Below are 60,765 nucleotides of genomic sequence, written 5' to 3'. Positions count from 1 at the left end.
TAATCACCTTACAAGTTAAGATAACTCGTTTTTTTAAAATACCAACTATCAAGCCAAGCCAAGCCACAAGTCCGCAGCCTGGATTGTACTGGTTTGAGGACCCCGCCGCCAGGTCAGGTATAAATGAATCACTGGGAGACTTTGGAATCCCTAACACCGACCAGAACTTCTTTGGTCTTGAGGTTCTTTTTTCGGACGACAGCTTTAGTTTATTCTTTACAAAACTGGAAGCATCTTTTGTGTTTTCGTTATTTTCCTGTTCAACTGGCTTTGAATGAAGTGAGAATTTTAACCCAGTACAATTCACCTTAGAGCAAACTGCCAGAAGGGCAAAGAGAGGCTGAGGCTGAGATTGATCAATTAATCCATCAGCTTCGCGTTCCATTTTCTCCAATCCTGTTTTCATCGGGAGAGGCACGGCCCGTCTTCCTCCATAGCCAGAGACTTCCTGGTAGCTTTACATGGAGACATTTGGAGAGACCTTTCTCCCCTACCCTTCACAGCGTGTCTCCCCACTCCCGCACCCACCGAGAGAGGTCTCATCTTCAGCGGCGTCTAGATCCTTTGGGGTCCAACATAGACAAGACAGGTGGCAGATGTCCATTCTGCTACCTAAGCGGGAAGGGCACGGGCCCCGAAGACCACAGACCCTCAGCTGTGCCCACCTGCATCACCCGACCCTGCAGGTTCTATAGAGACTTGGCCATGAGTCTCTGCGGGCTGGAATGGCAGCGGTATGCAGTTCTTCTCCAGAGAGGAGCCGTTTGGATGGAACGCTGTGCTTCCTCTTGCTGGTTCTAGGAACAGACCCAGAAAATCAAAGATAAAGGGTAACGATAGACTAATTCAACGACTTCCAGGGTAAATCTAGACTCCAGTTAAACTGATCTCCAGTGCCTTTTCCAGCCTTTGTTCAAAATTAGAGTTTCCAAAAGGAGGGATTGTGTAGACAAAGGTCTACACACTTAATAGAAAATGCTTTGAGGAAAAGAGCAGCGCCTTTGATTTTCACAGAAACTCAATAAGGATGAGAGTCCAGGACTGGGAGACTGCCAAGTGCATTGTGGAGTGAAGTCTGGAGATGAGTTCAGGGCCCTGGAGCCAAACCTTGATAGTTTTCTATCCTGGCTGTCTCTCTTCCTGCATCCTCCAGACTCCTTTAAGATGTTGGGGTTCCTGAGGTCTTCAAGGTCTGCCCTTTCTCACCCTGATTAACACCCCCCCCCCATCCTTAGTGTCCTCCCACACTGTGACCTTGCAGAGGTGGGCGCATCTCGAGGTCAGTTGTGAGAAGTGTCCTGGACAAGGCAACACCCTCTGCCACTGTGGACACTCCGGACCTAATACTGTTCTTTAGTAATGCTGTGTGTCTCGTTGGTCTGACTTTGAGGTACTCTCTGAGTCTTGGCTGGGACCTATCCGTTATTCCGGATATTTAGATCTGTTGTTTATTCTTAGTTTTCAAGTAATGAACAACACATCACAATAATAAGTGTCTTTAAGTGAGATGTTTACATAGTGTTGAGTATCTTTGTTTGAAAAGGTCTGCCATGTTTACCTCAGCCTGGGTGCCTACACACATGCTTGCCACAGAAAATATTCCATATGTATTTGTTGAAAAACAAACATTAATTTAGTGGACTTTCCCTAGAGGTAGAAATAAAAACCATCTCATAGCTGGGTGTGCTGGTGTTTCTCTTCTGTATCAGGAGTTCAAGACCATCCTTGGGCTACATGGCCAGTTCGGGGGCGTGGATACAGTCCTGGACTTAAATCCTGATTCTGCACTTACAAACTGCACAGTAGTTGGCAATTTACTCAAGCTGTTTATATTCCGGAATACTTATCAATAAAACATCAGTTACAGAACTAAATGAGTAGACTTTGTGATATGTAAATTTGCTTTAAGAGTTTGATGAAAATATAGCATTTGATAAATGTGAGTCTCTACCTCTATTCCCACCAGTCTCTGAGGGATGATTGTCACAGCCACACAGAATGCTTACTAGAAACTGAAGAAGTTCTCAGGAATGCGTATGTTACACAAACCACCCTGTTAATTTACAGAAAAATGCAGAGCTACTTGTGGGATCAGAGGAGGCTCTGAATGAGTGAGGTCCTGAGTGGCAAAGCCTTCCCCAAGTGAGGCTCAGGGGGGTGGAGAGGCCTTCCTCAGGGAACCGTGTGCAAAGGCTGGATGACAATATGCAAAACATGCCCACCATAGCTTTCTACGCCACACCCATGATATTCGTGGCCTGGAGTCAGCTTCTCTCCACAGACTGTCCTACAAAGATCAGCTAACGCTGTGCCCTGAGCCAGCTGTGTGCCCAAACCCTGCTGCCCAGTTCAGCTGTATGCAGTAACTGCTCCTGTTCTGTTCAACTCTGTGACAGACATGTGAGCTTTCTGGGTTCTGAGGTTTCTCCATCCAAGAGCCCAGACCACTGGATCCCAGCTTTCTGTCCATTCTTCCACTTGTCTGTCTCCGTTTCATTTCTAAGCTTCACTATGGATTCCTTACACAGTTAAACTGTGGCTTTGAATATGATACAAGAGTACCTGTCTCTTCTTGCCTAGGACCCTTTTATCGATTTGACAGAAATCAGAGACTATTATTAAGAGCTTAAGTCTAGCAGGCAATTTTACCATGATCCATGACATAGGGTTAGAGAGAGGTGCAGGAACTTCTCTATAAATCTCACCTCAGGCACTGAGATGGTTCAGCTTCCACTAGAGAAAGAAACATCTAAGGTGTTCAGAGTCCTACACATTCCTGTCAATCTAGAAAAGAGACATCACTCACAAGATTTCCAGCCAAAGTACGCCTGAAGAGGATGTATTTAGTGAATGCACGTGTTGTTGGTGGGAGTGTGGTGGTTTGAAAAACAACAGCCCCCAGAGCGAGAGGAACTGTTAGGAGGTGTGGCTTTGTTGGAGGAAGTGTGTCACTGAGGGGGCGGGCTTTGAAGTCTCTTTTGCTCAGGCTTCACTCTGTGACACTCAGACCACTTCCTGTTGCCTGCGGATCAAGATGTAGGACACTCGGCTCCTTCTCCAGCACCATGTCTGCCTGTACACCACCATGTAGTACCATGATGACAATGGACTGAACCTCTGAGAATGTAAGCCGCCATTTCAATTAAATGCTTCCCTTTGTAAGAGTTGCCATGGTCATAGTGTTTCTTTACAGCAATAGAAACCCTAACCAAGACAGGGAGTAAGGTCAAATTGCTCTGAATATTCAGTTAGTAATTTTATATACTTCTCCAAAAGCATTTTAAGGAGATCTTAGAGCTCTACAGTTAACATAGGGTACATTGGTGACTTCATCCTGAGGTGGAAGTGTGTGAGCACCGTCTTGCCTGCTATAAGACATGGAAGAGACTCCTCAGACTGAGTAGAAGACTCAGTCACACCTCTCCGCTGGTCCTTCTTCTCTAAGACCCGAGGTAGCCTGGTCTTCAATTGGAGCATTTTGTTATGAAGAACTTGTTACAGAAGAAAAGTGTCTAGATCCAGCTTTTCTCCAGTGCTACCTAAAAAGAATTGAACTAATATTAATTTGAAGAAGTGAGGTTATGGGAGGAGATTGTCACAGGGATGACCACATCAGCAGGATCCACCGGGAAGTAAAGATGAGGGAAGGCTACACTGTATCCCTTTGAAGAGTCCCTCCTCAGCGCTGAGGACCCGCTCAACCCGTTAGAGAAAGATGGAGCAGGTATGGGGAGATGCCACTGCAGGACGAGGAAAAGGAAGGCTGGCATGTGTATTAAAGAAGAGGGCAGTCGAGTGTAGTGGCACACACCTTTAAGCCTAGAACTTGGGAGACACAGGCCTTCCATGAGTTCAAGGCCAGCCAGGTCTACACAGTGAGTCCTTGTCTCAAAATAAGTAAATCATAAAATAAAAGGCAAGAAAATGATGAGGATGAAGACAAATAAAATTTAAATTGGGTGAAAAGATGAAATTTTAAATTCTTACACTTAAGATAAAGGGCATAGGGAATGTCCCTTTGGAAGTCAGGGATAATTTTATATTTTGAAACTTTTAAGAACCAGTTAGATATTTTTAAAAATGTTTGAGAGCTGGACTGTGGTGGCCTAGACCTTTACTCCCAAGCGCTCGGGAGTCAGAGGCAGGTGGATCTCTGTGAGTTCAAGGCCAACCTCGTCTACAGAGCAAGTTTCAAGACAGCCAGAGCTGTTACACAACGAAACCCTGTCTCAAAAAAGAAAAAAAAAAAATAGTTTTGGATGCCAGCACTCAACTCCCAAATCACTGAGAGGTCAACCTTCTGCTGGCATTGCACAGTATTTAATGTGTGTGTGTGTGTGTGTGTGTGTGTGTGTGTGTGTGTGTGCGCGCGCGCGCGTGAGCATATTTCCTCCTTATCCAAGCTTGCTTGCTGCCCAAGGGTTGCTCAGCCAGATTCTCAGGACTACCTGCCCGGAGGTGGTACCTCTCCACCCCAGTCATTAACCAAGACAACTCCACAGGCTTGCCTACACTGCAGCCCAATCTGACGACGGTTATTTTCTCAATAGCTTATGTCAAGTTGACAAAACACCATTTTGCAGACTTACAAAAGAAAACCATTTGAATTTCTAAGATAATTGGCGTGTACTTCCAAAGTTAACAGACGTGAACCATAAGCCACAACGATCAGTCTACTATTTCCCACAATGTTGCCAGTGGAGAGCGCGGACGCAGTCCCCACTACCACAAATTCCGCAGTCGAGTTTCCCGCATTGGGGGAAATCGCAGGGGTCAACACACCCCAAGTGCAATGGATGAGCCTCGCCCTGGGAAAACCACCTGCTTGATCATGGTGTCTCCCCTGCCAGGTAAGTATGCTCGCCTCCCCACCACACACCGCTCAGACACCCCGGACCTGCGCTCTCAACACACGGTCACTTCGCCGCCAGCGATCCGGGCCTCCCCGGACCCGCGGGCGATTCCCGCGCTCCGCTGTCACCCGCGGACCCGCGCTCCCTCCCACGCCGCGCCAAATCCCTCGCGTTTCCGCAGCGGGTGCGGACCGGCAGCCCCTGCGCGCCCCTCATCTGCATAGACCACGCCCCCGACTGGCACCCAAGGGTGACATCACACCCCGCCCCTCCGCCACGTTGTCTTGGCGAACTCTCTTGGTCGCGGAGAGCTGGATGGAGTGTTGAAGACCAGAGACAAACCATCTTGAATTGTCCCCAAACCCTAAACAGCCGTGGACTGCCCACCGCTGTGGCCTAACAGCCTTGTGACTGGTGTTGGTGAGTTCGAACAGACCCCCAGCTCCCTCCAACACCAAGTCGGAGAATGTCGTCGGGGAGCCCGGGAGCCAGCCCTACCGCAGAGGTGTCCCCGCTTCGCTCCAACCTGCCTACCTCGTGTCTCCACCCCTGTATTTTAAAAAGTTCTTGATGTGTGAGTTTCTTTGTTCTCTTCTACAGAAACACCGTGAAGCTGAGACTACCTGGGGACATGGTATTTGGGGTGACCCAAGTCCATGTTCCTGGTCCAGGGGACCCATTGTGCCCTCTCTGGACCTCCTCAGGCTCCTGCATACACACAAACACATAAATACAAAATAAATAAGTACTCTGTTTTCTGTGTTGTCTGTGTGTGTGTGTGTGTGTGTGTGTGTGTGTGCGCGCGCGCGCGCGCGCTGACTGGCGTGTGGAGGCCAGTGGACACTTTGTGACAGTCGGATCGCTTTCTACCGCGTGGGCTCCGTGGATCAAGCTCTGATGGCAACCGCCCTTACCGTTAAGTCATCTCTCTGACCCCTTAAAATCTGTAGGCCTCTGTCTAACTTTGTCTGTATCTGTCTCCGTCTCTCTCTGAAACAGGGTCTCTCAACATAGCTTGGCTGTGCTGGAGCTCGATATGTAGACCAGGCTGGCCTCGAACTCAGGAGAGCCCCTGCCTCCTTCCCAGTGCTGCAATAAAAGGTGTGTACCACCACACCATGCTTTCAAAAAAAATTTAATTTTTAAAAATTAGAGTCTTAGCTTAATCCCAGCACTCGGGAGGCAGAGGCAGAAGGATCTCTGTGAGTTTGAGGCCAGCCTGGGCTACAGAGAGAAAGTTTCAGGACAGCCAGGGCTATACAAAGAAACTCTGTCTCAGAAAACAAAACAAAACAAAAAAAGAATAATTGTGGATGGGTTATATGGCGACAGTTAGGTTTTTGTTTGCTGAGACAAGATCTTGCTCTGTAGCCCAGGCTGTCCTTGGACCTGCCATCCTCCTGCCTCAGAGTCCTAAGTGCTTGGATAATAGGTAATGCTCAGGTTACAGGTGCGTGCCACCAACCCTAGCTCATGTTAGGTTCCGAAAGGAAGCCAGGCATGGTGGCACACACCTCTATTCCCAGCACTCTGGATGTGGGGGCAGGAGGACCATGGATTTGAGGCTGCCTGCGTCCCAGAGGGAGATGGTCTTTTTGTTTTTAAGGGTTGGGGTGTAACTCAGTGGTAGGACTGCCTGTTATGTACATGCCCTGGGTTTCATCCCCAGCATAGCGAGAAAGTGAAACTCTTTGTATTTTAGAAATTAGAATGGCCAGGTGTGTGTGGTCCAGGTGGCGCCTGATTCTGTGAGCATCAGAAAGTCATTTGATTACTCATGACAGAGCTTGAATCTTAAGTGTCTCAGAGGCCCTGTTAAAAAGCCTCAGTCCCAGCTTTGTGATAGGGGAGACTTGAGGGCCTGTGGCCATTGGATATCTGCCCTTGGTGGGGATAACGGGATCTCAGCCCCATTCTCTCCTCTCTTTGGCTTCCATATCATGAGATCAAGTTTTGTTTCAACACACCCTTCCACTAAGGCATGCCTCTGCCCCACCATGAAAAGCCTGAAAGCCACAGGTCTACCAGATCATGAACAAACTTTCCAAACCTGTGAGTCAGAATAAACTTTCTTCCCTCAAAAACTAATTTATATTCCTTCAATGGGGGCAAAAAAAAAAAAAAAAAAAAAAAAAAACCCTTAAAACTAATGGATACACCAGAGAACTAACTGTATACTAATAACTAAGCCTTCATTCAAATTGTAACTAATTGTTACACAAATGATTGTTAATTTTTGGCTTCCATAGTTGCCAGAAGCCTTCATTTCATTCTCCGGGGATCCCTGTCACAGATCACATATACAGTCACTGCCATATAACGACAGAATATCTTTTCCCTCCTTTCTGCAGCCCATTTAAACAATTGTAAAATTATTCCAACGCTGGAGACCTTCATTGCACTACTGGAGGCCAGGGCCCTATTTTCTTTCCACTCTCAGGCAGAGGGCTGTATTGATACTGTGTTCATAAGGGAGAGTGTGTATGGAGAGCATTCGTGTTAGGGATATATACTGACACCTGCTGGGCCCATTGGATTTTTATCCTATGGAAGACAAAATGTGAATCATTTTCAACACAGCAAGAGTCAACTACCAGGAGGACCCAAAACAACACATAACCAACACCTTAGAACAAATCAATGCCAATCAAAATAGACCCACAGACTGCATTAGCTGCCATGTGTCACCTCACAGAGAACGGAAGAGTGCGGGCCACTGCTCAGCACGGAGCATCCCAGAAGTCCACATGCACAGCACTCATGGGAGAAGGTCTGACAGTGGACAGATAGAGATATAAAGTTGTTACCAAGTGGTGGCAGCCGTGGAGGCCTTTAATCCCAACACTCAGGAGGCAGAGGCAGGGGGTTTGAGGCCAGCCTGGTCTACAGAGCAAGTTCCAGGACAGCGGGGATACACACAGAAACTCTTTCTTGAAAAAACAAACAAATAAACAACAACGACAAAAAACCATAAAAAATAAACCCAAAGTACTCGAGTCAAAGACAAAGGAATGAGTTCTGTGGAGTTGTTTCTGTACCAGGTGTCAAAAGGTGTGGAACTCTATTGACTATCATATCTAAGATGGATAATTCATCAGAAAAAGCATTCCCTCCAATCGAGGGATAATGTAAAGATAGTATCATAGTCAATTTTATGTGCCAACCTGGCTAGGTCACAGTACATAGATATTTGGTCCAACAAGATGCTAGATGTTTTGGCAAAGGTATATTTAATTAAATTACTTACTACTTTTTTTTTTTGAGACAGGGTCCCTCTACATAGTCCAGGCTGTTCTGAACTCACTCTGTAGACCAGACAAAGGTGTATTTTCAATGAGATTAACTTTTAAATTAGTAAATGCTAAGAGAAACAGAATGTGAGTGGGCTTCATCTGTAGTTGGGATTTTCTTTGGGCCACCAACCAGCTCCCAAATAAAGATACAGAGACTTATTAATTATGAATGCTCAGCCTTCGCTTAGGCTTGTCCCACTAGCTCTTTTAACTTAATTTAACCTGTTTCTAGGTATTTACATTTTGCCTCGGAGCTTTTTTCTTTTTTTCGAGACAGGGTTTCTCCGTGTAGTTTTGGTGCCTGTCCTGGATCTCCCTCTGTAGCCCAGGCTGGCCTCGAACTCACAGAGATCCGCCTGCCCCTGCCTCCCGAATGCCAGGATTAAAGGCGTGCACCACCTCCGCCTGGCCACCTCAGGGCTTTCTACCTTTCTTTCATGCTGTATGTCCTACTCTGCCACTTCCTCTGTGTCTGGCTGGCCCCTGGCGTCTCTTTTCTTTCTTCCTTGAGCCTAAGTTCCTCCTCCCACTTGTCCTCCTTGCCTGGAAGTCCCACCTATACCTCTTCCCTTGCTGTTGGCCGTTCAGCTTTTTATTAGACCAATCAGGTGCCTTAGGCAGACAAGATAAAACAACAACACATCTTTACATCATTAAACAAATACTCCGAAACATTCATCCAATCACTTGAAGGCTTTAATAAAAAAATAAGGTTGACCTTCCCAAAGAGGGAATCGATTATATATATTATATAACATACTTATATAATTCTAACATTGCATTACTAGTCCTAGAAGACTCACTTAAACCAAAATGCTTCACGAACGCATTTGCCAAGTCACACAGCCACTTTTGGATTTGCCAAGCTCCACAATTATGGGAGCCAGTATCTTAAAATAAATATTGATTGATCAACATGTAGATTGGAAAATTCTGAATAACAGAGCATGTTATACTGATTCGCTCCAGTCATGGACAGAAGAGGGAGAGGGGGCACAAACATTAGGGGTCAGTGACGCGGTTCTCTTTTTGGGTAAGATGGTTGGATACGAAGCTACTCCAGGAGTCACTCTGGCCGGTCACTAGATCTAGCCCTGGTTGAACAGGCCACCAGAAAGTTACCATCATGCAAAATACCTTGAAGATGTAGCTGATGGGCAGACAGGGAGATACCCTACTTGGTCCTCATTGTGTGTTGTGTCCCCCCCACCCTCTTCACAGAAGAGTAACACGCTCTTAGAATGACATTCCTAGATGTATGGAGAGCGGTTTGCTGCACTAGCAGGAGTTGAAGTGTTTTTGTTGTTGTTGTTGTTTTTTAACAAAATAAATTGGAATGTAAATTGGCTCCCCCGTCTATGGAAAGTAAATGCATAAGGTTTGTTGCTGAGAAGCACATATACTATAATCTCTTTGGTATAGCGTTTGTAAGTCTAGGCTCAGTCTCCTAGAAACACTTGTACAACTGGCAAACGATATTTGCACGAGAATGTGTGAGCATAAAATTACAGAAACAGCTGTATTGTAAAAGTAACCTGTATAGGAATAGATAACGGGACAGCAGAGGAAGAGGCGGAGTTACTTGACTTTTAAAAAGATTTGTAATGTACGTGTGCATAGATGCCTACGGGGTCAGACGCTGGTGGGTTTTGGTGGTGACAGCGTGGTGAGTCTGGAATAGGTGTTGAGAACGGAACTTGGGTCCTCTGCAGAAGCAACACACATCCTTATCCATTCAGCCAGAACTCCAGCCTCATGGTAACTTCTTTCAAGTGCTGGAGATCAACCCAGGGCTCAGGAATATTAGGCAAGCACGGTCATGATGAGCTTTGCCTTTCCTGGTAGCAATATGGGGTGAACAATCACTAGAGCCAGCTTGTCCTGTAGATAATGTCGTCTGTACCGTTATATTCACATTATAGTTGACAGAAAAACAAAAACAAAACAATATTGGTACAGAACGTTTCCTCTTGCCCAAGACCACACAGAAAAGGCTCACTCGAGGGCGGGGCGCCCCGTTTAGTTTACAGCAGATATAATCACATTTCCCAGGACGTTTTACCTTAGAATAAGAGGCCACAAGAGCAAGCAAGTAAATTAGTAAGAAAGTCCTGTCTCATTGTAGGCTTAAACATAAAAGCCACACGACGTCCCTGGGTGGGCTTGAACCACCAACCTTTCGGTTAACAGCCGAACGCGCTAACCGATTGCGCCACAGAGACACAGCCACACTTCTCACTATATTCTAGAGGAGAGTGAGCTGTCCCTAGCCAATAACGCACAGCTGTTGCAGAACTCCTGGGTCAGTTCCAGAGCCTTGCAAACCTGGAGTATTTGGAGCGGCGAATCCAATTGCTCTTGTCCTTTGAAGTCTGCGCTTTGAATCCGAACAGCAGCTGAATCGCCTTCTTAGTGTTCCCCAGCCCAGAAGCCCTCCCCCGCCCCCCCCCGCCCCTCCCCCGTCCCGCCGCCCCTCCCCCGTCCCCCCGCCCCGCCCCGCCCCACGCCCCCCCGCCCCTCCCCCGTCCCGCCGCCCCTCCCCCGTCCCCCCGCCCCGCCCCGCCCCGCCCCACGCCCCCCCGCCCCTCCCCCGTCCCACCGCCCCGCCCCGCCCCGCCCCGCCCCGCCCCGCAGGTCTGCCTCCCGGGTCTGCCCAGGTGGGACCTAGGAGAAGCTAACACCCTCCGAGCGACAGTAGAACTTGTTGACGAGTCGGTGCTGTTTCCTTTTTTCCCCCTCTTTTAAACAGTTCTTTGTTGAGACTATTTTTTCCTTTCACTTTTCTTTATTAAGAAATTTTCTACTCACCCCACATACTATCCACAGATCCCCCTCCTCCCGTCTTTGTTGAGATTATAATGAAGTTTCTTCATTTACCCCTTTCCTTTCCTCCCTCCAAACCTTCCCTTATACTCTCCTCGCTCCCTTTCAAATTCACGGTCTCTTCTCATTAATTGTTGTTACATGCACATATTCATTGTATTGCATATGTATATATATATATTTCTAAATACACAAATACAACCTGCTCATTTCTGTATAATGTTACTCGTATATATATTTTCAGGGTTGACCACTTGGCTAACCAGTCGGAAAGGATCCCCTACCCCCAGTGTTTCTTAGTTGCCCGCAGTTCCTCGTGTAGGGTTGAGGTCTCTGTGGGCTTCCCTGTCCACTTTGGTATGTGTATGTTGTACTTGTTCAACTCATGGTTAGGCAGTCACGTTGGTGAGACTTTATGGTGTAGCTCCTGACATTACTAACAGACACAGTCTCACAGCAAACTCCCTGATCCTCTGGCTCTTACAGTCTTTCCAATCTCTTCTACAATGTTCCCTGAGCCTTAGGTCTGAGAGTGTTTTGTGGATGTATCCACTGGGACTGGACGCCACAACTGCATTTTGATCGGTTGTGATTTTCTGGAATGGTCTCTGGTAACTTTTTATTTATTACTTCTTTTATTTTTTGAGATTATAATTACATCACTTCCCCCTTCCCTTTCCTCTCTCCAAACCCTCCTACATACCCCTCCTTGCTCTCTTTCAAATTCATGGCTTCTTTTCATTCATTGCTGTAACACGCATATGTGAGTGTGTAGACATATGTATACACATACACATTCCTAAATACAACAGCCCAGTCTGTATAATTACTCGTTTGTATGTTTGCAGGGCTGACCACTTGGTATTGGATAACCCATCAGTGTGCTCTTCCTGGTCAGTTGCCTGTAGCTCTTTGTGTAAGGCTGAGGCCTCGTGGGCTTTCTCGAATCCATTCTAGCACTATTATTAACATATTGTTATTGTCTTTGGTCAACTCACACTTAGGCACTCATGTTGGTGAGACTTATATTTTTGGTTGTGAGCCTAGCCTTTAATGGCTGAGCCATCTCCAGCCCTATGTTGGTGAGACTTAACCGTGTAGCTTCTGACATTCCTAGGAGACACAATCTCACAGCAAACTCCCTGATCCCCTGGCTCTTAAAGTATTTCCGCCCCCTCTTCTGAAAAGTTCCCCGAGCCTTAGGTATTGGAGTGTTTTGTGGATGTGTCCATTGGGACTGGGCTCCACAAGTCTACATTTTGGTTGCTTGTGTTTTTCTGTAATGGCCGCCGCCGCCGGGTTGGTTGCAAAGAGAAGTCTCCTTGATGAGGGGAGAGGACTGCACTTACCTGCAGCTATAAGGACAAATATTTAGAAATTAGGGGTTTTGCTGGTTTAGTCAAGGGGTGATTGTAGGTTCTGCTCCAACAGCTATGGTCTTACTAGTCCCGGGCATTGGGTATGTCTCCAGGTGTGATTCCCTCTGAAGTCCAGTTAAGAAGCTGTGGGCTACTGCCAAGGGCTGTGTGTGATGCTGGTCATTGCTGTGGTTCACAGCCGGGTGGGACTGTGGTTGGCTGTTTTCCTCCTTGGGAAGCTTGTGTGGTGCCTTCTGGTACCACGGAAACTACTCCTCAGTGAGGGGCTCCCAGGTCAGTCCCAGCTCAGGGGCCTCTGGGCCCCGTGTCCGAAGTACACAGTACCTTCAGCGGTGGGGACTTACCATCTACCTCTGGGGGGCAACCGAGGACAATAGCAATGTTTTGGGAATCTCATGGACAACCCTGACCCACAACTCAAAAGAAGGCTTCTCATAACTGGTGTGTTTGTTTGTGTGTTTGTTGATGGCCTTTGACTCTTGGAGGGGTCATTGTCAGCCCAGATGGGAAAATTTCATTTGAACTACACACACACACAGACACACACACACACACATACACACACACACACACACACACACACACACACACACACACGAGAGAGAGAGAGAGAGAGAGAGAGAGAGAGAGAGAGAGAGAGAGAGAGAGGTTTTTCTAGGTAGATAGTTAATAATACAGTTTGTTATGATTTTTTTTTTTTTTTTTTTTGGTTTTTCGAGACAGGGTTTCTCTGTGTAGCTTTGCGCCTTTCCTGGAACTCGCTTTGGAGACCAGGCTGGTCTCGAACTCACAAAGATCCTCCTGCCTCTGCCTCCCAAGTGCTAGGATTAAAGGCGTGCCCACCACCGCCCGGCAATGTTATGACCTTTCACACACCCTTCCTGGTATCTCCCCTCCTCTTTCCTTCCTATTTCTCCCCCTCTCCCTCCCTAGTTAGTCTCTTACATTTGTCCGTCCATCTCCCCATCAGATCATCGGATCCTGCTCTCCTCCTCTCTATTGCTCTCCCATCCCTGCACCTTGGCAACGGTCCCTTTTTGCTGCCCTGGTTTCTGCAGTTACCCCAGGACATCTGCTCGCATCTGGGGATGTGGAGCCAGGAGCCTCCGATGAGAGAGGACACGCAACATTTGCCTTCACCTCATCAACATGACCTTCTGTGCCTTCATCTACCTGAGAAGCTCACGATTTCGGTTTTCTTTACAGTTGAATAGTATTCCATCATGATATGCACCACGTGTTCATTTCCCATTCGTTGGCTGAAGGACGTGTAGGTCGTTTCCACTTCCTAGATATTGTGAACAGAGCACTCGTGAGCATGCTGAGTAAGTGCTGTGGAGTAGGGGGTCAAGTCCTTAGGATATGTTAAGAGGTGACACAGCTGGGTCGTATGATATGGTAGACTTATCTTTAACTTTTTGAGAACCTCTACACTGATTTCAGAGTGGTTGGACCAGTTCAAAATCTCATCAACAGTGAATTAAGGATCCCTTTTCTCCACATCCTCTTCAGTATTTGTTTTTTATCTTTATCATTCTTATTGGGGAAAGATGAAATTTCAAAATTATTTGCCTCTGCCCCCCTAGCTCTTGAATTTCAGGCCTGTGACACGACACCCCACAATTCTTACAAGGCTTTTTGTCTTTGACAAGCTTCAGAATTTGATGAAATTTAATTTCATTTTCCCTTTTATTGCTAAAGCCCCTGTGATCTCCAAGACATTTCTCCTACCTGAAACAGAGAGTAACATTTTCTTTTCGAAGCTTTTTAGACTTCATGCTAAAAATCTATTTTTTTATTTCCTGATCTCATTAAAATTCTAGACTCAGCCGGCAGACCAATATTGACAGCATTTCCAGTTACGTTCTTCCTGCAAACCTCCTTGACCTTTGGCCTTCTCTCATTTTCTCTTTTCTCTTCTCACCTCTATGGTTATGAAAATCAAAAATAGCTAAAACTGAGAAAAAGAAAATTAGGGTCTAACCTGTACCTTGACCTGACCTGACCTGTTTTCTGGCTTGTGAATCTATTCTGTTGTTGTGTGTCCTTGAACTTCAGTTGTGTGTCTCCATTCTTTCTTCCATGAAATGGGACTAATGGAATGGTCCACCTCATTCTTCCCTTGGCTGTATCTGAAAATAACCAATAAAGCAACTCTGGAGAATCATTTTCCTCAGTGTCATCACTTCTGATAATTGTATCTGTCTGCACTATTTTTGAAAGCCACTGTTTAGATATTCTGCACATTAAATTGGTGTTTCTGGTAGAAATCCCCTGTAGATGGGTTTCTATAACACGTGCTGTTTTGTCCAGTTTTCCCTGTATAATGTCTCTGAGTTTTATTCATATTATTGAAATATCAGATAGTCATTCCTTTTAACTGTTGAGTACTGTTCCACAATTTGGATATAGCACAATTTATCAATATTCCAATAATGGACTCTTGAGTGTGGCTTGAAGGTTGGGCTATTGTGGATAAAATTGCTATGAAAATTCTTGTTAGTGTGTTTGTGTGTGTGTGTACATGTATAGGTGTGTGTGCACATGTACATGTTTGTACATGTACACGCATGGGTGCATGTGTGTGCACATGTGCATGCTTGTATGTGTGTATCTTTGTGCTTGTGTGTGTGTGTTGACATGTGTTTTCAGTTATCATGGAAACGTGGGTGAAAAGTCAATAAGAACAGAGGATTACAGCTGGGCGGTGGTGGCGCACGCCTTTAAACCCAGCACCGGAGGCAGAGGCAGCTGGATCTCTGTGAGTTTGAGGCCAGCCTGGACTACAGAGCGAGTTCTAGTGTAGTGGGGAGCCATTCCAGCTTTGCCCTGGAAGTACCACCCCCTTTGAGGCTTCGGTAACTGCCACGCCCACAAGGCGGGCCCAGAGAGGACCCCAAAGACCCGAGATCCGGAAGGGCGGGCTCTCTTGCTTCCTGGACCTTGGACGCTGGAGGTAGACCGTGCAGAGTTCTCCAGAGGACACCGCCGGACCGCGCCACACCTTTCCCAGTCCCTGTTACCTATCCCTTCACTTGTAAGTTACCCCACAAAATAAACCTCCCTTTAACTACGTGGAGTGGCCTTAATAGTTTCACCAATATCTGGCGCTCACGTGGGGCAAGTTCCAAAGGCCTGGGTGGCTCCCGCCCTCAGCCTCCTCCCCGGCTGGCGGGTACCTAAACCCGCCTGCAGAGTTCCGCAGAACCAGGGAACGCCTACACGGTTCCATTCCCGAAAGAGGGAGCAGCTAGTCCGGTCTCAGCTCCCTAGCTGAGCCCCCAGACCAGCGAAAAACCGCTGTGAGTGAGGCGATCCCCCTCCTCCCCCAGTGCGGGCCCCGGCTCCCGCCGTCCCGGCTCCCCGCCGTCCCGGCTCCTGCCTCCAGCTGCCGCCGTCCCGGCTCCCCGCCGTCCCGGCTCCTGCCTCCAGCTGCCGCCGTCCCGGCTCCCCGCCGTCCCCGCTCCCGCCGTCCCCGCTCCCGCCTCCAGCTCCCGCCGTCCCCGCTCCCGCCTCCAGCTGCCGCCCGCCAAGGTTGCCAGCAGGCCCTGCTTTGGAGCTGTACCAGCGCCTCCTGCTGGCTGAAAAGCGCCACTACACCCCCCCACCACCGAAAGGTAAGATAGGCAAACCAGCGTTTTATTTCAAGTAGAAGTACTTGATAATTTTACACCTTAAAACTGACTAACAAATTTTGAGTAATTCTTGTAATATGGCCGACAACATTACCTCACAAGGATTTAAAAACTTCTTTGCCTGGATGATGAATGACATTTTCCTGGAAATATACGACCTTCCTAAGGCTTATCTGGCCTGTACCATTTTAGCATTCATCGTAATAATTCACACAGTGTTCAAATGCTGGTTTAATAATGAGAACAAAGATGAGTCATTATTGGGATTGATACAGACCTTCAAAGATAGCAGTGAAGGCTTAGATAAAAAGATTCTGTCTCTGGAATCTGCTAACCAGGATTTACAGGCTTTCAAAGATAGCAGTGAAGGCTTCCATAAAAAGATTCTCTCTCTGGAATCTGCTAACCAGGATTTACATGAAAAGATTCTGTCTCTGGAATCTGCTAACCAGGATTTACAGGCTTTCAAAGATAGCAGTGAAGGCTTAGATAGAAAGATTCTCTTTCTGGAATCTGCTAACCAGGATTTACAGGCTTTCAAAGATAGCAGTGAAGGCTTAGATAGAAAGATTCTCTCTCTGGAATCTGCTAACCAGGATTTACAGGCTTTCAAAGATAGCAGTGAAGGCTTCCATAAAAAGATTCTCTCTCTGGAATCTGCTAACCAGGATTTACATAAAAAGATTCTGTCTCTGGAATCTGCTAACCAGGATTTACAGGCTTTCAAAGATAGCAGTGAAGGCTTAGATAAAAAGATTCTCTCTCTGGAATCTGCTAACCAGGAGTTACATAAAAAGATTCTGTCTCTGGAATCTGCTAACCAGGATTTACAGGCTTTCAAAGATAGCAGTGAAGGCTTCCATAAAAAGATTCTCTTTCTGGAATCTGCTAACCAGGATTTACAGGCTTTCAAAGATAGCAGTGAAGGCTTAGATAAAAAGATTCTCTCTCTGGAATCTGCTAACCAGGATTTACATAAGATTCTGTCTCTGGAATCTGCTAACCAGGATTTACAGGCTTTCAAAGATAGCAGTGAAGGCTTAGATAGAAAGATTCTCTCTCTGGAATCTGCTAACCAGGATTTACATAAAAAGATTCTGTCTCTGGAATCTGCTAACCAGGATTTACAAAACAGGCTTGTACCCAAAATTGATTTTATTGATAATAAATGTGAATATTTAATGAATAGAACACTAACTCTCCAGACACTATATAAGGAAGAAAGATTATCATTAATTGATAAAATAAGGTCTATGGAATCATGTATTTCAGAAGAACATAAAAACTTCCATGATTCCATGAGAAATCTGGAATCCCGAGTAAGAGAGGAGGTTCACTCCCTAAAACAGACTCTAGGTGCTCGTTTGCAGGCCTTAGAAGAAACTCTCAGTAAACATGACAAGGGACCTAATAAGCAGAAGGGCAAGACCATAGAGGTTGTAACATCTCCAAATGACTCTCATACAATGCCTTATCCTGTCATCATCCATGAGAAGCCAGTGGATGACATACACCCTGAGCCATATAATACATATACATTACAACCAATTTCAACAAGGGACTTTAAAAATATAAAGGAAGCAGTAGTTACGTATGGGATACACTCCACAGACGTAAAACAGATGTTAAATTCGTGGTCTACCTCACATAGAATCATTCCAGATGACTGGCATCAGTTAATTTCAGCTGTTCTAGAATATAGTCAGCAGCTACAGTGGAAAAGCTGGTTGAGAGAAGAGGCAAAAATTTTAGAACAACAAGGTAAACTCAGAGGTTTTGAGATCTCCCAAGATCAAATACTTGGTGAGGGATGTTTCGCTGACAGGAATGTACAAGCCAATTATGATGAGCATACAATATCGCTATGCCGTACAGCAGCTCTAAATGCTTGGGACAAAATTCCAGAACCTGGAAAACCAACTGAGGTATACACAAAGCTATTTCAGGGACCGCACGAACCCTTCACTGATTTTTTACAAAGGCTGAACACAGCTATAACAAAAGCTGTGTCAGATAAAGAATTAAGAAAAGTATTAACTGAGTCCTTGGCGTTCGACAATGCTAACGCAGAATGCAAAAGAATACTTACACCATTAAAGATCAGATCAGCTCCTTTGGAAGAATGGATTCAGTATACTAATGGTGTTGAGTCTCTTAACTACAGTAATGAGGCTTGGATAGGAGAGACAAATCCCAGAGGTGAAAGAAGGCCCCGTGGTACCAAATGTTTTATACAAAGAAATGAAATTTGGCAAATGGATGTGTTTCATTTTGCAGAATTTGGAAGATTAAAGTATGTACACCATACCATTGACACCTATTCAGGATTTCAGTGGGCAACTCCTATGAGTTCTGAAAAGGCTGATTCTGTGATTACACACCTATTAGAAGTTATGGCCATCATGGGAATACCTGTACATATTAAGACTGACAATTCCCCAGCATATGTCTCCAATAAAATGAGACAATTCTTTGCTTATTACAATATAAAGCATGTTACAGGTATACCACACAATCCCACAGGCCAAGCAGTCATAGAAAGATCCAATCGAACTTTAAAAGATATGCTAAATAAACAGCAACGGGTAACAATGACTCCTAGAAATAGATTGCATAGTGCTTTATTAACCTTGAATTTTCTCAATGCTGATGAGAAAGGAACAACAGCTGCGGAGAGACATTGGACGACAGACAAAACTCCTGAGCTAAACCAACCGGTTTATTTCAAGGATGTGCTGACCTTAGAATGGAAACCTGGATATGTTCTACGTTGGGGAAGGGGTTTTGCCTTTGTTTCTGCAGGAGAAGAGAAGCTATGGATACCAACAAAATTAATAAAAATTCGATTCTAACAGGAGAAACCCCTTGATGAGGAGAAGTAAAAGATCATCCACCAATGTGACATCTCTACAAGTTGTAAGAAAAATTTAACAATCAAGGTTGGGGTAGGGTTCTGTTTTTGTCTTTCCAGGATAATGGAAATACCCATCTTACAGAAGTCATAAGGCCTTGGATATCCGGATGTCTACAGCAGAAAGAATCTTTTGGTACCAATCTACACAGAGTAAAATCTCACTGCCTAACATCTATCTCTTTCAATATAGAAAAGTTGTGGGGTTGGGGATTTAGCTCAGTGGTAGAGCGCTTGCCTAGCAAGCACAAGGCCCTGGATTCAGTCCTCAGCTCTGGGGGGGTGGGGCGGGAAGGGGGGGAAGTTGTGGTTCCAATTCAATTATAAACCAAGCTGGCTTTGGAGATGGAATTGGCTCACTCCTCTAAACCTAAGCATATTGCTAAAAGAAAAGGTTGAGAGATTCTTCAGTCCTATATCAGAAGAGCCCTCTGGTGTGGGACAGAAGGAAACCAATAAAAAGGACCATTGTCTTCAAGATTCTAATTCTCTCTATGCTTACTCTTGATTTCTCGGAATCCTTTCTTACATGTCATATCATCTTTAAATCCAAACTTTCCATGTTGATATACTAATAATGTTCAAGTTTTTCATGGTAAAAAAAAATAAGTTTTTCCAATATCAATCTCTGAAGTCTCCAGAAGGAAGATGGGGCCCGAACAACAACAACTCTACTGAGTCCAGAATGATGCCATGGTACTTACTACACTTACTACATCTTACTACACTTCTAGCCAGAATTTGAGACAGTCTTACCCATTACTCTGAGACTTACTGCAGAATCTACAGTTAGTTCAACTGAGACTTATCTATCTGAGCTTTCTTTCAGTACCTAACAGAGATACCATCACCCCCTGACCAGCAGGAAGCAATTCTAAGAAAACAACGCCCTTTCTTCCAAAGGTTTCATAATTCTCAGGGTTATGGATGATGGTTATAGGGTTGGGGGTGGAAGAAAATATTAGACAGTATTCTCCTTAAGAAAAGAAAAAGTGTCTCAAAAAAAAAAAAGAAAAGAAAAGAAAAAGTGGAATGGATACGTATAAGATATTATGGTAGATTATTGTATACACTAGTAAACAGATTTAGTAAAATAGCAGCCTTAGATAATTTGCACTGTTATGGATTCTTATATGTTGATACAAATGTAATGTAAACTATTTTTATATTCCTGTTTAAGATAATTTGTATATTGATACAAATATGTGCTATTGTGTTCCCCCAAATACTGTGCATGCAAATAAACTTATCTGGGGTCAGAGACAGAACAGCCACAATATTAAACATAGAGGTTAGTCAGGGGTAGCACACGCCTTTGATCCTAGCATTCCAGAGGCAGAAATCCATGTGTTCGAGGATACAGCTAAGCATGGTGACCCACGCCTTTAATCCCAGAAAGCAGCCTTTAATCCCAGGGAGTAGTGGTAGAAAGCAGAAAGGTATGTAAGGCGTGAGGACCAGAAACTAGAAGCATTTGGCTGGTTAAGCTTCAGGCTTTCAAGCAGCAGTTCAGCTGAGAGCCATTGGGATGAGGACACAGAGGCTTCCAGTCTGAGGAAACAGGACCAGCCGAGAAGTTGGCCAGGTGAGGGTTAGCTGTGGCTTGTTCTGTCTCTCTGACCTTCCAGTATTTCACCCCAATAACTGGCCCTGGGTTTGTCTTGTTAATAATAACTTTTTAAGATTCATGCTACACAAATACAGAACTATATTTGTTATAATGTACATACATTTCTACTCTTATTTGAAATATTTGTATATTGATACAAATGTAAATTTTATCTGTCATAGTGTATGTATGTTCTACCTCTGTTTAGGATATTTTGTATATATTTGTAAATATATATATTTGATATATATTTAGGATTATTGTTATATTACATATTGCACTATAATTACTACCTCTGTTAAAGATATTTTGTGTATTGTCACAATTTTGAAGTCATCATCCTTTACCATTTGTTTATAGACTGTTTACCTTGTTTACATGAAGCCTTAGTCCTTAGGTTATTTCGGTAGATAAGACTTTTAGATTTATAGTTGCCTATGCTTGTCATCTCTATGGTTATATTAGTTAGGTTATCCAGATTTACAGATACATAGGTCAGATGGACAGGTAATCTTCAAACACTTCAAAGACCTAGAGAATATGGCATTTAAATAACTTAGAATTCTGTTGGCGTGAGACACAATTGCTCCTGGCAGCACCAACTTGATCCTGAGAGAATGTTGGGCTTCTAAGACATTTCCATTTGGAAGTTTGTCTTCTTGGCACAAAATGGCCTACTGGGCAAAGAACTGCCCTTGCCTCGACTGCTGACCGTACGAATGCAATGCTGTCCTTTCTGGACAAGCGGGACACAAGGAAAGCGACCACTGTACTCTGCCAAGACAGGGTAAGATGGTCTCTCAGAATTCCTGCTTCTGAAAATGGTCTGTCAGATACTCTAGGCCTGTAGCCAGTTTGAATGCACCAACAATGCTGAGAAACATTAGGTGACTGTCCAGGCTGCCAGCTGTCTCTGTCTACTCTTGCAAGACTCCCGAAAGTTGCTTGCATCCATCTTCCATTTCTCAGGTACCATTATATTCCTTCTCAGGTCTTTGATGGGATTGAAGACTAGCAGTTATAGTTACAACTTAGTAGATAGAACATATTAAGTATTAGATCCAGGTTTTTTAAGATAGGACACCTTTTGGAATGATCTCTGTAACGTGCCATCTACCCATGCTCCAGACTTTTCTGGATTTTAGTATGTATCTCTTGTTTGATATTGTTCGCAGTGGTTGTAGTTCCATCTTGTCTAGGTCATTATCCCTCATTACTCCTGGACAATATTTGATAATCATTCCTATTGTATATAGTTTTGTATTAGGTTAGAACCTTCTTATTTAGACAAAAGGGGGAGATGTAGTGGGTAGCCGTTCCAGCTTTGACCTGGAAGTTCCAACCCACATTGAGGCTTCGGTAACTGTCACACCTACAAGAGAGGAGAGAGGACCCTGAAAACCTGAGATCCAGATGGGCGGCTCTCTTGGTTCCTGGATCCTGGACGCTGGAGGTAGACCGAGCAGAGTTCTCCAGAGAACACCGCCGGACTGTACTACACCTTTCCCAGTCCCTGTTACCTATCCCTTCACTTGTAAATTGCCTCACAAAATAAACCTCCCTTTTAACTACGTGGAGTGGCCATAATATTTCAACCAATATTCCAGGAAAGGAGCAAAGGAGCTAAAGCTATACAGAAGAAACTGTCCCGAAAAAAAAATTTTTTTCTGCGTTCTGGTGTGTTTCATCTTTACTACGACTTGGTGTCTTCGAATTTTATGGCTATACCACTGGGTTTAGCGGTGTCCCAACATGATTCTAACACCAACTTTCCTGACAGCTAATGCTTCAAGCACCCTTGAATGTGTCAGTGGGTCATTGCTGTATTTCCCTTCCTAAGTGTCCATTTTGGAAGCAGCGGTGCTTCCATTTTTGTCAGTGTGTTTGGAAACTCACCACCTCTCCAGGATCGAGCTCCCTTGTCTGCATGGTGTGTGAATGTGCCATCCTAGACTGGGGCTTGCCCTTTTCCCTGTTGGCATCTTCCAAAGCACCAGGAGAGATGATTACCATTTAAGTCCAGGTGCTGCCCAGCTGTGACCATACCCCTGGAGTCAGGCCTGGGAGACAGGATTTCAGGCTTTTTTTTGTTGTTTTTTCGAGACAAGGTTTCTCTGTGTAGCTTTGCGCCTTTCCTGGAACTCACTCTGTAGCCCAGGCTGGCCTCGAACTCACAGAGATCCGCCTGCCTCTGCCTCCCGAGTGCTGGGATTAAAGGTGTGCACCACCACCACCACCACCACCACCACCACCACCACCCCCCGGCTGAGACAGGATTTCAGAGCAACAACGATTGGGGACCTCTGGTTTCCAGGGGAGGCCTACTTTAGCTTCACGGTGCCTTTGCCTGAGGACACATTGTGGGATTCATGCCCTTTGTGCCTCTGTCCATCTCTCTCAGCCTGCGTTCTTATACCACCCGGGCCACCTGTCCAGGAGTGACATTGCTCACAGTAATCTGATCTTCTCACATCAATCATTAATCAGGAAACGTCCCACAGACTTGCCAATCTGATGGAGACATTATCTCAACTGGCATTCCCTCTTCCTTGACTTTAGTGGTGAAAAGTTGACAAACCTAACCAGCAAAGCTCTCCCGGGTTATTCTTAAAACCTGCTTCCTATGTAGAGAAAAGGGTTGGAAGCAAGCAAACCCCAACCAAACAAGAAGTTATGTAGTGTGTGACAGTTTTTATTCAGGGGTTTCCAAACAAGTCAAAACAAAATAGGAAAACAAGCAAAACCTCAAAACAACAACACAACCTCTGATGTTTTCAGCACAGTATGGTCAGGTAAGAACAAAAACTATCAATCTATTAACCAAACCCAGAAAGACATAACAGCAGCAGAATGAAACCTGAATGCTAGTAAGTCCATACATTATTTTATTTTGGTTTTTTGAGACAGGGTTTTTCTGTGTAACAGCTCTGGCTGTCCTGGAACTTGCTTTGTAGACCAGGCTGACCTCCAACTCACAGAGATCCACCCGCCTCTGCCTCTCCAAGTGAAGGAATTAAAGGTGGGCGCCACCACACCCAGCTGTACATACATTATTAAAAAGAGAAATACTGAGCCGTGAGTTGGAGGCCAGTGTGGTCTACAGAGTGAGTTCTGGGACAGCCAAGGCTACACAGAAAGAAACCCTGTCTTGAACAATAAACAAAAAAGGGGGGGGGGATATTGACCGGCTGTCCTGCTACAGACTCAGAATGCCAGCACTTGGGGAGTAGAGACAGTTCACTGCTAGCCTGTGTCTAAACAGAAGAATTATCACTGGTCTGAAAACACTTTTTTAAAAAAATCTTAGATTTAAGCTATTCTTGGATAAGAGAGAATTTGGAAGATCAATTATCTTTCTGATTCAGTGGCATTATTTAAAATAAAAAAAGGTTTATCTAATTTATTATGTGTATTTGTTTGGGGGCACGTGAAGACAGAGGTTAGTTCTGGCCTTCCACCATGGGGTTCCTGGGATTGAACCCGGGTCATCAAGCTTGGTTGGTGGCCAGCTCCTTTGCCTGCTGAGCCATCTCACCATGCCCACATTACTTTCTGTTGTACACTTTACCCGAAGCCTCCCTAAGTGCTAAGAGACATAAACAAGCCTCAGATTCTGTACCTTGTTTTTTCTTATTAAAAGGACAGTTTTGGGGTCGATTCTGTTGGTACACGTTGCCGGGGATATGGACCCTTTCCTTCTTGGATCTCCAGAGGGACTGTGGGGCACGTGGAGAGCATAGCTGCTAGCGTGGTGACAACCAGGGTTCCTACGTCCAGGGGACGCACCGGGGTCCTGTGGTCTGCCCAGAGGGAACCGCACCCAGGGGTCAGTCTAAGGTCCATCCAGAATTGGGAGCCAGAACGGGTCGTCCCTCCCACCCCTGCCTGCATCTGCCCAGGGCCTGCCCGCTGCAGCGGATCTCCTTTCTCCGTCCCAGTCTAAGGTCCATCCAGAATTGTGGACCTTCTGGCTTCGGAGGATTCTAAAGGAAGAAAACAGCCATGTTAGGTACAGACATCCAGTACCGCAGCTCCAGCATTTTCAACTGGATTGTATTGTAAAATTGCAGACTCTGTGAGGTCTCTACCAATTAGATGTAAACCCGAACGCTGAAAACATTGCATTGGCCGGGAATCGAACCCGGGTTTCCCGCGTGGGAGGCGAGAATTCTACCACTGAACCACCAATGCTTCATGCCTACCCCAGTTGAAGGGTAGGAAGACCTAATTTCTTCAAAAAGGGTTTGTGCTTTGATTTGGTCTTGGTGTTGGCTAAAAGGTAGCTAGCCATCCAAACCATTTAAAAACAAAACAAAAAACCAAAAACACAAGCATTGTACTAGAAGAAACCATAATTATCTGATTTGCCTGATCCAACTCAACCTGAAAAATAGCTTTTAGGTTGCATGAACCTCTTATGTCTGATCCCCAATCTTTAATTTTTAATTTCAAATGGTTGCCTTAGTGTTTATTTCAGTGTTTGTGAGGTGACCAGTCTGTCGGTGGTGACCTGGGTAAAAGTCTAATCAAGGGAGAAATGAGAAGAATTAAAATTAAAGGAAATATAGGGGCAAACAGGCTTAATCAAATCTTGGGTTGAAGAGTTAGTTTTTATAGTTGATTATGTTATGTGATGTTTGTTGAGTTGATCAGTCTCCTAATTATTGTAGCAACAGTATGTGCCTTCTGTTTTATCTTTATTTTGACAAAGTTTAAGTGTTGGAGAGATCTGTTGCCTCAATCCTTTAGGAGGAAGAAAACGGAATAGAACAGCTGTCACAGGCTCTGGGTCCAGGAGTCCTCCTGACTTTGAAAAGACAAGAGTCACCTGCAGAATTGTGTTTCTGTCACTGGCAAGCCAAGGCAGCAGGTTCTGGACTCGGGTGCAGACTGAATCACAAACCTGAGCTCGGCAAGAAACTCCGGCTTCGGGCTGACCTAGCCAAGGGGCCCTTTGCCCACCCCTAAGACACAGACAGCTTCGGCAAACACCTAAGGGCCATATGCATTGACTGAACTGCATTTATTTCCCAGCCTACAAACTTATACTTCCTGCACTCAACTCCTAAACGTAGAGGAGACCTCAGATGCACTTTATAGTGTCAAATTCCGCAACGGCACACACCAGTGTATCCAAGGTTGGTATCCCATGCCACCTTCCACGTCAGCACCGTGATCCCCTACGAGCAGTACACTGTTGTGAGAGCTTTAGTCCATCACAGGAACCTGTCTCTATCCCTGCCTGGTCTATGTGCTCTCATTAACACTCATCTTTTTGTCTGACCCAGAATTTGCCATTTTCCTTAGATAGACAGTCCCAATCTCTCAACACTGCAATTTGTTTCTAGTTTAGTTGTTTAGGTTTACCGGATTCTTTACAGACTCAGTGCCCCATCAACTGCACTCTGTCCTACATTACTTCTTATATCCATTAAATATAGATCGCTCAAAAACAGGCTTCTCTATAGCCAGCTTTGCCTAGTCTGGTCCATTTGCAACATTGTATCCCAAGTGACGATTTTGCAATACAAGTCTGGGCACATCTACAGTTAAAACAAAACTGTATCTACTGATATAGCTGTGTTACTCGGCTTCAAGTACTTTAACAAACAGTGAAGAAAATTCAACATAAGGAAACCATGTTATTTTTAATGCACACTTTTAGAAGTTGTCTTAGGTTTCTATTCCTGTGATAAACACCATGACTAAAAGTGACCTGGGGAGAAAAGGGTTATTTTATTTTACAGCATATAGTCAGTCCTTCATGAAGGGAAGTCGGGGCAGGAACCTGGAGGCAGGGCCTGAAGCAGAGACCATGGAAGGATGCTGCTGACTGGCTTGCTCAGCCTGCTTTCTTACACAACCCAGGCCCAGGGGTGACTGGGCCCTCCGGTATCAATCATTAATCAGAAAAATGCCCCACAGACTTGCCTACAGGAGGCATTTTCTCGCTTGAGGTTCCCTCTTCCCAGATAACTCCAGCTTGTGTCAGAAAAAAAAAAAAAAAAAAACCCAAAAGAACAAACAAACAAACAAAAAACTATCACAGAAATTTTAGACCATTTTTGATTGTTTCTGTTGCTTTTGGACCTGTGGTGAGACCAGATATCATGGTCTCTGCATCTACAAAACAAAATCCTTTACCACACAGCCAGGAAAAGAGGAAGCCACTGGGATCCCACTATCCCACTCAAAGGCATGCCTCCAGTGACCTGAAAACCTGTCGCTAGAGACTGCCTCTTAAAGATTCCACTATTTCTGGATACTGTTGGTTCAGTGATGAGGGAGGCAGTTGGTATCAAGAAACCATCTATATGAGCAGCTGATATATGGTGGGTGGAGAGAGAGAAGAGCAGGCAAGCTCTGAGCAGCAGAAGGCTGTTTGGACATGTTGTTGTCTGAGTATAAAATACCTTTCTCCACCCCAGCTCATGTGTCTTAGCCTTGGTGCCCTGATGGTGACATTATTTTGGGTGGTGTTAGAACATTAAGGAGATGGGACCTAACTGGAAGAAGTTGCTGGTATGTATCCTGAAGGAGTATCTGAGCACTGGCCTTTCCTCTTCCTGTCTGCAGACAGGTGAGCTGCTCTGCCTCACCACAGTCTGCACAATGATGCTGGACCTCTCATCACAAGGTCCCCACGATGATGCTGGGCCTCTCATCACACGGTCCCCACGATGATGCTGGGCCTCTCACCGCACGGTCCCCACGATGATGCTGGGCCTCTCACCGCACGGTCCCCACGATGATGCTGGGCCTCTCACCGCACGGTCCCCACGATGATGCTGGGCCTCTCACCGCACGGTCCCCACGATGATGCTGGGCCTCTCACCGCACGGTCCCCACGATGATTCTGGTCCTCTCATCACACAGTCCCCACGATGATGCTGGGCCTCTCACTAGACAGTCCCCACGATGATGCTGGGCCTCTCACCACACGGTCCCCACGATGATGCTGGGCCTCTCACTAGACAGTCCCCATGATGATGCTGGGCCTCTCACCACACGGTCCACACAGTGATGCTGGACCTCTCACTGCACGGTCCCCACGATGATGCTGAGCCTCAAGTAAGGCCACAGCAACAAGCCCTCTTGCTGTGGACTGACACTGTGAACTCAACAAGACCTGACCTCCTCAAAACTGTTTCTCTTGGGTATTGTCACAATGACAAATAGTTCCACCCATACACTGCCATCCATCCTCGGGTATTGTCACAATGACAAATAGTTCCACCCATGCACTGCCATCCATCCTTGTGTCAGAATCGATGCCATTGTGGGATCTTTCTCATGGTTTCCACCAGGCAGTTAAAAACTTGGGCTCTGGGTTGAGGATGGCACAAACCTGCAATCACATCACTAGGAAGGCAGGAGAAAATGATTGAGCATTCAAGGCTGTCTAAACAATGCTCAACGACTAATCGCCATTATTTTATCATTATTATCATCTTAGAGATTTGCAGAGGGACGTTCTGATCTTAGGCAGAGTGTGGTGCACGCATCATCGTAAGTTGAGTAACATGACAATAATCACTTACATAAACATTTTTTAAAATAAAAATCACTAGTTGTTTATGAATTGATTACACCTTTCTGGGTGGAAGAAGAAGATGAAAACATTAAAGCTCCTTTTCGAACAGACTCAGAAATTAATATACATTCCTATCTATGATAATTGTCATGAGAGGCATCTGGAAAGGAATTATTATTTTCCACAAGAGATATAATCTGAAGTCCTCCTCTTTGCTTTGACACCTTTATTTATTTATTTTGTTGTTGTTATTGTTGTTGCTTCAAGATAGGGTTTCTCTGTGTAGCCCCAGCTGTCCTGAAACTCATTATGTAGACTAGGCTAGCCTCAAACTCACAGAGATCCGCTTCTGCTTCCTGAGTTCTGGGATCAAAGGTGTGCACCACCACCGCCCAGCATCTTTAATGTAACTCCTTTTTGGTTAATACTTTAAAGTGAACACCTTCTCTCATTTTGTTCCCAATATTTTGTTACTTTCTGATGTAACTGGGACCAGGAGACCCTGAGTATAGCAAAGAGCTAAATCTAGTTTTCCCGGGGCTTGAGGAAAGCTCACTAAAGTGCTCACCTCATAAGCATGAAGGACTTGAATTTGATCCCCAGAACCCACATTAAAAAGCCAGCTGTAGTGGGGGGTGGTTTCAGCCTAGCTTTATCAGGGGAGCCCCAGGTCAATGAGAGACCCTGCCTCAAAAACACGGGAACAGCACCCAAGGCTGTCCTCTGGACTCCACATATACAAAGTGAAAAACAAATACATAATAGAATGAACCTAGTAATATTTATTTATTTGTTTATTTGCTGAATGAATCTGGCACTCTTTACAGTTAAGGTAATTAAATTGATTTTAAATTTGCCATCTTTACTTTTCTTCCTATTTGTCCTTGCTCTGTCTCTATTTCTGTTTACGTCTTGTCTGCTTTGGATTGGTTCTTTTAACTATGATAGCACTGAGGCTTTTACTCTTCTATATTCTTTGCTTTCACTTTTTTCTTCTTTTGATTCCATTCTTTTAGTGGTTACTTTAAAACCTGCTTTAGTGGGGCTGGAGAGATGGCTCAGCAGTTGAGAGCACCTGCTTGCTCTTGCAGAGGACCCAGAGGATCCTGGTATACACATGGTTTCTCCCAGTCGCCTCTAACTCCAGGTCTAAGAGATACAATGCCTTCTGGACTCACGGTATTGCATGCATGTGGTGCTCGCGCGCACGCACGCACGCACGCACGCACGCACGCACGCACGCACGTAAAACCCCGAGTTGTTAACCTATAATTACTTATACTGATAATTAATACTCTTATTCTTATGCCAGACAAAGTAACAACCTTATATTGCTTTTATCACAGTTAGTCTTACTCAGCATATGTGCTATATGCTGTTATTATTTAACATAGATCTAAATATTTTTAACTCTCCATAGTTTTGACCTTGAATATCTTCCCAAATCCCATGTGTTAAAGACTTGATCACCAGCCTGTGGCATTATTGGTGGAACCTTTAGGAGGTAGGATCTAGTGGGAGGAAGACACCAGGGCTGTGCCCTTGATGGAGACACCGGGACCCAGACTCTCTGCTTCTTTGTTCATCTGGCACCATGAGGTAAACAGCCTTCCTCCACACTGCCCACTCACTATAATGCACAGTGCCGCCACTACAGGTCTGTGGCAGGCTTTCTTGGACCGCCAGCCCCAAATCATGACATAGAGACATTAATTATGAATGCTCGACCTTAGCTTAGGCTTGTTTCCAGCTAGCTTTTTTTTTTCACTTAAATTATCCCATTTCTACTAATCTATGTGCTGCCTCAAGGCTCGTTTACCTCATCTACATACTGTCCATCCTGCTTTCCTGCTTCCTGGGTGTCTGGCTGGCTGCCACCCACTCCTGGCTGGCTGGCCGGCTCTCCTTTTCTCCTTTCTCTCTAACCAGCAGCCCTGCCTATCCCTCCTCTGCCTATCCCTCCTCTGCCTATCCCTCCTCTGCCTGGCTATTGGCCATTCAGCTTCTTATTAGACCAATCAGGTGACTTAGGCAGGCAAGGTGAAACAGCAACACATCTTTACCTAGTTAAACAAAAGCAACACATCTTAGATAATTAAACTGAACCAGAATAAACTCCTCTTCCTTACTCGTTGTTTGTCTCAGGCATTTTGTCACAGTGATGAAAAGCTAACATATATGCTAGGAAACTGTTCACGTATTTTTATATAGTTAATATGTGCTGGATAGTTTTATGTCAACTTGACACAAGCTAAAGTCATCTGAGAGTAAGGAACCTCAATTAAGAAAATGTCTCTAGGCCAGGCAGTGGTAGTGCACACCTTTAATCCCAGCACTCGGGAGGTAGAGCCTGATGAATCTCTGTGAGTTCGAGGCCAGCCTGGTTTACAGAGTGAGATTCAGGACAGCCAGGGCTGCACAGAGAAAAAAACCCATCTCGAAAAACAAAAACAAACAAACAAAACCCCTAAAAACAAAAAACAACATCAAAAAAGAAAATGTCTCTATAAGATCTGGCTGTAGGAAGACCTATAGGACATTTTCTTAATTAGTGATTGATGGAGAGGGCCCAGCCCATTGTGGGTAGGGCCACCACTGGGCTGCTGGTCCCGGGTTCTAATAGAAAGCTGACTGAACAAGCCATGAGGAGCAAGCCAGTAAGCAGCACCCTCCATGGCCTCCTGTCTCCAGGTCCTGCCCTGCTACACTTCCTGTCCCGACTTTCTTCGATGACAAACAGTGATATGGAAATGTAAGCCAAATAAACCCTTTCCTCCCCAACTTGCTTTTGGTCACGGTGTTTCATCACAGCAGTGGAAACCCTGACAAAGATATGGTTCTGCTTTAGATCTATCCACGCGGGTTACTTCCATCTTGCCTGTCACTTCATTCTGTGTCGCTATCGATCCATATCAGACCTTCCCCCCCTTTTTTTTGTGAGAAGCAGCATTGAAGTTTTTTCATGTCGATCTGTTGTCTGCTGGTGATGAATTGTTTCAGGTCTTCCCCACACCCCATGAAAGTATCATTATTTTCCTTTAATCATTGAAGTCTATCTTTACTGTACATAGAATCCTAAGAGGTAATTATTTCCTTTCAGTCTATTGAACACACTTGCATTTTTGCCGTTCAGAAGTCAATGGTTCTCCAATCCACTTGAATTTTTTTTTACTGGATACCTTCCTCACTATTTTTTTTTTGTCTTTGATTTTCCAACGTTTTACTGTGGTGGGCAGAGTTATGAATTTCTCTCTATCTTGTTTGATGTAAAGTCTTGTAAGATCTGTTGACTTATATTTTTGAATTTGTTATTATAGGGGATGGGTTGGGGGGGAGGGTGGGGGGCGGGAGGAGGGAGGACAGGGGAATCCGTGGCTGATATGTAAAATTAAATTAAATTATAAAAGAAAAAAATTTGTTATTATAACACTCACACGTGTGTGTATGTGTGTGTGTGTGTGTGTGTGTGTGTGTGTGTGTGTGTGTGTGCTCTCCTGGTGCTGAACACTGGGAAACACGTCTTCAAATACACCTCTCTTTCCTCCTTCTCACCCTATCTGCTACTTCTTAGGGTGTGTCTAGCTCTGTCTTCTGCTCTGCGTCTTGGATTTCCTTTTTCTTCCTTAGCCTCCACTCCACTGACTCTCAAGAGGGTTGCTCTTTTGGTAAACTCTGCCACTGAGTTGTTGATTTTGTTCTTTTAATTTCATTTAGTAATTTCTATTCGACCCTCTAAATCTGTTTTTTGTTCCAGTAGCTTGTATGTACGGTGTTAACAAAACCCTTTCCTTTTTCTGCGTGATAACCAGACCGATGACTTTCAGAGTATTAATCCCAAAGATTCAAGGAGAAAGACCACTGACCCAAATCACCATAGCCAAATTAATTAAAGCAAGCTATTAATTATAATTAAAGCAAGCAATTAATTAAAGCAAGCTTTTTTCTTTGTGTACACAGGCAGCCTCTCCCTAAGGTGGGGTTCAAGAGGTCAGCATTGGATGTGAGAAGACACGGTTTTTATAGCTCAAGGGTAGGGGGCTTCCAAATGGGGGGATTTAGTGGGCAAAATATGTGGGGTTACAGAAGCAGAACATAAGCATAACAAGTTACTCAGAACAACCTCCGGAAACAAAGACATGATTGCAAGGTGGTCATAAGAAGGTAGTCATGTTACCCTTTGAAACAAAGATAGGGTTGCAACACGGTTTTAACTTTTGAACAAAGGCGTGGTTGCCATCCCCTGGACAGGCAGTACAGAGCCATTTGTAGGTCACAGGTTAAGGTTACAGCTGGGGTATAGCCCATCCTGGAGAAAATGAAGTCTGATCATAAACAGGAACGAGCCTAGTATGTCTTTACTATAAGATGGCTTTCAAGCCAAAGATGGAGGCAGTCTGGGTCATAACAGTTGGATCTTTTTGGCACCTTAACTCCTGACTGACAGACTGCACTTGGCTCAGGGGAAAAGGCACAGCCCCTGGTGAGAGGGTGTGTTTAAAGTTTCTGAGTATGAGATGCAGGTAAGCTGCTCACACCTGTGTGGACACTGGAAGCTGCTCTGTTATGTCCCTTCCAGAGATTATGGCTCCCGTGGGACCAGGCATTTCTAAACCAGCTTCCAAGCAAGCATTTCAGCTGTCACCCCCGCCCCCATTGTGGCAGGTGAGGGATGGATGAGCAACCATCACCACCAGCGCCCCCCCCACCGTTGCCACCCTGGAAGCAGTTCCTGATGTTGCCCCTCCCCTGCTTTTAAAGCGAGCTGTGGTTCTTATGCTGCATCTTTCTAATTGACCGGTATCATGTGTGGTCCATGAGCCTCTTGTAATCCTGAATGTTTAGCTGACACTAAGAAAACCTCTTTCTAGGCAAAATTCTTCCAGACCCTTATTGTTTCCTGAGCAATTTTAGGTGGTATATTTTATGGCTTTTCTGAAATTTTCCATATCACTGACTTATTAAGGATCAATTCCTAGTGCCTTCGTGCTTATTATCTTTGAGTATGCACTGCAGAAAATAAAGTGGAAGCAAGGCTTCTCAGCAGGTGCTCATCTTTCCCAGGGTAGGGTTAGGAGCTGGACCAGTACAGGAAATTGGCCCTGCTGTCAAAGCAACTCTGGAGCTTGTACAAAAGCATGGGAAGACTGCTTACTGAAGGACTTTAGTGAACTAACTGATAGAGTAATTCTCCACCATTGTGTCCTCCAGATGCTCTGGGGTTATGCCTGAACCATGTCATAATACTGGGATTGTTTCCAACTGTAAGGATTATCTTAGACTAAGTCATATCAAGATACCCATGTTTGGGCACCCCAGCCATCATGGACCCTCCACTGCAGGTTCCTGCATAATTTAATGTTGGGTCTGGCAGCGGTCCTTGTGACTGTCCCCTGATTGCCCTTTTTTTTTTTTTCTGTATAGCCCACACTTTTGATCCTTCCATCATTCTGTTTTAGCCTTCTGAGTGCTGAGATTACAAGTATACGTATTTTAAAGAAATAATTAATTTTACTTTTAATTAGGTGTAGGTATGTGTGGGCATGTGCACGTACATGAGTGCAGGTGCCCATGGAGGCCAGAGACATCAGATCCCTCTGGAGCCACAGGTGGTTGTGAGCTGCCCAATGTGGGTGCTGGGAACTGAACCTGGGTCCTCTGCAAGAGCCAGAAGTGCTCTTAAACCCTGAGCCATCTCTCCAGCTCCTTGCATTCTCATCTTTTAAGTAGCAGGCTGTCTTCAGAGACCAGATATTAAAAATACGTGCACATTGTTTCTCGTAGAGCCCGTAATGTTTAAGGCAAGCCGAGTCTGAGCTACAAGCTTAGGAAGAGTTCTTGGATGGTAAATTGCATCAGTTGGAAAACAAACCATGAAGGTGTTTTCTTGGGACTTGGAACAGTGGAAACAAGGAGCAACTGAAACGATTTGATCCATCCTTCACATCCTTAGTGGGAGGGGAGGTTTTTGATCTACTTAACCAGCAGTTAACGGAGGAGGGCCTCTGGCAATGGAGTCTTCAAAATGAAAAATGAATTATGGCCTGCCGAAATTCCTTTCTGACCTAGAAACTCTTGAAACTAAAAGCAGTTAGCTCTTTTTAATTTTAGTGTGGATAATGATATTGGTGAAATTATTAAGGCCACTCCACGTAGTTAAAAGGAGATTTATTTAATGGCATAACTTACAAATTAAGGGATAGGTAGGTCGCGGGGTCTGGGGAAGGTGTATCACAGTCCAGCGGTGTTCTCTGGAGCTCTGCTTGGCCCACCTCCTCTACTGTCCAGGGTCCCGGAACAGAGAGAGAGCGCTGGCCCATCCAGATCTCGGGTCTCCAGGCGCCTCCCTTGGCCCCACCTTGTAGGCATGACAGTTGCCAAAGTCTCAATGGGGGTTGGAACTTCCAGATCAAAGCTGGAATGGCTACCTACTACATAATATTTTTGAAAAATCAAAATATAATAAATGGCAGTTTCTAGAGCAGTGGTTCTCAATCATGGGTCACGACCCCCATTGGAACCACATACTTGCATTATGAATCATAACAGTAGCAAAATTACAGTTGTGAAGTAGCAACGAAAATAGTCTTATGGTTGGGAGTCACCACCACATGAAGAACTGTGCTGAAGGGTTAGGAAGGCTGAGAACCGCTGTGCTGGAGGCCGGACAAATAGCCCGAGTTGAAATGACAGCGGTTCTGTGAAGAAGGAAGGGTAAACCTGCGTGAAACTCTGTTGCTCTTCTGGTTGGCTATTTTGAGCGAGGGTTTTGGCTGCATCCTTGTGCTGCTCTGGGGATTTGGCCAGACTGGAATGGCAAGGAGATGAAGAAAGACAGACACACAGACACCCAGAGAAGCTGGGATCCTGTGGAGTGGACTCTGAGGGAGAAGCCAGGAAGCTCATCACGTTGAAAAGGAAGGCGGCCTTATTATACCCAGATAAACAAGGAGGCAGTGTTTATGGTGCGCAGCTGGACCAAGGAGATGGGTTGAACTAATCTTGGTAGGAGCAGTCTTTGTAGGGAGCAGTCTTCAGGCCATGAATACAGGGGAAGAAAATTATGGTGGACATTTTCTTCACACACTATTGTATTTTACTTTCTATCTGTGGATGTTTTGTCATCACCAAGCATTTCGATGATATTGTCTGAGTGTCCTTATGAAGCAAGACTCAAACGAATCAGGGCAATGACTCTTCCTCTATGAATGCTTGGACTCCAATACGGAAGTGAAAAATGCTGAGTGTGTAACAAATTCCTACCAAATATCCGGAGCTCTTCTTACACAGAGAAAACCAAGGGGAAAAAAAAAAGTTCACCAAGCCAACAGCGCGAAGGCGAGGGGCGTGGTCTATGCAGAGGAGGTGCAGAGAAGGACCCCGCAGGTGACACCACCTTCTCCGAGGTGGGGGGCTCCCGTTAGCTGGGGACAGGGACGTCATCCTTGTCAAGAATATGGGCGTGGTCTATGCAGATGAGGGGCGCGCAGGGGCTGCCGGTCCGCACCCGCTGCGGAAACGCGAGGGATTTGACGCGCGGCGTGGGAGGGAGCGCGGGTCCGCGGGTGACAGCGGAGCGCGGGAACCGGGCGCGGGTCCGGGGAGGCCCGCGATCGCTGGCGGCGAAGTGACCGTGCGTTGAGAGCGCAGGTCCGGGGTGTCTGAGCGGTGTGTGGAGGGGAGGCGAGCATACTTACCTGGCAGGGGAGACACCATGATCAAGCAGGTGGTTTTCCCAGGGCGAGGCTCAGCCATTGCACCTGGGGTGTGTTGACCCCTGCGATTTCCCCAAGTGCGGGAAACTCGACTGCGGAATTTGTGGCAGTGGGGACTGCGTCCGCGCTCTCCCCTGGTATTGGTGTGCAAAAGTAAGATTGCTAACTTCTGCCCCAGTATTAACTTTTTTTTTTAATTATCTTGTCTCCAATTTTGAGTGAGCTTTTCTTTTTCTCCCTCTTTGTGCTCTGAGTTCGTTCTTTCAGACCTCGAATCCAGAGATTGGCCGAGGAAAATGCTCTTCAAATCTTCTAAGGATGCTCAACACGCCCCCCACTTCGACCGCCGGAATAAACAGAATTGCAGTTAGCTCCTGGACTGCACAGACACCTCATGCGGAGGCCTTCCCTCCCCGAAGTCAGGCCAGGGTCCCCAACCTGCAGTTTGTCCCCTGAGACAAAAGAACCTGGAGCACCTCCTCCTCAGAGCGCACAGATCTCGGCTGAGGCAGCAAATCCAGTTCCCCCAAGACTATAAAGTGAGAGTACGGTTCCCTCTGCGTCTTCACAGCTTGTTCCCGCGCTGTTCTGTCCATGGCACCCGCCTCTCCTGCCTGTCCTTCACTTTGGGCTAGCTCTCTCCTAACTCTCCTGACTGTCCTTCACTTTGGGCTAGCTCTCTCCTAACTCTCCTGCCTCTCCTTCACTTTGGGCTAGCAGTCTCCTAACTCTCCTGCCTGTCCTTCACTTTGGGCTAGCTCTCTCCTAACTCTCCTGCCTGTCCTTCACTTTGGGCTAGCTCTCTCCTAACTCTCCTGCCTGTCCTTCACTTTGGGCTAGCTCTCTCCTAACTCTCCTGCCTCTCCTTCACTTTGGGCTAGCTCTCTCCTAACTCTCCTGCCTGTCCTTCACTTTGGGCTAGCTCTCTCCTAACTCTCCTGCCTCTCCTTCACTTTGGGCTAGCTCTCTCCTAACTCTCCTGCCTCTCCTTCACTTTGGGCTAGCTCTCTCCTAACTCTCCTGCCTCTCCTTCACTTTGGGCTAGCTCTCTCCTAACTCTCCTGCCTCTCCTTCACTTTGGGCTAGCTCTCTCCTAACTCTCCTGCCTCTCCTTCACTTTGGGCTAGCTCTCTCCTAACTCTCCTGCCTCTCCTTCACTTTGGGCTAGCTCTCTCCTAACTCTCCTGACTGTCCTTCACTTTGGGCTAGCTCTCTCCTAACTCTCCTGCCTCTCCTTCACTTTGGGCTAGCTCTCTCCTAACTCTCCTGCCTCTCCTTCACTTTGGGCTAGCTCTCTCCTAACTCTCCTGACTGTCCTTCACTTTGGGCTAGCTCTCTCCTAACTCTCCTGCCTCTCCTTCACTTTGGGCTAGCTCTCTCCTAACTCTCCTGACTGCTCTCCCAGCTCAAGCAGCTCAAGGCTGGATCGCGCCCCGTGGGCTCCGGATTCTCCCTCCTAAGAACGCTCATTCTGGGTGTGTGGGGGCGGGAGGGGGGACCGGCCTGGGCTGGCTTCCTTCCCCACAAACCAACTGAACCTGCCTTCCAGTTCCACGTGATAACAATTCCCTCGGGCCTTTTCTGTAGAGATACCAAAACAAAACGACCCCACCGATGTCCATCTGTTAATAAAAGCCTTTTCTTAACGTAAGGTGCTAAAAAGAAACATCTTGCCGTATTTATGCTTTTCCTGGTTTGTTCCAACGGTATTCAGGAAGTGCGTATACTTTTGCAGAAGGAGAGAACTTTAGAACAAATTACAATCTATAACTGAAGGGGTCTCCCGCATAGCGGGGCAGGACCTATATTAGACACCAACCCCTCGTTTTACAGAGAGACCCTTAATTAATCGGGGAAGAAAAGTGTCTGATTTCTGACTCAGGCACAAAACGGCAAACGACCTTGCAGGTGTACTTTTTAAGAGGAGGAAAAGGGGAGGTCTGTGTTAGAATGGGCTAGGATGGGGTGGTGAAGGAGATGAGGGGGAGGGGAAGGGAACAAGGGAGAGGGAGAGGGAGTATTTGTGTCCGGAGGACAAAGGACTGCCTCTGGATAGAGAGGAGACAGATGTGGCCTATAGGAAATGGCGGTTTATAAAGGTAAAGGGGAAACTTCGTGTTAGCTTCAGGTTTAATTTTAATTGGACATGTTAATTAGGTGATCCAAAGGAAGCTTTTGATTGCTGGACTTAATACTTGGATAGCTGGACCTTGGTAGTCAGCCTCAGGAGGAGGAAGTGGCCGGATAAGGGACTAGACCGTGGTGGCTAGCTTTAGGAATGTAGTCTAAAGGTTTTTAGCAAGGCAGAGGGAATGGGGGAGAAGGGCAAGGCCCGCTAGAGCCGAGGGGCCCGAGCTCTTTACGAACACTTCAGAATATGAATATTCTGAAAAAGGAGGTCAGATGTCTTCTCCGACCACATCATGAAGAAAGATATGAAAAAGAGCTGGCCCCGGAAGTGGGGAGACATGCGATTGGATTGGGCAACAGAAGCAAACACCCTCTATGTCGTCTGCACTATTTCTTCACGACCCTCAGAGGTTGGTTTCTGTTTGTTTTGTTTCTGTTTTTTAAATGTTGGGCTTTTCCCCAAATCTGGTGGGAGTGAAGAGGACCCGAATGTCTGGGCTCTCAGCTGGGACTCATCTCAGAAGCCTTGACTAAACCATAATTGTTCGGCCACAGAAAGGAGAAAAAAGTCTGGAAAATAGGGTGTCTCTATGAGAGAGAAGTCACTCTTAACCAGCGGCTTGCAGGAGAGGGGCATCGAGGGTCTTACAGTCAGGAAACAGCCTCTCCATGGGAGATTGCTGAGCTGAACCAATGGCCATAACCACGTGGAGAGAATGAAGATCCGGGCGGCTGTTATTCTCACAGACTTCGAATCTCATCTGTCTAATGGGGCGGCGGCTGTTGACTCTGAAGACAGGATAGAAACCTGGGGTATGTGACTGATGGCGGTACCTCCAAGGCAGAAGGACTCGGGTCTGAAGGAGACTAGTGCTGTGGGAAAGAGTATGATTGTGACTTGGGAACCATGCCAGCTCGCCCCTCCTCATCTCTTCACACCTGCTGCTGCCAGGGAGGAAGGCTGCCGCCCACCCAAGCCGTGTGGGTCAGCAGTGGGCACAGACACAGTTACCTGGATCCTTCCAGGCAGGGTCTTTGCTTTAGTTTGCCTTGGGTTGCTGTGATTAGCATGGTAACCAAAAGTAACTTGGGAAGAAATGGCTTATTCAGCTTACAGTCCTTCATGAAGAGAAGCCAAGACAGGAACCTGGAGGCAGGAACTGAAGCAGAAGCTGTGGAGGAGTGCTGCTCACTAGCATGGTCTTCATGGCTTGCCCCACCTGCTTTCTTAGTCCACCCAGGGCCACATGCCTAGGGTTGGCACTGCTCCTCAGTGAGCTGGGCCCTCCCACATCAATCAATCATAAGATTGGGCTTCCTTATACACAATCTAGTGGAGCTATTTTCTCAATGAGGTGTCTTGCCTCAGGCAATTCTGGCTTGTGTCAAGTTGAGAAAAAAGCTAACCAAGAGTAGTGTTTCACTTTGACATTAGCTGTGTGTTACATTATACCGTTATTGTTGCATTTTCCTGGAAGCAAGTGAGGAGTCTGAGAATCCAGCCTGGAACACTAACTGCCCAGTCTAAGACAGTCTCTAGTGAGTTCCCCCACACTGTCTGAAATTATAGCTGTGAAGAGGAGCATCCCAGCTTGAGTACAAGAAGGCCATACTCGGATTCCTGGAAAGTCAGAAGACATCCGACATCTACTGTCCTTACCAAGCACTAAGCCACAAGGAAGATGGTAATGTCTTATTTCTTGACCCTCTCCACAACTCTACCGCAAACGACTAATTTTCTCTAGAGAGAACCTAGCTTTAACTGAATTTCAGCCCCTTCCAGTCTGTGTAGCAAAGCTGCCAGTTGCCTGCGAACACTTCGTTGAAGCCCAGTGTAGAAAGGAGCAGGCTCAGGGCTAGTCAGCAGGGATGGTGTCTCTAGGGTCTCCCGGCAGCATTCACTTTGGCCTGTGAGGACGCTGCTTGACTTTTCTATCCATGTCGCATGCAGCACTGACAGTGACAGTATGTAGCAAAGGGAAATGTTGGCACCCTGGCTTCCCTTGGATGGATTTACTTTCGTTTCTCTGACCGACTCTCCACTGAGATTCATTTTCACTTCCTGCTAAGTATCAGTCCAGAGGGAAGAGAAACTGAGCCGGGCTAGTAAGGAACGAGTCAGATCCTAAGGAAGGTTCAGCCTGACCCACAGACTGGCTAAAACCCTTAAAAAGCAAAGTCACTGTGCAGACACACTCAGGGGCAGTGCCCCACCGTGTGCATCCCTTTTGAGCTTCCTGAATACCAAAACTTCCCTGCAAATAACTATTTCACAACCAAGCCTTTGCCGAGTCCATTAGCCACGCTAATTCTGGGAATGGAGAGCTTTTGGAAGTTTGGAGATTCCCATAAGCTCGGCCACAGGGTGAAGGCTGCTTATTGCCCGGATTGTGTGCTGCAGGAGCTGTGATCTGGTGTATCACCTGACTCACTAATGGAAGCTTTGTGTGTGTGTGTGTGTGTGTGTGTGTGTGTGTGTGTGTGTGTGTGTGTTTGAAGTAGCATTGCAGTGTAAAATGCTCCTCAAACAGCTGATTTCATTCACAGTGAAGTTTCCTTACTGCTCCTCCAATTTGCCCCCTCCCCCGTAGGTTGCTATCCAGAGAATATCATCAATTTTATTCATTCATTAAATCCTGAGAATATTATGAAGGACAGAACTGCATTGCCACAGAAAAGGTCTTAGAGGTTTGGGGTTATGTTGTCTTAAAACAGGTTATTTCTCATATATATCCAATGTTGAAGAGTTGATAATCAAGCTGAATATGCAATACACACATGAAGCGTGATCCTAATTAGTCTTATCAATAAAAACCAAGAGTCAAATATTGGGGTAATAACCTGAAAGATCAGAGAAGCAGAGCAGCAGTCACTAGAGACTTCTTATCTCTATGAATCCTCAGACAGAAAAGGGGGCCAAGATCATGTCTCCACTTGTCTTATATTTCTGTCTCCACCTCTCTATTGTGCTGGGATTAAAGGCATGCACCTCCTAAATGCTGGGATTAAAGTTGTGAGCCACCACCACCTAGCCTCTATGGTTTATCTAGTGGCTAGCTCTGTCCTCTGATCTCCAAGCAAGCTTTATTTGTCAGAGCACAAACAAAACATCACACAACACATACATCACACACACACACACATACACACACACACACACTCGATAGCATCTTCACAGACAGGTCTGCCGCAGTTGAGATAGTTTGAAGGAAAGGATGATAAAATAAGCCTCTAGTAAAATCAAACGACAACAAACCCCCAAACAATAACAACAAAAAACAACCCAGGCCCCTGAGGTGAGTGCTCCATGGAGACTCTGAGATCAGCTCCCAGCACCAACATCAGGGGGACTCACAACTCCGGGGGATTTGATGACCACTTTTGGCCTCTGTGGGTACCGAATTCATATCCACAAACCCACACACATACACATAATAAAAATAAAAGATCAAACAAACGTTCTGAGTAGGGCCTGGTGGTGCACACCTATAATCCCAGGACTCAGAAGTTGGAGACAGGAGGAGCAGACCTTCAAGGCCAGCCTTGGCTACAAAAGGAGTTTGAAGCCAGCTTGGACTACATAACACTGTCCCCCAAACTACAAAAATCTACATTAGGACTCCATGCCATGGACTTCAGGCAATAATTATTTTGTCATTGTCCAGAACTTGAAAGTGGTGAGGGAATTCTTCTCTGAGGATGTCATCCTGATGGTTATCACCATTCTTATATAAAACATCCTTCGGGCAGTGGTGGCGCATGCCTTTAATCCCAGCACTCGGGAGGCAGAGCCAGACGGATCTCTGTGAGTTTGAGGCCAGCCTGGTCTATAGAGCGAGTTCCAGGAAAGGTGCAAAGCTACACAGAGAAACCCTGTCTCAAAAAAACAAACAACAAAAAAAAAAAATCCATGTGCACTTTTGGCAAAATCACCATAGAATGGTGTATAACATTCTACATATTGAGAAGAAGAAAATTTTGGGAGACCCTCTCCCACATTTATGACCAAGGAACTCTTGAGGAGAGAGAAGTGAGAAATATTTAGATAGAAAGAGATACCTAGATGTTGAGAGGAAAGACAGAAACACAAGATAACCTCGGGAGGGCCTGGGTCAAAACCCACCAGCCCAGAACTTTATTCAAAAGGGCTTTCTATAACAATGCCAAGGGGCGAGGCGAAAGACCTCCCCCTTGCTAGACAGAGTCAACTGTAGACCCTTCCGAACACCTGGTACCCAGGCCAGTGGTCCAATCATCCTCTTATGTAGCCCAGCAAGTTCAGATCTCACTAGGAAACCTCTGTGGGTTCCAACAGAAAATGAAAATAGAAAAACAACAAAAAGGGTAAGGAAGTTTTAAGTGTTTATAAAACAAAAAACCTGATAAGGGATCATAAGTAGTGGGGGGTGGCGGTGGTGGCGGCGGCGGCGGCGGCGGCAGCGCACGCCTTTAATCCCAGCAGTCTGGGAGGCAGAGGCAGAGGCAGGTGGATCTCTGAGTTTGAGTTTAGACTGGTCTACATAGTGAGTTCCAGGACAGCCAGGACTACAGAGAAACCCTGCCTGGAAACACACACACACACACACACACACACACACACACACACACACACACCAAACAACAACAACAACAACAAAAGAGATCATAAATGTAACTTACAGTTAAAGCTAAAACAGTAGTTAGGATAAAAAGGAAACTCATTATTATATTAGAAATGGTTAAAATGAACCCTGTAAGTAAGGGACTGAAGTAACTAGAAAAAGAACAGGTGGGTTATGGGGTTGTGTACTTGTTCATCCAGTCACTCAAGGGGCTGGGATGATTCTGAGTTTGAGGCAGCCTGGGTTACATAGCAAGACCCTGTCACAAACCAAACATAACAAAGGGGTGGGGCAGAACCACAGAGAGAAGCAGGGACAGCCAATGAAGAAGAAAGCAAAACTAATAAACACAGGTCATGAAACTAGAAAGAGAATTATAGGGGTCTCAAGGAGGGGTTTAGTTAGGGTCAGGGAATGAAGAGGGGGATGAATGCATGTAGTTAGGAAGGGAAGCGGGGGGTGGGGTGGGGGGGGTGGGGGGGGAGGTGGAGGGAGGGAGGGTCCAGCAGGAGGAGGAAAGGGGATGCGGGAGGCACTGAGGGAAAGAGAGCATGTGTGAAAACATGATGAAGCCTATTGCTTTGTATGCTAATTGTATGTTTAGAAATAGCTTCGCAGGAGCAGTGGAACCGTATGTGAGCAAAATGATCAAAACACCAAAAGGAAAACTAGAGTTGGAGCAATGTAGATACCACAACATACTTAATAACACAATTTACCACAAAGTGGACATTTTGCAGTTTAAGAAATTGTGGATCTAAGGCAAATGATATTTAATGGACCCCCAATTTCATAGAAATTCACTATGTAGACAGACTCGCAAATAAGGGAATAAAATAGAAAAGCCAAAATACAATAAATAGAATCTACAAAACACCCAGCTTATACTTTTTCCCTATAAAAGGAGGCCTGAAAAGTTAACTCACACTCTACTCTCAAATCCCCCTTCGGAGGGTCAGTCCTATGCATAGTAAATAAAGCCCATTTAATTGCTTTAATTTGGATGCTGGTTTTCATTTTCGCTTGGTGGGATCCCAAGGCAGATGGAACTGCTGTGGGAGGTAGGAAAGGGCTGAGAACTACCTAAGCAAACACAAAATGGAGTCAGAATAAGACGACGTTACCTTAGTCATTTCAAAGAGACAAGTTATCAGTCCCAAGGCCACCGTGCGCTCTGTCTGGGACATATTTGAAATGCTTTGTGGGAAGAATCTGTGGCCAACCTCTTATTGGGTTCCCTGTTGGAACCTGTAACCCTTCTGCCTACAACGCCCTCCTGTCCTGTTGCTATGACTTTGAAGATGTTTGAATGAAATTCCAAGATGTTGTTGGAGGGACAGAGAAGAGCAGGAACATCAAGCTCTATGATCCAGCAACCCTCCTGTGTACAGTACGCGATGAAGGTCTTTGAGTAGTGCCTCTGTGTCCGCCCCTGCCCCGAACCACCAGAAAGTGAAAATCTGGAGGAGAGATTTGTGTGAACTTCCTGTTTCCCGACAAAGAAAACAGGGCACAGTGTGTAATGTGTGTAATAGCAAACAGTAAAACAAAATTAATCATTAAGCAGCTTAGGAGACTTCAGGGGTGCAGAGGAACACTAGACAAACGGTTTGATGAAGTGTTCATGACGACCAAAGGTGAAATCAGAAGAGATGACGTGGTCGTCTAAATTGAAACAACCTAGAAAAGAAACAGCACGTACTCTAAAGGCTGCTACAAAAACACACGAGAAGATTTGTTTCTAAAGTCGCTCTCGTTTTGAAGACACCCAAACCGGAAAAGACAGATACAGTGGTAGGAACGACTGAGAATCGAGACATCAGTGGTTTCTGGTGGGGACTTTTTATTAACATGAATGATAGTTGAATGTCATGTCTACTTCACGTGACTCTTCCGCTAAAGTTCTTCTAACATTAGTAAACACGCCAAAGCTGCCAATTTCACCTGGTTCAAAACCACTGGCTGAGGGAATAAGTCAGTGCCAGAGCACCAAACGTGGTCCAATTCTCAGCACTGTTAAAAAAAAAATAACAGTATATACAATGTTTATCAAACATAATTGTAATTTTCGTAATTGTGTCTAATTCTTTTTTCTTTTTCCAGTTTTCATGTGTATGCAGGTGTATGGATGCGTGTTTTTGTACATGTCTGTGGCTGCCTGTGCTGTGTGTGTGTGCATGTGAGTTCAGGCCAGAGGTTGATCTATTACTCTTTCACTTTACCCATTCCGTTAGTCTCCCAATCAAACGCAGTGCTTGCCAGCACAGCCAGTCTTGCTAGCTAGCTTCCTTTGAGGCATGCAGGTCTGTGCCTTCTGAGGCTGGAATTAAAGGCAGCCACACCCATCCATAATTTACTTAGGTTTCTGAGGATTCAAACTCTGGGCTTCAAGCTTGCCTGGCAAGTGCTATAACTGCAAAGCCATCTATCTCCCCAGCCCAAATTTAATGGAAGCATTTTAGTTCCTAAAATAAATATCTGGTCGTTAAAGAAGGAATTGTCGGGCTGGGGATGTAACTCAGTTGGTAGAGTGCTTTCCTAGCATGCGTGAGACCCTGGGTTCCATCTTTAGCACTGAATAAACTGGGCGTGGGAGCAGATGGTATGCCCTCCTAGTACTTTTGAGGTGGAGGCAGGAAGATCAGAAGTTCAAGGTCATCCTCAGCCTAGGATGCATGAACCCTGTAAAACACACACACACACAAACACAGAGAGAGACAGACAGAGAGAATTGAGTAAGCATTACTGGCTGCTTTTTCATTAAATGCGTAAAACAGTTTTAGTCAGTTCTTTGTGAGGCTTAAATTATCTTAATTTAGAAATGTATCAAACAATTGGCCATAGGTAACTTTCCACAGTAGAGAAGACATCATCAAGTAACTCTTTGCACTCACATCTGAGAAGCACCCTGAAGTGATTTTGAAACTGTGAAGTGTATGAAAGTGAGGCCATCGTAACCGATCATCTGTATGTGGACACAGCCATGTCACACATGTGTGTGGATTCTTTCGTGACCTCTGTGAGCATTCTGATTTCCAGTGGCCATTAAATGCTAGACATTATTGTCTGGTTAATTACGAGATGCGTCCCATATTCCTAGTTCTTTCTTACAGGGATTCAGATTTACGACAGTGGGTATTTCATTTGGAAACTACAGATATTTATTAGGGAAAAAAAGCATTTTACCCTTTCAGGTCACGGGTCCCTCCTCTACAGCATTCTCACTCCCGTGTTATCTTGATTGTCACAGCACACCGACCTTAGGACTTCCAGGGGTGAAGGGGCCAGTTTTACATTCTGTTCACAAGGATGTGAAGGAGATCAACTGTCTGGGTTTGAATTCTACTTCTTTAATATATATGTATTTACATGTCATTTCTCATTCTCTCCCCCCATCCTCCACAAGTAATTGACTTTTTTTTTAAACTTGTAAAATGGAGACAACAATAGCATCCACTTCTGGGTTATTGTGAGGACTGTGAGAAAATACGTAAGATGAATAATTAGTGGCACACAATATATTATGCTGATAAATACTTTGACATTTTTGTTGTGTGTACTGTAGATCAAACCCCACCCAGGCTTTCTTTTTTGAGACAAGTCTTGCTGTGTAGCACAGGCTAGCCTCAAACTCATAACCCTTCTGCCTTGTCTCCCAAGTGTCGGATTATAAGCACGCACCACCCCTTTCAGCTCTGGTAGCATTTATCTGAGTCTAGGAATGTGTCCTAAGGAAATAATAATTCAAAATTTAGAGATGTTGCAGTTCTGGTCATACTGGTTAAAATTAGGAATAACCTTCATGTGATGAAATAAATTATGATGCATCCGTGCAGCAGAAAACCATGGGAAGAAAATAGTGTAAGAATTAGGAGAACAGTATTGATGGAAACTGAGGCTGGCCTGCGTCTCAGGATACCTAGAACTCTTTCCAGATCTTTCTGCTTTGCTTTCATCTGTGTCAGCCAGCTACCATGCTGTAGCAATCTTTGAATCTCAGTGGGATACAACAGTGAGCATCCATTTCTTCTCATGGCCAGCTTGTAGGCAACTGGGCCAGCTCTGTGTCAGACTAAATGACCAGTGCTGATGACTCCGTGCTAGCCAGAGAATGTTCTAGCCATGATAATCACAGAAGCAGCAGAGCTCGAGAGACGGTGCTATGCCTTTAGTTCTAAGTTCAGATTTAACGTGATGCTCCCATCCGCATTTCTTTGGCCGATGGAAACCAAGTGGATGAATCACAGCAGAGAGTCAAGAAGGCATCCGCAGCAGCTGCTGCTGCTGCTGCAGAAGCATGGGGTCAAGGCAGTTAGCAGCTCGTGCTAGTAATCTCTTCCCTGAGATTGATATTCAAGTGCCATCGCGTTCACCGAACTCACCCTACTTTCTGTGTAACTGTCTTTTTCTCCTAACAGAACCCTAGAACCATTAGGTCTTTACAGTTCTCTAAGGACACCACTCTGACTGGGGCGACAGAGCTCCTAACTTGAACCTTGAACCTCCTTTCCTAGGGATATTCTTGTCTACTGGTCTAAGTCAATTTTCTTTTCTTTTTTCTTTTTTAATTAATTATGTACGCAGTGTTCTGCTTGCGTTTCTGTCTACTGGTCTAAGTCAATTTTCTTTCTTTTTTTTTTTTTTTTTTTTTTGGTTTTTTGAGACAGGGTTTCTCTGTGTAGCTTTGCGCCTTTCCTGGGACTCACTTGGTAGCCCAGGCTGGCCTCGAACTCACAGAGATCCGCCTGCCTCTGCCTCCCGAGTGCTGGGATTAAAGGCGTGCGCCACCACTGCCCGGCCTCTATTTTCTTTTTTAATTAATTTATTTATTATGTACACAGTGTTCTGCTTGCGTATATCCTTTCAGGCCAGAAGAGGGAGCCAGATCTCATTACAGATGGTTGTGAGCCACCATGTGGTTGCTGGGAATTGAACTCAGGAAGAGCAGTCAGTGCTCTTAACCTCTGAGCCATCTCTCCAGCCCCGTTAATTTTCTTTGTAATGAGATTTATAGTAAGTATTTCACTTCCTTAGATTTAGCCTAAGTGCTATAAATCCATAGTATCTTTCAGGAAGATGGCTTATTTATTACTGACTTCACTTTATACTGCTGTGGATGGTTGATTCTTCCTGTGTGCCTTGAGGAACAGAGGCCAGTTTGTGTTAGGGGGCCTCTTTTCATATCTCTCAGAGAGTCTGATGTAAGAAGTTTCTGGATCCGAATGAGAAAATTACCCAATCCGTGAACGAATCTAAAATTAGAGTTGTGTCAGAGCCGTTCTGTAAGGAATGTAAACAGTCGAGGGAGAAAATACTCAGAATGGAGTGTCACTGAAGCTCGAGCTTTCCAGAGGGTTCTGAGCAGTCACAAAACAAAATGAGCAGACAAACTAAAGACAGAGTTTAAACAGAGAGAGATGCGTGGGGTTGGGGATTTAGCTCAGTGGTAGAGGGTTGCCTAGCAAGCACAAGGCCCTGGCTTCAATCCTTAGAGAGAGAGAGAGAGAGAGAGAGAGAGAGAGAGAGAGAGAGAGAGAGAGAGAGAGAGAGAGAGGGAGAGGGGCTACAGGCTTTGAGAATGGAGAAAGCATGCTTTTAAAAATCAGGGATGGAAAGCTGGGAACAAGGGTCCACATTTCTATCTTACCACTTGGGAGGCAAAGGCAGGTGGAGTTCTGGAAATTCAAGGCCAGCCTGGTCTACATATGAGTTTCAGGCTGTCAGTAAGTCCCTGGAGAGAGAGGTCGGAGGGGTATGTAGCTAGGCATGGTGGCACAGGGCTGTAATCCTAGACTTGGGAGGTAGAGGCAGGAGGATCAGGAGTCATCCTTGGCTACATAGTAAATTTGAGGACAACCTGGCCTACAGGAGACCCTGTTACAGAGGGGAGCAAAGAACTAAGGACGTGTTTCCCAGAAAAAGGAACACAGCCATAATGCAAATGAGCAGAAAAGGCAATTTCCTTCCTCTTTTCCAATCTTAGTTCCTAGCCCCTAGCAAAACCTCTTCAATGTCTTAACGTTACAGATTTTTACCAGCTTGGAGGTGACATGTGGCACCTAACAACCCTGCTCCTTTGGGGTAAGTTGGACTCAGGGAGGCTTGTCGGGGGACTTGGCTTCTGGCCATGGCGAATCAAGACTTTTTGTCATCGTTTGGCATGTTAGCCTAGAACTCGTCTAAAGACTGCTGTATCGATGATCCAATAGTTTATTATTGGTGCTTATTTCCAAAGAATGGGAAGGGGGCCCTCTGGTGGCATTAAGCCTGCAAGCCTCCATCAGAATAAAGAGAGCATCACAAATAACCACCCTTTCTGCTGGGGCTTGATTTGGGGAAAGAGGGATGGAGAGTCTCTCAGGAGACTTCATCTGGGTCCTCAAAGTCGACGTAAACTCTCTTCCCAATTCTGCTCTGTCATCATCGTCTTCTGTCCATCAACTGATATCTGTGTCTCCGGTCTCTTGCAGTTCCAGTTGGTGGACAAGTAGGTGAGTGACCTCTCTGTCAACTTCTCATCTGCTGCTTTCCTGCTTTCCAAGGGTGGGTTCCACTAGCCTGGAGGGAAGAACACGGGGAAGATACACAAGAGAAAGATTTCTTAGTTACCAGCTCTGTATTTAGAGAACAGTTTCTACAAAACTGGTTTTTAAGGTTTCTGTCCAAGGTTTTCTGAGTGAGCCCTGGCTGCTGAACTAAATTCTTAGCACAGTGCTTCTCACCCTTCTTGATGCTGTGACCCTTTAATACAGTTCCTCATGTTTGATGACCCCCAACCATAAAATTGTTTTTGCTGCAACTTCATAACTGTAATTTTGTTACTGTTATGAATTGTGATGTAAACATCTGTGTTTTCTGATGGTCTTAGGTGACCACTGTGAAAGAATCATTCAAACTCCAAAGGGGTCATGGCCCATAGGTTGAGAACCATTGGCCTAGTGAGCTCAGAAAAGCACAGAATTGTGGGAAGCCAGAAGCAGTCCTGCTGGGCTGGTTTTTCTTGTACCCCCCAAACCTGTCCCTTTTATAAGAAAACAGAGAGAGGTTTTCCTCCTCAGATAGGAAGAGTTCAAGGACTTGAGCCTCAGTTTCCAATAAAGAAGTGGATGGAGGTGCTTCTCACCCCTCAAAGACAGCCTAGCACTGAGTATAGGGAAACTGTCTCAAGGCAGTTTGCTCTGGTTTGAAAGCCCCCTTTATTAACACCAGTGATTTCATCACCAGCACTCAAATCCTAACGCCTGGATTGAGATCAAATAACCCAGAACAGCTCCCACAGCAGTCGGGGCACTGGAAGGCTGGCTAGCTTCCTGGCTTTCCACTTGCTAATTTTTTCAAACTAAACACTTTTCCTTATGCTAGCGATCCTTTACCAGTCACTCCCAGTTCTTGCTTTATCCCTGCTTAGGGTTTTCTCTGTTGTTGTTCTTTTTCCTACAGCCAATGCCACAAAGGCTGTGATCACCTTGCAGCCTCCATGGGTCAGTATTTTCCAGAAGGAAAATGTCACTTTATGGTGTGAGGGGCTCCACCTGCCTGGAGACAGTCCACACAGTGGTTTATCAACAGCACACTCATTCAGATCTCCACGCCTAGATACATTATCACTAAGGCCACTTTCAAGGACGGTGGTGAATACACGCGCCAGACTGGTCTCTTAATGCCAAGCGACCCTGTACAGTTGAAAATCCACAGAAGTAAGCACGGCATGGGCAGGAGGGCTGGGGATCCCAAGGTCTCCCTTTGTGTGGGTGCCAGAGTCCTCTCTGTTTCTCTTTCTCTCTGAGAATATATGTGAGACATTATCTGAGTGAACGGATCAGCTCTAAGGACCCAGCAGGTCAAATCAAGTCAGTATAATTAAAACATCACATCAAGGCCCTACACACCCATATTGGGGACTAAGGGGGTCCAGCCCCTCGATAGTCCCCTTCCAGGGTCCGGGAAGAATCTACAACCAGCTGATAATTTAATCTTTGATGAAAGGAAATAAATCTATGTACACGAAACTCCTCAGTCCATACACTTAATTCTTCTGAGTCAGTTCTCTCTACACAGCTTCTATTCTGCTCTCATACCTAGCTCCTTTCTTGCCTGATTTCTCTCTATGTTTATCTACTGTCTCCTCTAAGTTCTATCTTAATTCTCTCATCTTAGTTCTGCCCCATCTAGTTCCTTCCCATCTCAGCTCCTCTCCCATCTCCTTCTCTCTCATCTCCTTCTCTCTCATCTCCTTCTCTCTCATCTCCTTCTCTCTCATCTCCTTCTCTCTCATCTTGTTCTTCCCCATCTGGCTCTTCCTCATCTTCCACCTCGTTCCTCTAGTCCTCTCTTCTAGCCCTTCAATCTAGTTCTTCCCATCTAGTCCGTTCCTCTCCAGTTCTTACCCATCTAGCTCTGTTCTCTTTTTTCCTCTCTCTCGCCTCCTCTCAGTCTCCTTATTCTCTCAGTTCTCCCCAAGTCTCTCAGGAATCCAGTTATAAACCTCCCCCTCCAGCCAGGTCACCAGGCTTGAATTCCTACAGGGTCATAAAGGCAGGTAAGAGTTTTCCTCAGGCACTGACCACCAGGCTTTCTTTTACAACCCAAAAGGGGAGTGGTAAAGGAGGAGGTCAACAGAGAGCTAATGATTGGTTAGTATATCAAGAAGGGGATCTAGGTGCTCAGTCTACACTCCTAGAAGCAGTTAGTTGAGAAGTTAGGAGTCTATAATGTTAGTAATAGAAAAGGAGGGTCTCAGGCTGCACAAGAAATAAGGCTGTCCGCCCGACCTAGGGAACAGCGCCTGTTCCCTTAAGGGTGTTACCTTATAAGGTTCAGGAGATTGTCGGGCCTTGGATGCTTGATAGACATTTTAGATAAATACACTGTTAGGAGTTCTTGGAAGCACACATAGCATTACAAGAAAATCACTGTGGGAACTGGCTAATATATATACAAAAGCTAAAATATCACCAAGACTTCTGAAGCCATGGCTTGACCTTTGGGAAAGTCCTTGACTTTTCCAAGTAGCAGCCCTTTTGTTTCCATTTTTATTTATTTATTTATTTATTTATTTATTTATTTATTTATTTATTTATTCTATTATCAGCTTGATACAGTACAAATTCTTATCCTAATAGTGAAATGCTTCACTAAAGCTTGCCCAGTAATTGAGTAAAACCAAAACTTATTATAAGCCACAGTCATCCTAGGGTCCCCCCTGCTATATAGCCTCCCTGGTTCTGTGGGTTGTAGTCTGATTGATTGTTCTTTGCTTTATATCTAGAATCCACTTATGAGTGAGTACATACCATGTTTGTCCTTCTGGGTTTGGGTTACCTCCCAAGTAGTAGCTTTTGTGACAGTAGCTGAATTCTATTACGTTTTCCTGAGGCTTACAGCACACCCATAGCACTCCAGCTGACCAGTTTTGGATACAATGTATCAAGAAAAATCTCAGACTCTAATATTTTATCTTTGTCCAAAATTTATGCCAACATATCTCTAACTTCATTAATAGCAGCTTTTTTTTTTTTTTTTTTTTTTTTTTTTTTTTTTTTTTTTTTTTTTTTTGGTTTTTCCAGACAGGGTTTCTCTGTGTAGCTTTGCGCCTTTCCTGGAACTCGCTTTGGAGACCAGGCTGGCCTCGAACTCACAAAGATCCGCCTGCCTCTGCCTCCCGAGTGCTGGGATTAAAGGCGTGCGCCACCACCGCCCGGCCTAGCTTTTTTTTTTGTGTGTATTTTTTTGTTGTGTTGTTCTGACTGTGTATAGTGGCTGCACAGTTTTAATTTATATTTCTTTGGTGACTGTGGTATTGACCACTTTTTTTTTTTGTTTGTTTGTTTTTTTGGTTTTTTGAGACAGGTTTTCTCTGTGTAGCTTTGCGCCTTTCCTGGAACTCACTTGGTAGCCCAGGCTGGCGTCGAACTCACAGAGATCCGCCTGGCTCTGCCTCCCGAGTGCTGGGATTAAAGGCGTGCGCCACCACCGCCCGGCTGGTATTGACCACTTTTAATGTGCTTATTACTTGTCTTTATAAAGCCTTTATAAGGTACCTGATGAGTCTTTTGGCCAATGTTTTTTATTTTTCTGTGTGTGTGTGTGTGTGTGTGTGTGTGTGTGTGTGTGTGTGTGTGTGCCGTGTGTGTAGGTACCTACCCTGGATAGCCAGAACAGGCTGTTGGAGCTCCTAGAACTGGAGTCACCGGCAGTTCTGGGAACTGAACTCAGGCCCTCTAGAGCAGTGGTTCTCAACCTTCCTAAAGCTGGACCCTTCAATACTGTTCCTCATGCTGTGGTGACCCCCTAACCATAAAGTTATTTTCATTGCTACTCCATAACTGTAATTTTGCTACTGTTATGAATCGTAATGTAAATTTTTTTTGGAGATAGAGGTTTACCAAAGGGATCGAGGCCCATAGGTTGAGAATCACTGCTCTAGACTCCCAGCAAGCACTCTTAACTGCTGAGTCGTCTCTCCTTCTCCCCACCCCATTAGCTCATAGGAATTCTTTATATATTCTGGGTTTCTCAAGTGTTGGGGATTTCTCTGCAGCGTGCCTTTTCAACGTTATGGTCCCCCGGCCCCACAAATGAACAAAAGTTCTCGACTGTCATCTAATTCTGGCTACTGCTCTCTCCATCCTGTTTATAAAACGGTTTGCCGAGGTTACGTCAGTGTTCAGCCACTTTCAGTCAGTCTGGGGTTGCTAAGACACTGGGTGTTAGACATTCCCCGGGAGGCAGAGAGAGGGGCCGCCTCGGGAGTAAAGGCAGCAAACTCCCAAGACGGCCAGCTTCTTCCTCACCCTCCTGGTAGGAGACAAAATCCTGGCAGCTTAAAAAAATAGGCCTGGAGGGCTGGATTTGTTTCCTTATTTTCTGCCACCAATTGGGCCCTCTGCTGATGGATTAGCTTAGGAGTTGAACAGGCTCTGTATATGCTTACAGAACAGCTGTGGGCCAGTCAGCCACCAATCCTAAATTAGGGGAGAAAGACTCGTCAAAAACTTAAAAAACCCTAGCCATGGAGAAGGGACTGGATTTATTTTATTTTATTTTATTTTATTTTATTTTATTTTATTTTATTTTATTTTATTTTATTTTATTTTGAGACAGGGTTTCTCTGTGTAGCCCTGGCTGTCCTGGAACTCTCTCTCTAGACCAGGCTGACCTCGAACTCACGGAGATCCTCCTGCTTCTCCCTCCTGAGTGCTGGCATTAAAGGTGTGTGCCACCGCCACCTGGAGACTGAATTTTTAAGTCCTTAGCCCCACTACTGTGTGTGCAGAGGGTCTCTGTGACCTTCTGTGCATGCAGAGGTGTGTGCAGAGGGTCTCTGTGACCTTCTGTGCATGCAGAGGTGTGTGCAGAGGGTCTCTGTGACCTTCTGTGTGTGCAGAGGTGTGTGCAGAGGGTCTCTGTGACCTTCTGTGTGTGCAGAGGTGTGTGCAGAGGGTCTCTATGTATTTGCTGTGTGTGCAGAGGGTCTCTGTGAGCTTGCTGTGTGTGCAGAGGGTCTCTATGCACTTGCTGTGTGTGCAGAGGGTCTCTGTGAGCTTGCTGTGTGTGTGCATTTCCTCACCTCTGATAACAGCTCCTTTTCACCAGCCAGTGCTGTCTGCTGTGTTCAAGAATTTTCCTGCTGCATCTGCTGCACTCAAGATTTTTTCCTGCCTTTTAAATCACTAACTGGCAGAGAAAAAAAAAAACATAGAGACCCAGGACCAAGAAAATATAGCTAGTTGGTGGATCCAAGTTCTAGTCATGTGACTCAGAATGAGGGTCACTTTCCTACTCAAGGCAGTGAATTGAGGGGGTGATGTTTGAATAGGAAATGAGTAAGCTATGTCTATATCATATGATACAGCTAAAAGCTGTATCTCATGTTTTGATATGAAATATCCCCACTTAGGGTAAAAAAAACCCCACATTTTTCATCATATGTAGAATCTAGCCAAAAATATATGTAAACAAATAGACATTTGGTACAGTACAACATAAGGAAAGAGAACCAGAAAGGGACATCAGAGGACAAGGACAGATTACAGGTAAAGGACACGTGCCAGGAAAGAGGACAGGCAGCTAATTGTTTTTCTAGGTCTATCTCTGTCATGGAGTTTTCATTTTTGGTGATAAGTGCACAAAAATATACTCCATAGCGACAAACCCTATGTGAAGCCCCACATCTTCCATTCTGAATGGCTATTCTAACTGTATAAAAGTCCACTGAGATATATAGACCTCGAGTCTGGCTAATTTCAGTGTGTAAGTTTTTCCTATTTGTGTTTCGATTAATTTCATATGGAGATATATCAAAATCTTCTACTGAGCCGGGTGGTGGTGGCACACACCTCTAATCCCAGCACTCGGGAGGCAGAGCCAGGCGGATCTCTGTGAGTTTGAGGCCAGCCTGGACTACCAAGTGAGTCCCAAGAAAGGCGCAAAGCTACACAGAGAAACCCTGTCTCGAAAAACCAAAAAAAAAAAAAAAAAAAAAAAAAAAAAATCTTCTACTGAGTTTCAGACATAAAGCAAAGACATCAGTGTGTCTGGGCAGTGTGAGATTGAGTTTCAGGTCTTAATTGCATTTATAAGAAATGTGGCAGCGTCTGAGAACACAGACTGCCACACATTGCAGTGGACCGCACACTCGCTATCCATAGATGAGTTCTGGAGAGTGAAAGACCCACCTTCCCTGACACCTCATCTTCATTAACAGACACTTCAGCAGTTAGACAACATTCCTTTTCTACTGCATCATAACAGATTTTCCCAAACCTACAGCTCCAAACACGTATGACTATTACGCTTCAGCATTCATAGGTTCTCTGTAGTCAGGGTGTGGACTATAGTGTGTTCCTTTGGGTTCCTCTTAGAATTCACAGTTATTGGCAGAATTCAGTTCCTTGTGGTTATAGGACTAGTGTCTCCATTTTCTAATTGCTGTCCTTTGGTTTTGGGGGGCACTCAGCTCCCCAAAGTCCCTGTCATGTAATCCTCACAAGCTGTATGTCACATCACGGCAGCTTTTCTGCTTCAAGACCACCAGGAGCATCTCTATCTAGCATGCTAAGAAAGAGACAGATATAGCAAATGTGTGCCTGGCCTGGTATGTTCTCTTGGCTATAGAAACCAGACAGGGGTACATCACATTCAAAGGGCTTTGTATGTATGCTTCATTGGGTCATCTAAAAATTCTTTTTTTCATGCAAAATAAACTTTGTCCCAACCAATTTCTGAGCTCTGAGAAGGGATGATAAGAGGGGGCTAGTGTGCACAGCTGCTGGGAAAGGATGATGGGGGTGGTGTGCACAGCTGCTGGGAAAGGATGATGGGGGTGGTGTGCACAGCTGCTGGGAAAGGATGATGGGGGTGGTGTGCACAGCTGCTGGGAAAGGATGATGGGGGTGGTGTGCACAGCTGCTGGGAAAGGATGATGGGGATGGTGTGCACAGCTGCTGGGAAAGGGTGATGGGGATGGTGTGCACAGCTGCTGGGAAAGGATGATGGGGGTGGTGTGCACAGCTGCTGGGAAAGGATGATGGGGATGGTGTGTACAGCTGTTGGGAAAGGATGATGGGGATGGTGTGTACAGCTGCTGGGAAAGGATGATGGGGATGGTGTGCACAGCTGCTGGGAAAGGATGAAGGGGATGGTGTATATACTTGCTGGGAAAGGATGATGGAGGTGGTGTGCACAGCTGCTGGGAAAGGATGATGGAGGTGGTGTGCACAGCTGCTGGGAAAGGATGATGGAGGTGGTGTGCACAGTTGCTGGGAAAGGATGATGGGGGTGGTGTGCACAGCTGCTGGGAAAGGTTGCTTTTTTTTTCTAGCAAAGCTGAAGAGATTTGAGAGTGGGACTCAGGTGTGGGCCACAACAGAGACTGAGGTTGGAACGTTGCAAATAGTAGAAGATATCAAAGTTTCCAGGGCCAAGATTTGGCCTCCTTGGACTTCCTCTGTGCCTGCGAACACTGTGGGTCCTCACTTTTCAGGTTGGCTGCTACTCCAGGCCTCCCGCAGAGTCCTCACAGAAGGAGAACCTCTGACCTTGAGGTGTCATGGCTGGGAGAACAAGCTGGTGTACAATGTGATTTTCTATCGAAATGGAAAATCCTTTCACTTTTCTCGAGATTCTGAGGTCACCATTCTGAAAAGCAACACGAGTCACAATGGCATCTATCACTGCTCAGGCATGGGAAGAAACCAACGCTACACATCTGCTGGAGTGTCTGTCACCGTGAAAGGTATCCGGTCTAGATAAGAGTCACAGAAAGGAAGGACCAGAGAAACCACCACAAAGCATTAAAGTCCTCACCTAACTTACAAAGGAGGAAACTGAGTTCCAGGGAGACAAACGGCCTCCCCAAAGGCCACCCAACCACCACCGCCTGGGCCAGAACCGGAACCGAGGCCTCTGAGTCCCCACCCATTACTCTTTTCAGCATCCACAACGGCCCATCAGTGATCACAGGAGCGCATGTCAAAGTCAGGGGATAGAACTACACACTTCGTCTGTTTATTTTAGCTGCTAAGGCCAGAGACTCACTCATTCAAGGTAGCCAGAGTTACTAGGAAATAATCCAGTCAAACCTCATGACATTTCCATAGAAATTCTATAGAAGCCAGAAAGACATTAGGAATTGGATTTACTTTCCATTTGTGTTAGGAATACATAGCCTGTCTGAACTCCCTTCTCTTTAAGCTTCTGTAAATCAGTTTCCTCTGTCCAATTTGTACAAGACCTTTAACCCTTTCTATGACGTACCTCTTAGTGCTCAAACTCACTAGCTAGGTATTCCTTTGCTAAAAAATAGCTCATTTTTGTGGGGAAGAAATTACTGTCCCAGCTTGTCTTTTGAACAGCACAACTAATGAATGACTTAGCTGGCAAGTGCCTGTTAGTGTTGACTCTGGGTTACTGCCATGGGCGTCCATGGTTTCCTAATAAATGGAGCCACGCCAGGGGAGAGCACACAGTGTAATTGGGAAGCCCCTCAGCTAGTGACCAGTCATGTCTATTAGAAAATAGGCCTCTCTCTTGGAAATGGGGGAAACTCATTCTCTTGGGGCAAGATTCACAGAGGGGAGTCTCATGAAAAGGCCACCGACACTGAACGGAACAACTCTGTCCCTTCAACTTTCTCTTTAGAGCTATTTGCCGCTCCCGTGCTGAGAACGACCTTGTCGTCTCCCGTCCTGGAGGGGAGTCTGGTCACCCTGAGCTGTGAGACAAAATTGCTCCTACAGAGCCCTGGCTTGCAGCTCTTCTTCTCTTTCTATGTGGGCAGCAAGATCCTGGAGGAGAGGAATACATCCTCAGAGTACCACATACCAAGTGCTGGAAGAGAAGATTCTGGGTTACACTGGTGTGAGGTAGTCACAGCGGATGGCAGTGTCCTTAAGCGCAGCCCTGAGCTGGAGCTTCGACTACTTGGTGAGCTGGAGGTATGTGGGGGCTGGTGTCGCCACGTCCCTCCAGCAGTTCACGAGCAGGGCTCGGTACTTCGTTCACGTGGGGGCTGGTGTCGCCACGTCCCTCCAGCAGTTCACGAGCAGGGCTCGGTACTTCGTTCACGTGGGGGCTGGTGTCGCCCAGCGGGAAGGGAGCAGTTCACGAGCAGCTCCGTGCTTCGTTCACGTGGGGGCTGGTGTCGCCCAGCGGGAAGGGAGCAGTTCAGGAGCAGGGCTCGGTACTTCGTTCACGTGGGGGCTGGTGTCGCCCAGCAGGAAGGGAGCAGTTCACGAGCAGCTCCGTGCTTCGTTCAGAACTGCGCTGTTTTCCTCCACTCTCCCCTGAATTTCCGTTCCTCCTTTCCTGTCTGTCACTTTTCCGTTCTTTATCCCCTTCTTCCCTCCTCTCACTCTTCCTCCTGTTTGTTCCCTTCATTTCCGGTCTGTCCTTCCTGCTGCCCTTCCTCATCTTCCCTTTTCTTCCGCGCCCACTCACCTACTACAGAAGATGGTAGGGCGTCTTAGGGTTTCTATTGCTGTGGTGAAAGCCGTGACCAAAAGCAAGCTGGGGAGGAAGGGGCTTGTTTGGCTTACATTTACACATCACTGTTTATCATAGAAGGAAGTCAGGGCAGGAGCTCAAGCAGGGCAGGAACCTGGCGGCAGGAGCTGACGCAGAGGCCATGGAGGGGTGCTGCTTACGGGCTTGCTCCTCATGGCTTGCTCAGCCCGCTTTCTTATAGAACCCAGGACCAGCAGTCCAGCGATGGCACCACCCACAATGAGCTGTGCCCTCCTCCATCAATCACTAATTAAGAAAATGCCACATAGCTGGATCTTACGGAGGCGTTTTCTCAGTTGAGGTTCCCTCCTTTCAGGTAACTCTAGCTGTGTCAACTAGACATAAAACTAACTAGGACCAGGGTGTGTGCTTTGATGATGGAGTCACATGATGGCTTTACAGTTTGCCCTCATAGACAATATACTCTCCTGCCTGTATCTGACTAAATTCATGAGTTCTAGAACCAAGACTCTGTCAGGGAAGAATCTTCAAAACTGCTTCAAGCATTAAAGATTCAGAAACAGCAATTATCTGTGAGGTTCAGGACAATGTGACATTCTCAAGGAGCCTGCTCCACTTGTGGGGCCCGTCTGGAACTGCTGGAAGTTTCTTGTCCCCTGACCGTATCTCTGGGACAGACCAGCCTTCACCAGTCTTCTGGACACAGCTTGGCTGGATTGCTCTGATGTCTAAAGGATTTTTTTCTCTTTCAGGTCCCCAGTCATCAGGCCCTGTCTGGTTTCACATCCTTTTCTATCTGTCAACGGGAGTAATACTTTTGGTGGACACAGTTCTCTGTGTAAAAATACATAAAAAATTGCAAAGAAAGAAAAACTACAATTTAGAAGTCCTTTCGAATCAGGGGAAGAAAGAAACTTCCTCTCAGCAAGTTAGAAGCGATGACGTGTCTGAAGAAGAAAGAGACTTTGCAAGACAGACTACAGCCAAAGAGCCGCCGTGCAGCTCAGTGAGCGGCTGTAGACCTGGGCAGCCTTGACACCTTCCTCTCTGTGGCAGCGTGGGGGCACAAACTTCCACAAGTTGACTGACACGGAAAATGGGGGGCCATGGCATGTGACTTTTTCTCTTTCTTTCTTTCTTTTTTTTTCTTTTTTTTTTTTTTTGGTTTTTTGAGACAGGGTTTCTCTGTGTAGTTTTGGTGCCTGTCCTGGATCTCGCTCTGTAGACCAGGCTGGCCTCGAACTCACAGAGATCCGCCTGCCTCTGCCTCCCGAGTGCTGGGATTAAAGGCATCTGCCACCGCCACCGCCCAGCTTGGCATGTGACTCTTAAATAAAGCAAATATATAAGCTGACTTTGGTTGAGATGAATTGGGTAATCAGATGTTTGAAAGGAGACCTACTCTAAAGGATGCTTGCAAAATGTGGAGTTGAGTCATAGCAGGGATTTTGTTGAGTGTACATGATGTTTGGCCTTAGAGAGCAGAGAAATGGGATAGTAGGAAGTGAATCCCACAGAAAAACAACCTAAAGTGGGATCCTAGTTAGTCTTAACAATAAAAATTCGGAGTCAGATAGTGAGGGTGAAAGCTGAAAGACCAGAGAAGCAGAGCAGCAGCCACTAGCAACTTCTTACCTCTACAAATCCTCAGACCTAATGGGAGCGAGATCCTGTCTCCACCCACCTTATATTCCTGTCTCCACCTCCCTAGTGCTGGGATTAGAGACGTGAGCCTCCACTGCCTGGCTTTGTTTTTCTTTTAGACTGGTTTAATCTTGTGTTGCCCAGGGTGGCCTTGAATTCCTGATCTTCCTGCTTCCTCCTCCCAAATGCTAGGATTAAAGGTGTGTGCCACCACTGCCTGGCCTCTATGGTTAACTAGTGGCTTGTTCTGTTCTCTGATCTCCAGGTAAGCTTTATTTGTCTGAACACAAAATATCATACAACAACAACCCCCACCCAGCTCCTCTCAGCAGGAATCAGCTCTGAAGACTCCAGTCTGAGGAATGTCAAGCTAGGCAGGCTTGACATTCCTGCCCAGAAGGGAGAGCTGTGCCTCCCTCCCCTCACAGGGTGGATGGTTCCAGGGAAAGGTCTCCCTGGGGACAGCCTGCGTGTTAGGGGAGCCGACATGGATAGACTAGCACCACAGCCTAGGGTGAAGCTGAATGAAGGCTGGTCACCAGGAGAGGATCAAAATGTGTTCTCTTTCCCACCATTCCCTTCATGTCCCCTCCCAGATTTGCTGCCCCACCCCCACAGGACCTCGTGGCAGCAGCTAGAGATGGGAGTGGGGGGTGGGGGGGGTGGGGGGGGTCG

At 45.8% G+C, this 60,765-nt stretch overlaps 1 protein-coding gene and 4 non-coding genes across 5 annotated transcripts; 2 read left to right on the top strand and 3 right to left on the bottom strand.

The window, feature by feature from the left end:
• Nucleotides 1–4,696: 4,696 nt before the first annotated feature.
• On the bottom strand, nt 4,697–4,858 carry LOC128106809 (U1 spliceosomal RNA). Its single transcript, XR_008216856.1, has one exon. It is a non-coding gene; the product is annotated as a U1 spliceosomal RNA (small nuclear RNA).
• Nucleotides 4,859–10,294: 5,436 nt separating this feature from the next.
• Trnan-guu (transfer RNA asparagine (anticodon GUU)) lies at nt 10,295–10,368 on the bottom strand. Its single transcript has one exon. It is a non-coding gene; the product is annotated as a tRNA-Asn (tRNA).
• Nucleotides 10,369–24,623: 14,255 nt separating this feature from the next.
• Nucleotides 24,624–24,694, bottom strand: Trnag-ccc (transfer RNA glycine (anticodon CCC)). Its single transcript has one exon. It is a non-coding gene; the product is annotated as a tRNA-Gly (tRNA).
• Nucleotides 24,695–35,723: 11,029 nt separating this feature from the next.
• On the top strand, nt 35,724–35,885 carry LOC128106820 (U1 spliceosomal RNA). The gene has a single exon (XR_008216867.1). It is a non-coding gene; the product is annotated as a U1 spliceosomal RNA (small nuclear RNA).
• A 12,115-nt stretch (nt 35,886–48,000) lies between these two features.
• On the top strand, nt 48,001–59,547 carry Fcgr1a (Fc gamma receptor Ia). Its single transcript, XM_052730888.1, is given in 7 exon segments — nt 48,001–48,561; nt 48,951–48,971; nt 49,921–50,022; nt 50,025–50,177; nt 56,465–56,716; nt 57,622–57,906; nt 59,199–59,547. Coding segments are annotated over 7 exon segments (1,128 nt in total). The 5' UTR covers nt 48,001–48,530; the 3' UTR covers nt 59,483–59,547.
• The last annotated feature ends 1,218 nt before the right edge of the window (nt 59,548–60,765 follow it).

This window comes from Peromyscus californicus, unplaced genomic scaffold (assembly GCF_007827085.1).
Source record: "Peromyscus californicus insignis strain IS unplaced genomic scaffold, ASM782708v3 Scaffold_9__1_contigs__length_137607984, whole genome shotgun sequence".
In the NCBI taxonomy this organism is placed as follows: Eukaryota; Metazoa; Chordata; class Mammalia; order Rodentia; family Cricetidae; genus Peromyscus; species Peromyscus californicus.
Note: the sequence above shows the minus strand (reverse complement) of the source record. Positions and strands in the feature narration are given on the sequence as shown.